The sequence below is a fragment of the Hyaena hyaena genome, unplaced genomic scaffold, assembly GCF_003009895.1.
Source record: "Hyaena hyaena isolate Hyena2069 unplaced genomic scaffold, ASM300989v1 scaffold_765, whole genome shotgun sequence".
In the NCBI taxonomy this organism is placed as follows: domain Eukaryota; kingdom Metazoa; phylum Chordata; class Mammalia; order Carnivora; family Hyaenidae; genus Hyaena; species Hyaena hyaena.
The window spans coordinates 123,292-195,380 of record NW_024081399.1 but is presented as its reverse complement, the minus strand read 5'-3'; the positions used below and the strand labels follow the sequence as shown (position 1 = coordinate 195,380).

At 39.5% G+C, this 72,089-nt stretch overlaps 1 protein-coding gene and 1 long non-coding RNA gene across 2 annotated transcripts; one reads left to right on the top strand and one right to left on the bottom strand.

Annotated features, from left to right (window-relative positions):
- Positions 1-19,522: 19,522 nt before the first annotated feature.
- On the bottom strand, positions 19,523-55,806 carry LOC120221238. The gene is made up of 3 exons (XR_005525763.1): positions 55,663-55,806; positions 54,918-55,109; positions 19,523-19,590 (listed from the first exon to the last, which is right to left on the bottom strand). It is a non-coding gene; the product is annotated as an uncharacterized LOC120221238 (long non-coding RNA).
- A 218-nt stretch (positions 55,807-56,024) lies between these two features.
- LDOC1 (LDOC1 regulator of NFKB signaling) lies at positions 56,025-58,348 on the top strand. Its single transcript, XM_039218510.1, has 2 exons — positions 56,025-57,150; positions 57,260-58,348. The coding sequence occupies exon 1, from the start codon at positions 56,174-56,176 to the stop codon at positions 56,612-56,614; it is 441 nt and encodes a 146-aa protein (XP_039074441.1). The 5' UTR covers positions 56,025-56,173; the 3' UTR covers positions 56,615-57,150; positions 57,260-58,348.
- The last annotated feature ends 13,741 nt before the right edge of the window (positions 58,349-72,089 follow it).

Below are 72,089 nucleotides of genomic sequence, written 5' to 3'. Positions count from 1 at the left end.
TGATGCTAGACTTCCAGCACTATGTTAAACAACAGTGGTGAGAGTGGACATCCCTGTCGTGTTCCTGATCTCAGGGGGAAAGCTCTCAGTTTTTCCCCGTTGAGGATGATGTTAGCTGAGGGTTTCTCATAGATGGTTTTAATGATGTTTAAGTAAGTTCCTTCTATCCCGACTTTCTCGGGGTCTTTATTAAGAAGGGATGCTGTATCTTGTCAAATGTTTTTCTACATCTATTGACAGGATCCTATGGTTTTTATCTTTTCTTTTGTTAATGTGATCTATCACATTGATTGATTTGCGAATATTGAACCAGCCCTGTAACTCAGGAATGAATCCCATTTGATCATGGTGGATAATTCTTTTTATGTGCTGTTGGATTCAATTTGCAAGTATCTTGTTGAAGATTTTTGCATCTGTATTCATCAAGGATATTGGCCTGTAATTCTCTTTTTTTTGCTGGGTCTCTGTCTGACTTGGGAATCAAAGTGATGCTGGCTTCATAAAATGAGTCTGGAAATTTTCGTTCGATTTCTATTTTTTGGAATAGCTTGAGAAATTGCAACAGCATTTGTCTCAAAACTAGAACAAACTATCCTAAAATTTGTATAGAACCACAAGAGACCCCAAATAGCCAAAGTAATATTGAAGAAGAAAACCAAAACAGGAGGCATCAACATCCCAGACTTTAGCCTCTACTACAAACCTATAATCCTCAAGACAGTATGGTATTGACACAAAAACAGACACATAGACCAGTGGAATAGAATAGAGAACTCAGAATTGGACCCACAAATGTATGGTCAACTAATCTTTGACAAAGCGGGAAAGAGTATCCAATTGAAAAAAGACAGCCTCTTTAACAGATGGTGCTGGGAGAACTGGACAGCAACATGCAGAAGAAAGAAACTGGATCATTTTTTCATACCATACACAAAAATAAACTCAAAATAGATAAAGGACCTGAATGTGAGACAGGAAACCATCAAAAGCCTAGAAGAGAAAGCAGGAAACAACCTCCTTGACCTCAATCACACCAATTTCTTATTTGACACATCCCCAAAGGCCAGGGAATCAAGAGCAAAAATGAACTACTGGGACCTCTTCACGATAAAAAGCTTCTGCACAGCAAAGGAAACAATCCATAAAACGAATAGGCAACTGACAGAATGGGAAAAGATAGTTGCAGATGACATACCAGATAAAGGGCTAGTATCCAAAATCTATAAGGAACTCACCAAACTCCACACCCAAAAAAATCCAGTGAAGAAATGGGAAGAAGACATGAACAGACACTTCTCCAAATAGGGCATCCAGATGGCCAACAGACACATGAAACGATGCTCAGCATCCCTCATCATCTGGGAAATACAAATCAAAACCACACTGAGATACCACCTCACGCCAGTCAGAGTGGCTCAAATGAACAAATCAGGAGACTCTCGATGCTGGTGAGGATGTGAAGAAACCAGTACCCTCCTACACTGTTGGTGGGAATGCAAACTGGTGCAGCCCCTCTGGAAAACAGTATGGAAGTTCCTCAAAAAATTAATAGAACTCTCCTATGACCCAGCAGTAGCACTGCTAGGAATTTCCCCAAGGGATACAGGAGTGCTGATGCATAGGGGCACATGTACCCCAATGTTCCTAGCAGCACTCTCAACAATAGCCAAAACATGGAAAGAGCCTAAGTGTCCATCAACGGACAAATGGATCAAGATAATGTGGTTTATCTATACAATGGAATACTACATGGCAATGAGAAAGAATGAAATCTGGCCATGTGTAGCAACATGGATGGACCTTGAGGGTGTTATGCTGAGCAAAATAAGTCAGGCAGAGAAGGACAGATACCATATGTTTGCATATATAGGTGGATTAGGAGGAAGCTAACGGACGACGATGCGGGAGAAGAAGGGGGAAAATAGTTGGGGCGAGGGAGGGAGGCAAACCGTGAGAGACTCGTGAATGCTGAGAACAAACTGAGGGCTGATGGGGGTGGGAGAGAGGGGAAGGGGGGTGACGGGCATGGAGGAGGGCACTTGGGATGAACGCTGGGTGTTATATGGAAACCAACTTGACAATAAACTATTTACAGAAAAGAAAATAAAGGAACAGGTGAAAAAAATGACAGGCATGTACACATGCACACGGTGACATGCTTCCTCACTGCGACAATAGGGCCTTTTGCTGGTTCCTTTACCCTTTCCGAATGTACTCTCTTGCTCTCACCCCATTCCTCTGTCTTGTGAGCTCCAACTCATTCTTCAGATCCCAGCTAAAGCACCACTTCCGTGGGGAAGCCTTCCTTGGTCCCTCAGACTGTATCAGAGCTCAGGACCCTTTCAGCACTTATTTTGTTGATATTATACATGATAAGACTTAGGTGATCATTTCATTAATGTCCTCTGGACTACTAGACTGTAAGCTTCCTGAGAGCAGGTACTATGTCTCACTTGTTCACTGTTGCATCCCCTGGGCTCATGACCATGCCTGCAACACAACATGCATTCAATAAAATATTATTGAAGGCAAGGAGGAAGTAATAAACAAGGAGCTCAACACAACACTGATAATATCATTATACTTCCATTCTCCTAAGGTATTATAGGCAGCTAATTAGCCCAGTGAGAAGAATACAGTTTCAAGAGAAGAGAAGTAGTTTTAAGGAAAGTCTGTCATCAGACGCTCTCTCCAGCCTAGTTCCCATACACTGTGGAATCTGGTGGGCCCAATGAATAGAATACCTTTTTCACCTGAGTTTGGAACTAAAGGAGTCAGAGAGATGAAAGTCAACAGTATCATTTTTATTGCTAAAAGCATCTGGGTTTGGAGAACGTAGTTTGTGCGTAACATACCCCTAGGACCGCACCCCAGGATTAGCTACATTTACCTAGTCATAGGCAGCGCTAAACAAATGTGGTGCACCCCCTTCAATGGGGACTTGAGTTGATAAAACTCCCAATGTGGAGAACTCAGATTGTTCCCTAACAGGCCTCTCCCAAAGGGAGAAGTGAGAAGTGTTGAGCCGGGTGAAGACTTTCCTCTTCTGTGAAGAAAGGCCAGGAGTGGTACCCTAGCGTGGGTCTCTCCACTTAGGAACATGATGTCATTGGAAAGGACATCACTCCGCATCTATTCCTGTGAACAGACTTGTGTCTCTGTCCAAAGAAAACAGAGAACTGGGAGCAGAAACTGACACGGGGATTAAAGAGCCTGTAATCAATTAGGACCCATGCAGAATTGCTCTGCGACTTCTATGGTAGAAAAGGATAAAGAAGTGATCTTCCCTATTTTGCCGCAGAACTCTGAAGCTCCAGCACCTTGAGGGCCCTAGTGTGCTGATCTCACCAGCTGTTTTTCTGGGGAGATAGCTGCCCCAAGGAAATGGTGGTGGGTCCCACCAAAGGTGGGCATGTTCAGTGGATGAAGCAGTACTCAGTGCAGGGCTTCTAGATAAAGATAATAAGCCATGCTTAGTTGGCAAATTTCAGAGGCTAGTAGTATAAGGACCAAGGAAATGATGAATGCAGCCCTATTTTAAACCCTGGGTTGCATAAATCAGGGAAATTTGTACGTGACAACAAAAGCTTTGTAAACTATAAATCTATTCAAATGTGAAGGGCTATTAAATTTTCCCCTTTCAGTTTCATTTGTTTCAGCTCTAACCTAATTTGCTTTTGGGATCCTAGGTCTTCATGATATTCGAGTGTCCATCTGCTGTGGTGTGGCTACTTGTCAAGATCAAGACAGAGGGGATGGCAGGTGTGGTGGCACATGTCCTGGGTCCACACTTGCTTCCCTATACCCAGTTTACTAAAGAGCAGCCAGTGCAATCTTCAAAAAAAATGTAAATCTTATTCCATAATTCCCTTCCCTATCCAATACCTTCCAATGACTTTCCACCATATATTAAAATAAAAGTCATGTTCCTTATCCTGGCCTACAAGGTCCAACATGATTTGGCTTCCTGACGTCTCTGAAATCTCCACTGATCATTTGTGCCTCTCTGTGTCCAATACACCTCAAGTTCATTCAACCTGGCAGAAGCTGTTCCCTCCATCTAGAAAGATCTAGCTCTAGCTCTTCCTCTATATTTTCCCATGGTTGGTGCCCTCTGGTCATTCAGGTCTCAGCTCAGATGTCACCTCCACAGATGACCCTAACTTTTAGCCTTTCCCCTCAATTACTTTTATCATATGGCCCTCTTTGTTTTATTCATGCCACTTATCAATATCTAATATTATCTTGTTTGTTCTTAGAACACAGTTCCCTTAAGGACAAAGGCTTTGTCTTTCTCATTTACTGATGTTTCCCCAGTGCCAATAACAGTGCCTGACTCAGTGCCAGGCATTCAGTAGACATGTTTTGATCAAATGAATGAAATCTAAAACAATTTGCAGCTTTAAGGAAGTCTGTATTGGGAGATGTGTGTGTGTGTGTGTGTGTGTGTGTGTGTGTGTGTGTATGTTCTGAAACATGCTGGGAAAACCTTTAGGTAGGGAGTGTATGTATAAAGACTAGGAAATCTCTGATACAATGAAATCTCCATCATCTATATTATTCATTGTCGTGGATTCAGTTTCTGGAACACTGCCTGGCTTGTGGTAGGTCTTCAAGAAATATTTGTCAAATAAATGAATGGTGCCTTGTGTATGTGCATCACAAATTTGGAGAAAAAAAATAAGAAGTTAAGACATGTCACAAATACCTGGGTAAATGGTTTATGTCATTCCCCTTCCATGTTCCACATTTTTCTTCCCCTCAATAAAAGCTATTTGTTCATTCTTTCAATCAAAAATTCTGAGGGTGCAATTTCTACTAGTGATATTATAATATAACTATGTAAACTAACTTACTAAATGTGTTACTAGAGCAAACTCCTTTAATAATTGAGTTCGTCTTATATCTTTGTCAACTGAGAAGAAAATTGGGAAAAGACTGGAATCAAACTATATCATGTGGTATCATAAATTTTGATTCCACATCTGAAGATTTATACATAGGGAGAGAATTAAAGGGATGGAACTGGATAAAAGATCTACCAAGGGTACAGACGGAACATTTTTTTTTTTTTTGATCTACACCTAATGCCCAGTGTCTACTGCTGGGATTCTAAGAGTGTTTCTATGAAGTTCAACGTACTTTAATAATTTGACAAAAAGACTGACTGCCTTGGTCAATTAAGGGTGGGTTGTGTAAGCTTGATAGCAGTATTTGGATGCCTGCCTTTGGGGTAAAACTTTAAAAGTCAATTATCTTGGATCTAAAAGACTCATTTCAAGTGTTTTTGGACAATAAAGAGCTGTTGCCATGTCTAGGAAACCCAGGGGTGCTATAATGAGCATCTGTGTACATATATATATCCATTTATACCAGTGGGATAGATTCCTACAAGTGAAGTGGCTGGATCGAAAGGTATGCACACTTAAGATGTTCATAGTTACGGCCAAATTACTTTCTAAAATGCTTAGAGCAAATTTATACTGCTGCCAACATCTGTGAGATACTGCCTTTTTCCTGTATCTGCTCTAGCAGTAGGTATCTTCAGCTTCTAATTTTTCTACTTTTCTTCTAATTTTTAAGACAGTCATATACTTTTGGTATTTCAATTTTCATTTCCTTGGAAACTATGAGGTGGCACGTATTTTCATATGTTTATTGATTGTGTTTTAACCCTGTAAATGTTGTATTCACACTCCAAATATTTTACACCGTATTAATTGTGCTTTGTATAATAAATTATTAATTATTGATTTGCAGGATTTTTTGTGTATCAGAGATGTGAATATTTTGTCTGTTATATTTCAAAAAAGTTCTATCCCTGGGGCACCCAGATGGCTCAGTCAGTTAAGTGGCTGACTTTGGCTCAGGTCATGATCTCACAGTTTATGAGTTCGAGCCCTGTATCGGGCTCTGTGCTGACAGTGCAGAGCCTAGAGCCTGCTTCAGATTCTGTCTCCCTCTTTCTCTCTCCCTCCCCCACTTGCATCTGTCTCTCTCTCTCTCAAAAATAAATACACATTAAAAAATTTAAAAATGCTCTATTCTCATTTTTGTTGTTGAATTTATTTATGGAATCTTCTGAAACATTTAAAATTTTAATATTTATGTGGTTAAAGTTATCAAGCTTTTCTTTTATTCCTTTGGGAATTTTCTTGCTAGGAAATCCTTATCCATACAGGATTTACAAAGTATTATCTTCTTACAACATTGATTTTTTTTCCATTTCAATTTTAATCATTCCAACATATACGTAGATGGAAATATATATTTATTTTCTCACAAATATATCCTAATGGGCTCAATTAGATTTATTGAATAATCCTTCTCTCACATCTTTTTTAAAAAATTTTTATGTTTTTTTTATTATTTATTTTGAGAAAGAGAGAGACAGCGTCAGCAGGAGAGGGACAGAGAGAGAGGGAGACACAATCCGAATACAGGCAACAGGCTCTGAGCTAGCTGTCAGCACAGAGCCCGACGTGGGGCTTGAACTCAGAAACCGTGAGATCATGACCTGAGCCGAAGCCAGATGCTTAACTGACTGAGCTACCCAGGCGCCCCATTCTCTCACATCTTTGATTACTCCTATCTAAATATATTTCATCCCTGAATATGTTTGGATCTATCTGTTCCATGACTCTATTTTTTGTTCTATTCATCCTTTTTTCTCTTCTTTTTGTCAACAGCATAGCCCTTTGATTATTGTAACTTTATGACATATTTAGATATCTGATAGGTCTAGTCCTTCCACAATATTCTTCAAAAATCTCTTGGCACCTCTAGCATTTCTTCTGTCATAACAACTTTAGATTTACTTTTTATAATTGCAAAAAATTCCACTTGGATGGTCAGTGATGGAAAATAAATGAATATACTAACTCTATTGCCCAACTTTGCTATTATCAACTATTACCAAATAAATAAATCTTAGCTCTCTAACTTTAGAGACTGGTATTTAGGTAGAAAAATCATTTTGACTGCAAATCAAAATCTGTAATTCATAATATCCCATCCTGTGATTTGCTGCTCAGATGTTTTCTGTATCAGTAGCCTCCTGTATGTCATTACTGACTAGTAGTCACATGGATGTCACTTGCTCTGAAGGGCACTTGCCTTATTCCATGAGGTGATTTCTGGACCTTCCAAAATGACTTTCATGTAAGCCACATGGTTTACATTTTATCTCATGCCATAATATTACATACTCAGTGGTATTTTGAAAGAGAAAATTTAGATGTAGGAACATATCATACCTTTAAGGTATTCTTTTCTCTTCAAAGGACTATGCTATGTCCATTAATTTATTAAGGCATTTTTATATGGCTTCAGTATGTTCTTATAATTTTTCATTATAAGATTTATTCCTTGGTATTTCATAGCTTTTGTGGCAATTGTGAATAGAATTTCTTTTTCTTTCCATTTCAATTTCTAATTGTATATTGTTAGAATAAAACAAAGTTCATCTTATTTCTAGCCAACTTCCTAAATTTTCTTATTCTGGTAGTTGATTTGTTTGGTGATTTTGAGTTTTCTAGATATGCAATCATAGTATTTCCAAATAATATTGATCATCTTATGTTCTAAAGTGTATACTACATATTTAATTTTGCTGTCTTATTGCATTAACTAATACTCCAACTAATAATTACAGATAGAGCAAAATGTTTTTTATACTAAGCCTAAATAGTTATACTGAATGCTATATGGAGGAAATCTGAATACTTAATGTCAAGGGAAATGTACCTCATGTACTCATTTTTAAAAGATACAGAATTAGTTTTGGAATACAGTCTAAGTTTTAACACACACACACACACACACACACACACACTCACATACAATTCAAAATGAAACAAGAATCCTGGATGAAAATATGTGAAAATAGAAACTGTATTATCATGGGATGATAAAACTTTCCCTCTAAAAAATATTTTTAGGTATTTTATAATGTCTATGTTGAGCATATATAGTTCTGATGATCTGAATAAACCCCAAAATGTTATTAAGACCACAATAGAGATTTTAGGGGAAGTACTATCAGATGATGAGAAGGGGCTCCTTACTTGGTCTGCAAGGTGTAGCCATTAAGTTCCAAAATATTAACTGCAGAGAGTTTTTAATACAATGGCATTGCTCCACATCCTCTCTTTATATCTCTATGCCTTTAGTTGCTATCGTCAGAGATTTATGGAAGGCTGGAACTGCATCTCTCCTTTAGTGCAAGATCGCTCTGCCAGTGCCATCTGCGAAATACAGTTGCTGAAAAATGTATGTGCAAAATGGCTGCCTCATTGGTAGAGGAAAGGAAAAACAGCTGCTGAGTGCTGCCTAGAAGACTCTCCGCATTATGCAAGAATCCCCCCACCCCCCAGAAATTCTTTTCTGTTTTCTCTACCAGCAGCCATCTCCTTAGCTGACACAGTTCCAGTGAGAACTGGTCTCTTTGCAGGTTTGTTGATGTTTTCCTCCATTTCATGCAGGTTGTGACTTTTGCGCCGGAGTAGAATTAAAGAACTTGCAGTCTCATGTTTTATACCCTTTGCCCATTCTTCCTTCTGAGATTTTATTTAGAAGAGATGTTCGCCTGAATTTGCTATTAGCTGTGAGTCAGCCAATCTCAGCCACAGGAGCATCTTACATTTTAAGGATGGAGGCTCTGTAGATTTTGTTGTCTGTGGCCTTTGGTTTCTTTCTCTCCTGGTGGGAATACAGTGGAGGGCAACAGAAGTTAAGGAAACCACACAGGGTAGAGGCTGTCAAAGGCCTATTAGGTAAAAAGCTAAGACAAGAATTCCAAACCTGCCAGGTTTGAAAGCATAAACTTTCCTTCGGACACTTGGAATATATATTCTTTAAGCTGTTTTGGTTTTTTTTTTTTCCTTGACTTACTGTATTCACATTTTATTTATTTATTTTTTACAAATAGTTTATTGTCAAGTTGGTTTCCATATAACACCCAGTGCTCATCCCCACAAGTCCCCTCCTCCACGCCCATCCCCTCTCCTCCCCCACACCCATCAGTCCTCAGTTTGTTCTCAGCATTCAAGAGTCTGTCACGGTTTGCCTCCCTCCTTCTCCCCCACTATTTCCTCCCTTCTTCTCCCCCACGGTCCTCCGTTAAGTTCTATGTTAGAGAGCCCAAATTGGTTTTCATCTTGTTGCAGAAGGTTTTCATGGAAATGTTAATTTTTTAAAGTGGATTGCTATATACTGAGTGTGTGTTCTTGGTTTCAGCAAATCAGGAACTTCCCACATTTTGATCCATGTCTGAAGTTTTAATTTTACTTTTTTTAAAAGTTTATTTATTTATTTATTTTGAGGTGGGGGGAAGATAGAGAGAGGGGAGAGAGAGAGAGAGAAAGAAAGAGAGTAGAAGGCGCACTTGGGTGGCTCAGTTGGTTAAGTGTCCGACTTCGGCTCACGTCATGATCCCACAGTTCGTGGGTTCAAGCCCTGCATTAGGCTCTGTGCTGAACTCTTGCTCAGAGCCTGGAACCTGCTTCGATTCTGGGTCTCCTTCTCTCTCTGCCCCTCTCCCTCCCCCTCTGTCTCACTAAAATAAATAAATGTAAAACATTAAAAAAAAAAAGAGAGAGAGAGAGAGAGAGCCGGAAAGAGAAAGAGCAAGGGAGGGGCGGAGAGAGATGGGGAGAGAATCTCAAGCACGCTCCGTGCTGTCAGCGCAGAGCCCAACGTGGGGCTTGATTTCACTAACCGTGAGATCACGACCTGAGCCAAAATCAGGAGGGAGATGCTTAACTGACTGAGCCGCCTAGGTGCCCCCATGTCTGAGATTTTAGATGGTATTTTGGTGCTTTCCTTTATTTCCTAACAGAGATGCCGCTCGTGAAAACAAACTGTTGCTTTGTCAAGGCCCATCTTCTGTTACTCAGTGTTATTTATGCAGAGTCAAATAAAACATTATGCTGCTAATCAAAGGTGATAGATACAAAGCATTGTTTTGTCTTCTGGCATTATGGATTATGCTAATGGCCATCTGCCCATAATTGATATTTTGTTCCCCAGTCACAGAAAAATAAACAGAATAAACTATAAAAGACAACTCTTTTGTTGTGATAGATGCTTTTGCAGTTGTCTTTTATTCTCCATTTCGTTTTTCATAATTTCTCAGTTAATTATTTAGTAGTATAATACTTTTATGGCACCACTAGGGCTTTCACCGCAGTCCAAATGGGGATTTGAAATATATTGTATATATACAGTCGTGTCATCTTAACATCCTCACCATGCTGCTGGGAAAGAACCATCAAGCCCGTAACATTTAAGACATACTAGGCCTAATATTTTTCCTTTTGGTTTCACACATGTTGACGGGTCACTCACACTTTAGTTTTCTGTAGAGTAAGCATTAGTAATAAAAATAATCAATCCAGTAAAAGGTAGGCTTAATGATTATAATGAAAAATCAATTAAGCCAAGGTCTCCTTGGATTTTGCACATATAGCTCTAAATTAGAGGGAAGCACATTTCTTGTAAGGAATTCATTTGTAACTCCACTCTCTATTACAGTCAAAGTTCCCTTTTGCAGTTGTGGCCGGAAGTAGATGTGGATGTATACACTCAAAGCCCAATCAAGGTGCGTGTGAAGAGAACTACATTAAATACCACTAAATACCAGGAGGAAAGACAAAGAAGTCAAAGATGTGGTACTTGCCCTAGAAAAATTTATCACGCCATTGGGAGCTATACTCTGCAACTTAGGAACATTTGTAAGCAAGGCATCTAAAAGAGGCTTTAGGTGCTGGAAGGTAAGGATTTGCGAATAAAATTGTCACAGAAATTACTATTTTGAAGGGTCTAGGGTAGCTAAGAAGAGAAGTTAAAATCTTCCCTGAGATCTTTAGAATTTGCATGTACAGAGTGAATAGACGTCATTTGAAGGTCATGGTATAGTCCCATAGTAACAAATAGCCCCGCACTGATAGCTGAAACGGCATCATTGGTGATTCATGTCTTTGAATTAAGTAAGTGCTTCCTTCCCCATAAATTAGGAATGATTGGTATCTCAGAGAGGTTAAGTGATGTGGTTTGCTCGCCATAGTAAATAGCAGAACATGGATCTGTATATACAACTTCTAATTACAGACATTATACCTTTTTCTCAACCTCAAAAGGAGAAGGGATGGGATGTAATGTCTTTTCATTTTTCCGTTGGGTTCCTAGTGTGTCGTTGTATATTGTATGTTAACCTTTTGTTTTCATACATGTGGTGGTTATTTTCTCCCATCTGTATTTTTTTTTTTTTTTTGCTGTTGTTGTTATTTTATTATGGTACTTTTAGCCTAAGCTTTTAAGTTTTATGTTATCATATTTTTCCCTTATATATTAATACATATGTTTGATTTAATGTTTAGGAAGGCCTTCTCTACTCCAAGATTACACAAATAGCATCCTATGTTTTCTTCTATTTCTTTCAGTTTTAACTTTTATGTGTATGTCTTTAATTTATGTGGCTTTTTGTTGATGTATGCTATAAAGTACAGTTTAACTGTTTCATTTCTTTTTCTCCAACTTGTTGTCTCCTCATTATATATTTGATGACATAAATGAAATCTTTATCATCTAATGAATTACAATGCATATTTTATTTTTTTCTTTCTGGAATCTCCATTTGTTTAATTGGTCTATTTGTCTATTCTATTTAGTACCAGGTCATACCCTTTTTATTGCCATGGTTTTATAATAGACTTTTATATTTGTAGGGCAAGATTCCCTCAACATATTTTCTCTTCCCATCAGAATTTTAGAATCAACTTGTCAAGTTTCAAAAGAAATTTTCACTGGGATTTTGGTTCCTATTGAATTGAATTCAACTGATAGCTTAATTGGAGGGAATTATCTTTAAAACATACAGTATTCCTATACAGAAATTGATCCATCTCTGCATTCATACTTCTCTCTCTCCCTCTCTCTCTCTCTCTTTATATATATATATATACTTTAATGATATATTATAGTAGTTATTATTTCAAAAAAGTTCTACACAATTGAATTTGAAGTCATTTTAGCCATCTTTTATATGTATTTATCTCTTTTTCCAACTTATTTTCCCTTCAGCCAACTGTATTCAGAAGTTTGGGGGTGCCTGGCTGGCTCAGGTGGAAGAGTGTGCGATCCTTGATCTCGTTAGTTCGAGCCCCATGTTGGGCATAGAGATTACTTAATAAACAAAATCTTTTAAAATTTTAAATTATAGGGAAGAAAAGAAGTTTGTGAAGCTATGAATGGCTACCAATGCCCATTATACCACTGCCATGATTCTTAATGAATTGGGACCGCATGAGTCCAACACCCTGACCACAATCGACCAAAAATCAGAACCAGTCCTATATAGAACAAGACCTTAAAAAAAAGAAAAAAAAAAGAAAAAGAACTATGCTCAATAGAATGGTTACCCTCTCTTAGGTAAACCAATCTAATCCTCTTTTGGGGAGTTTTAACTTGGAGATACAGAAAAAGTTAGTGATTGGTCATTGTACAGAAACTGAATGAAACAAAACAGGAAGTGGAAGCATGAGGCAGTAGAGTTTATAATTATTCAGAAGCCATGAGATAAGAGAGGCCAGAGATGACTAGGAGTAGTAGCCCAAGTAGAATGAATGGAAACAGGTGGAGGGAAAAGCTGAGTCAGGAATACGGTAGAGTTGTTAGAATAGGGAGCAACGAACATCTGTTGGTGAGGATATTGGAATAAGACTGGGTCCCTGCTTGTATCTTGAGTAATATTCCAGCTTTCCAAGGGCTGCTGTTAAGACTCTTTCCTATCTTTCATTTCTCTATGTATTTTTCCAATTAGCACTTTTGAACTCAGTCAACCTGAATATCTCTCTGTTCCTTGCAAACTGAACAGTCCAATAACATTGCTGCCTTCTTTGAACTTGAGAACCTCCTGCTGAATTCCATTCCAAATTGTTTCTTCCGGCTTTCCCTCTCCCCTGTAAAAGAAAGCTCCCAGTTCAGACTCCATGTCCTTAAATGTACAGGAAAAGAATGGAGAGTCGCTTGAGGAGGCTTTACTTATCAAACAGAAGATGTTAAAAGTGGTTTCCAAGAGTTGTCTATGTAATGTCTCCAGTTCTTCACTTACCATTCTCTCTTGAACTCATTCCGATCAGGCTTTTGACTCCACTATTCTACCACAATTACTTTTGTTTTGGCCAGAAAATTCATTTCCACATTGATAAAACCAGTGTTCAATCCTCTTTCCTCAACTTATTTAATCATTAGAGGCATTTGAAATAGTTGGTGACCTCCTCTTTCTTGAAACACTTCCATTGTTTAGTTGTGACATCTCCCCAAACTCTTCATGTTGCAGTGCAATAGGGTTCAGTCTTTGAGCCTTTTCTCTGTGTACACTCACTTTCTAGGTGATCTCATGCAGCCTCAGGCCTTTACATAATTATCTATAAGTTGGTGATTTCCAAATTTATATCACTCCTCTGAGCTCTCCCCTCAGTTCCAGACCCATATATCCAACTGCCTAATCAACATCTCCACTTGGCTAATTAGTGCCTCAACCTTTTTTAAGTCCACAGCCGAACTCCTGATCTCCCATCTTCCCGTCATCAACCTGCTGCTTCCTCATTCTTTTCCACTTTAGTTCATGTTGATTCCATCCTTCTAGTTGCTCAGTGCAAAATTCTTGGAGCCATCCTTGATTTTTTTCCCTTTCACATCCCAAACCCAACCACAAATGCTCCAAGGTAATATCTTCAAGATATATCAAGCATATATCCATCCATTTCTATCTACCCATTTCTCACAATTTCCAATGCTATAAACCCGATACAGTCCATCCTCTTCTTTTGTCTTGATTATTCTAATAGCTTCCCTATTTCCCAACTTGGCCCCATAAGTCTATTATTGACAATATCAACCACAGTGATCTTGCTGAAGTAGAAATCAGATCTTGTCACTCCTCTGCTAGAACATGATTTTTCACTCAGAGTAAGAGCATTTAAATTTTGCAAACTTCCTCCTCATCTGACACTCTGCTCATCTGACACTCCTTATTCCCCTTCCTCACTGCACTTTCTCTATAACACTTTGAATTTTCTAGCATATGATTTGTTTTGCTTATTTATGTTGTTTATTCCCTGCCTCTTTTTTTAGACTATACGAATTTCTTTTCTTTCCTATTCATGATTCCAATATCTAGAATGGCACCTAAAACATAGTGAATGTTCAATAAATACTTACTAAATAGATTACTTAAATAATCACTTTCTCCTGACACTAAGGAGGAGTCGCCTGAGTACAAATAAAAGGGCTTAAATATTGGGAAACCTTCCCTATACCTCTACGACTCTCTGGTGTATTCCAGAGCAAGCTGTGATTCCCCAATCAAAACCCTGTTTGTACTATATTGTAATTATCTATTTATTAACCTTCCACACTACACAGCTCCTACGTGGCAGAGATGGTTTAATATTCACCTGCTACATATTTTCACTGAATATGGAGCCTGCCAACAACAGGTACTTTGTACTGTTTGTTGAACATGTGGATAAATCCAAGAATAAAAGCTCCCATCAGTCCTAAAGGCTGGCTTCCTCAGTACGTTGTTAATGTTGACATTGCCTTCTTCCTGCAAGAATTAGAAGTCTTTCCAGCTATGTGTCTCCCAGAAGTATACTTCTAGTTCAGCTACCCACCCTCCAAAACAACCTACATTTGCTGATTCTCAAGAAACATGCTGGCCAAGGCTGACAAAGCCACTATAAGTGATGGTCCTCTTTTCCCCGTAGGAAGACTGGGTGACACTAAAAGCTCCAGAAATCTTGTCCCTAAATGGCTTAACCTTCAGAAGAGAACAAATATTGAATGTAAAGACTGGTCTTTGAGTCTCAGCGCACATGGCAACTCCTCTCCCCCTGAGATATTATCTGGCCCTCCACCTAGAAACCATGGCTTTTCTCAGGGGAGCATGACTGGAGCTCGGAAATAGCAGCTCTTTTGAATCATTATTCAAAGATAATCACTGCTCCTTTCTCTCAGTTTTGTCTCCACCTCCAAAAGTGGCCTTGTGTTAGTGATGGCTCAGGCAGTGTAAAACTGTTGGTTTCACCATTGGCTAAAGCAGCATAAAATCAGTTCTGCTGTCCAGTCGGTTTCGAGAATAACTTCCTGTGCCGCAGTGGCATTTTCACAGGTATCCCTGTCGACCTGTTGACTAAACCACCCGAGTAACTAGTACTAGGTAATGTGATGCTTTGTGTCCTTGAATTAGAGCTGTGGAGAAATAGAAATTATCAGGGTGAATTGCTGTTGTTGTTTGCTTTCCATAAAGTTATGTTTCTTGTAAGACAGGGTTTAGCATCTTTTCTTTCCATTTCCCCCTTTTCAACCCCTCTTATTTTTTTAAAAAAAATTTTAATGTTTTAATCTATTTTTGAGAGAAAGAGAGAGCGCACAAACAGGGGAGGGGCAGAAGGAGAGAGAGACAGAGTCCAAAGCAGGCTCCAGGCTCCGAGCTGTGAGCATAGAGCCTGACGCAGGGGTCGAACTCATGAACTGCGAGATCTGAACCTGAGCCCAAGTCTGATGCTTAACTGACTGAGACACCCAGGTCCCCCTTTCTTCAAGTCGCTTTACAGGGAATACACCAAAGCACCTGAAGGATGAAACCAATAGCAAAAGGGTGAGTGTCCTGTTGGTTACTACCCTTCAGCCTTGGAATGTTTCTCCATTGGTAAGCAATGAAACAATGGAATGGGAAATGCAAGAAAGCAGCAACCTGTGTTGTCTGCTTCCCACCCTTCAGCAACGCAATTGCATTAGGAGTATGGAAAAACTGACATATTACCAACCAACCCCCGAATTATTGGTTAGCACCTTAATTAGCAGCTAATTGGAAACTAACACTCAGGTTTTCAGTCAGTCTTTGCGAGGGATTTAAATGGTAATCAGCAAGAATGAGTTCCCTAGCCCTGCCAACCAAAAAATGGGGGGGGGGGGGAGAATTTTTTTCTTATTCTAAGCTTTTTCCAAAGGAAATTCTGTTTTTTTATGAAAAGCACATTTTGTATTTGTGAAATAATTAGGCAGCTGAGTGTGAGGTGAAACTTATCTTACTTGATCCGACTTTCTATTGGAAATCCTTAAAAATAATAAGCACTCAATAAATGCTCTGTGAATTCAGGACTAAACCCACACTCTTACACACAAGTTCATGGCAATGCACTCGGTTTATATGGGAGAAACTGAGATCCAATACATGGCCATGAAGCCGGGCCAGGTTTCCCTGTTCCTATTCCAGCCTTTTTCCTGCTAAACGCTCTACTGACATGAAGCAGGAATTGTATTAAATACCCTCCCACTCAAGAGCCCAAGATTCTTTGGGACAGTAAGCTGATAAGAGCTCGTGACAGCTGGTATGTAGATATAATTTTTATTTTTTGCATTTCTATGGACCAACAAATGAAAATAAATGTAGCTGTCAAAGGTAAATTCAATCACCTGTCTGATGGACAATATATTAGCCTATTTTTATACCACATTTAGGATTATTAATTATATACAACTATAATCATTGTTCTACTCATTCTCCCTTGATGTTCTGTGAGCTATTTAAAGGTGGGTACAATATTCCACTCTCAGTCCCTGTGCATGGCACCCTGGTCCAAGGAAGTTGCTCTCTAAATATCTAAATTAATTCATTAGTTAATTAACTAGTAATAATGAAAACAATTGGCTTAAAGGCATCAGATGGTCATACATACACACAGAAAGACACAGAAACAAATCAAAGGTAGTCACTAACCCAATGATGATAAGAATTGACATATATTGTGGGCCAAATCAAGATGGACACTAAACCAATTCATACTCTTGCATTTCCTGGGTCAAGAGTTAGTCCCAGGACATTTAACGTAATCCACGCACTCCCTCACTCTCCAACACTCATGGCTTTACCACCACAGCCTGTGTTGAGACCACCGGACCTGTGTGATTTTATCCCTGATATGTCAGTTACCACAAGAAGTCCGAGATTCCCAGGGTTCATCTTCCCCAGTCTAAATTCCATATAATTCCACACCACCACTTCCATCTTGTCCATTTCTCTGACCTTTCCTTGACTCCAGAAGGTCGTCCACTGTATTCTCTGAAACTCACCATTCCTATCATTAGCAAAACCCACCAGGATGTCAGTCTCTGTTCTGAAATCTCCCTTTCCCATTTTCTCTAATTAAAACCTAGATGCCCTATGAGCACATTGCTTCTTCTGCTGTCTTCTCACACTGCACCTCATTTTTCTCCCATTGCCTCCTTTTACACTACATCTGGAGGCCAGAGAGCTGTCCACCTTGATTCTTCATTACTGTCTCCAGACCGTTCTCCCTTCCTCCTCCCTAAACACTGTCAGTTTTGATTCTCCTGTCACCAGGCGAAATTACTCACTCTGCCCTACTGTGGTGACTTCTAATGGCTGCTGGGCCATTCCCCAATCATTTCCCAAAGCTGTTATTTCCTGGTGCACTGACATTTTCTCCAACGTGACTCCTGTCTTAATTCTCAGCAATTTCATGATAGCCATATGTGATACTCCAATGTTCCAAAGTCTCAATTCCTTGAAGCTTTCTCCTCTGAGGATTTTGTCTTTACTCTCACTCAGATGCTCATTCCCATGGTCATAACCTCGATTCTGTCATGTCAGCTCTTCCATATCTCCATCTCAATCATCACTCTGTCCACCACCCCCTATCTGTCCATCCGACTCCTTCTCTTACATCAACTCAAATGATTCTTCAACTCATGCTGAACGTAAGTGGTTCTACCCCCTCTGCCTTTGTCCTTCAATCCTCATGTCTTCTCTTACCTCCTTGACCAGATTTAACTTCGGAGTCCAACATTAAAATCTTTCTTTTGCAGTAACCCTCAACTCCCTTGATACTCTCTGGCTTTGTTGTACTGTCTTAGAAGAACAATCACCTGGTTAAAACCAACTCTCTTCCTCTTGTGCACCAGTAGCTATGCAAGTGAATGTGGCTGGGTAAAATCACACAGCCACGCTTACTGGAATTACCTTACAGTCATGCCCAATACCTGCGTGCAGATAGTTCATGTCATCCATGTACTCCTTCACTCTCCAACATTCATACTTTTATGATGTCCTCTCTCTTTAAACCTCTACAACTGCCTACCCCATCTTTACTATCAGCTGATGAGATCACTTACTCTATCACCGAGAAATCTGCAGTGATCAGAAGAGAATTTCCACATGCTCGCACCATCACATATACTCACCTGCCAGCAGCTGTACTCACATACTCTACCTTCTCCCTGTTACCATAGATTAATTATACATTGTTCTGCCTCAAGTCATTCCTTCTGATCTATGTGTTAGTTCCCATTTCCTCTCACTCTAGACACTGATTGCCCCAGCTGTTCTCCTCGATCTTTCCTACATGATCATTCTTTCTCCACTATTCTAGATTGTTCCTATCAGCATACAAACACATGTTGCGACTCCTGTCTTTAAAAAATAACCTTGGGTGCACTTTGCCATCCAGGCACCACCACATTTTTGTTTTATCCATTGCAGCAAAACTCCTTGAGTTGTCTATACTTGTATATCCAATTCCTTTCCTTCCATTCTCTCATCTTCAAATAGGCTTTCACTCATACCACTTCATACTAAACTGCTCTTCTCATGGTCACCAATGATGATGACATTGCTATAGACGATGGTCAAGTCTCAGTGGTCATCTATCACCAGTATTTGGCACAATGCTCCTTAAACAGTGTCTGGCTTAAATATCTGGATTTTGTGATCTATTTTATTCTTTTCCTTTCACCTTGTAGGCTTTCCTTTCTCAGTCTCCTTTGCCATCTTCTTTTCTTCCCAAACTTTAAAGTAGGAGGGCCAAGGGATCTCTACTCATAGCTCTTCTCTAAAATATATTTACTATGTTGGTGATTTTATTCAGTCTCATGTCCTTATATACCATCTATATGCTAATGACTCCCCAATCACATCTTCAGCCTCTCTGCTAAACTCCAGACTTGTATATACAGTTGCCTACTTGACATTTCCACTTAGATGTCTAATAAATATTTAATACATATCTCAAATTCAGGATTCAAAACAAGAGCTCCTAATCTTCCTACACCAAAGCCTGATCCTAGTGCAGTCTTGTCCATCTTGGTTAACAGTAGATTCTTTGGCTATACCTTAAAATATATCCAGAATCTGCCTCTTTTGAACCCCTCCAGCAGTCTCACCTTTAGACCCAGAGAAGAGGTGCCTTTTCTCTTAACTTCTTTAGAGGGCCCTGCCTATCCAAAACACACACAAATAAATTTGTTAAGGAACACATGGACAGTTTTTATAATGTGAGAACAAACATTCAGCACCGACAAAATACAATCTGTAACCCTAACTATCAATTTTCCTGATGAATATCATTCAGGCGCCAGAGAAACACTTAGATCATTTGCTCTGTATTCTTGGAAAAATAAATAACTGCATATAAATGCTGCGAAGACTCACAGTTTGTATGGCTGCTGAAATTGAAGATGGACACTGCATTGGAGTATGGGGGAGGATCTGAGACGCAGAAGCCCCTAAAAAATGAAAAGAGCAAATTGACTTATCAAATCCTCCCTCTCAAATAGCATAAATGCAGTAGAATCTTGGGGAACAAAATATTGTTTCCTAGCAGTGGTGTGTCCACTTTCTTGCTTTCTTTTGTGTTCTAGTTCATGGTTCCAGAAGGAGTTACGAATTAGTTCAGTATTCACAATTGGACATGGCAGCTGAGGAATATTTTCTCATATTAAACAATTCATATCTGTTTAAATTTCAAGTGTAAATTTCTTTAAATTTCCACATAACTTGTGGGAAGCATGAAACCAACTTTTTAAAATTACTATACACCTATATATTACTTTAAGGTTTTGTGACATTTGTGTACATCCTGGTGAATTAAATGATGAAATTTAAATATATTGTAATATTTTCTGCAGTAATGAAATTGGTCAAATGCACTCCATTACACTATTTGATTGTGGCAAGTAAAATCTATGGTTCATTCATGAATCTAAGTATTGCTCTAACAATTTTATTTGCAATTTCAGTTGCTATTGCCTCACAGATAAAGTTTCCCCAAATTGAAATTATTAACATTACTACTATAGTGACTCGCAAAAGGATATCTACCACTGTCATGAACAGAATAAATATTATGTTAAAAGCTTGATTATAACCACAATGATTTTGCAGTAATAAAGACAAGAAAAAATTCATAGAATAGATATATAATAAACTATGAAATATGGTTTACGTTATTGATTATGCATATATTGCCAGTCTACAGACAGAATTCCCAGATACACATAATAATATATAAATTTGGTCATATTTGATATTTTTCCAGCTTCAAGTTATTTAAAAAGCATATACTTATGCATTAAAAAATTCTTGGGGCGCCTGGGTGGCTTAGTCGGTTAAGCGTCCGACTTTCGCTTAGGTCATGATCTCGCGGTTCGTGGGTTCGAGCCCCGCGTCGGGCTCTGTGCTGACTGCCGGCTCGGAGCCTGGAGCCTGTTTCAGTCTGTGACTCCCTCTCTCTCTGACCCTCCCCTGCTCACGCTGTCTCTCTCTCTCTCCTAGAAATAAATAAAAATATTAAAAAAAAAAAAAAAAAAAGAATGCTTATGCATTAAAAAATTCTTAATATAGGGGCACTTAGGTGGCTCAGTCAGTTAAGCATCTGACTTCAGTTCAAGTCATAATCTCATGGGTCATGGGTTCAAGCCCCACGTTGAGCTCTGTGCTGACAGCTCGGAGCTTGGAGCCTGCTTTGGATTCTGGGTCTCCCTCTCTCTGCCCGTCTCTACTCATACTCTGTCTCTATCTCTCAAAAATAAATAAATGTTAAAAAAAATTTTAAAAACTCTTAATATGAAGACATATTTATAAGAGAGGAAGACAGAATATATCACATGTGGGCTTTCATTTAAACTCTTTCCCTGAACATTACACATTTTAGGGTGGCCTAAGACTGGCCCCACTGAATTCAAAGCCACTCTCATCGCTCACCTGAATTATTGCAGTAATATTTTAACTGGTTTCCCTGCTTACATGTCACTGTACTTTCTATTCTTAACCAAGTAGTCAGAACAGTTCTGTTGAAACGTAGGTCAGATTGAATCACTCCTACACTCAAAACCGTTCAAAGGTTCCTTAACGTCACCAAAACCAATTTTACAATGGCCTACAGTGGTTCCATACCCCATCATTATAGTTCTGCTTCATTGCCCATGATCCCTCCTAGTTTACTTACTGTTTTCTAGTCTCCTTAGCATTCTACTATTAGGCAAGGCATACTTCTTCCTCAGGGCCTTTTCATTGGTTATCTCCTCTGCCTAGAATGACCCTTTCCCTATAGACATATGGTTCACACCCTCTTCTCTATCAAGACTTTGCTCAAATGCCACTTTCTCAAATGAGGCCCATTTAAAATTTCAAGCCATCCCTCAGCAGTCTTAATTCTTTTGTTGCTTCTATCATTACAGATAATAGTATATATGTGTGTGTATATATATATGTGTGTGTGTGTGTGTGTGTATATATACACCATTTTATATTATATATAATATAATCACTATATATATAATTTATTATGCTTTTTGTCATTCTTCACCTACTCAAACCCTATAATGACTTGGTATTTTTTAAATAAAAAAAAATTTTAATGTTTATTTATTTTGAGAGAGAGAGACAGATAGAGCACAAGTAGGGGAGGGACAGAGAGAAGAGGGAGACATAGAATCTCAAGCAGGCTCCAGGCTCTGCACTCACAGCTTGGAGCGCTGTCAGTGCAGAGCCTGATGTGGGGCTTGAACCCACAAACTGTGAGATCATAACCTGAGCTGAAGTTGGACTCTTAAATGACTGAGCCACCCAGGTGCCCCAAGATGTGGTATTTTTTAAAATGTTGTTTTGTTTGCTGTTGTATCCCCAAGGCCTAGGACATTTCCTGGCACACCACAGATACTCAATAAGAAATATTTGTTGAAAAAGTGAATGAATCCTTCTACTTCAGCCAAAACAATATTCTTATTACTCACAAATCACTATATAATTTCCTTGCTTGGAACCTTTCAGGGGTTCCCCATTGCTCCCAGGGCAAAATGCATACTCTTAATGGCTCATCAGGTTTGCATGTTCTTACAAGGTTTACAGGCTTTGCGTTATCTGTTTTTCATCTCCATTTTCATTCCTTGCCCTCATCCCTACATGTTCCCCAGCACGCAAACTCACTCAGAGTTCATGGCCTAGCCAGGTCAAACGTTCTCATTTCCTACTGTGTACCAGGTCAAGATTTCCTTCAGATTTTGATACCTGAGCTTCTGTCTGCGCACTCAAGCCAAGAGAAGCACGGACTTGAGCATGCGTCCTCTCTTAACCCCATCATCCTTCTGGAATCTTGGCTTTGAGAGACAAAATCTGCTGTAAGATGGCCAACAGGACGAACAGGAGACACCTGTCCCTGATTAATGAGGAATGCGGAAGTAACTGGCTATAAATTGTTCCCCCTGCTAACGCTCTGGGCTCAGACCTCTGGAGAACGATCTCCTGAGCCCACCGGTGTCAAATAAACCTCCTCCCTTCCAAGATCTCCGAGTGCCGCTTGGTTCTTCTGCCGGGTGATCCAGGCCAGATCCCGCAACAGCTTCAGTGCCACATGTCTGTGACTCGCCTGAGAATTTGTTGGGTCCTCCTCATGGGAGCTCCCATAACTCCCTGAACTTCCACCTCAAGGCACTTGCCATACTTTCTTGTAATGCCCGTTCAGGTATCTGTTTCCCCAGGTGGATTTTTGTGGTTCCAGGGAACAGGGACCCTGACAGGCACATCCTCCGTGCTTAGCGCAGTGTCCGGCAATAATAAGCAGTGTTTCAGAGCTAGTGTAGTTTTATCAGCACTGACTGTTAAGTGATTAATCCTAACAAATAACTCTGAGAGGTATTATTACCCTCCAATTTGCAGATGAAAAGAGCAAGGGACAGATATTAAGCAAATTGCCCAAGGTCACAAAGCAATAATTGCCTGAGCCAAGATTTGAACCTGGCCTGACTGCTCAGATTCCGAGCTCTTGCCCCAAACCGCCCTGTTATACTGTCTCTGGAGCAGGGTAAATGTTAAGAGTGCAACACATATTTGTTAAATGAAGGCACGAAGGACAGAGCACACATAGGCTCAGTGCATGGCGCTTCTGGAATACAGCCTCTTCAGGAGAGGCTAAAACTCCCCCGGTGCCAGCAGGCAATGACTTCGCACTCACTGAAAACACAGACTGCCACACCAGGGTGAGTCACAGGTGCCCCATGTTTCTCTATGACCATCGCGACTCCCTGTGTGTCTCTATGCTCTTCCCTCGAAGAACTGTGCGCCGCTGCTGATGGAGTATTCTTTTTTTTTTTTTTATTTCAGAGAGAGAGAGAGAGAGAGAAGCAGCATGAACAGGGGAGGGGGAGGGGGAGAGAGAGAGAGGGAGACACAGAATCTGAAGCAGGCTCCAGGCTCTGAGCTGTCAGCACAGAGCTCGACGCGGGGTTCGAACCCACAAACCGTGTGATCATGACCTGAGCCGAAGTCGGACACTTAACAGACTGAGCCACCCAGGCACCCCGGATGGAGTATTCTTAAGCAAACTCTCCTGTTCCTGACACAGTATTCACATCTGAAAGCAGCAGGCCATCACTGTACTTCAGAAAAAAAAAAATGAATTTCTCATAAGCCTTAAAAGTCATGGATAAGATAAATAAGGGTGAGAGACAGAAAGGGTGTCTTCTCAGCAAAATGAAAAATGAAAACAAAGCTCGCTGCTCTTAGCTGAGTATAGGGACAGTGTTGTGAGGACAGCTTGCTTACTAATTCTCAATACCTTATCAACCTTTTATCCTATTCATTGTTTTTTTTATACGGCCCATTTACTCGGCAGAACCTTGTCCAAATACGGTCGAAAAATATTCTTGAAATATTTGGCGGACCACAAGTGCAGAATACTTGAAAGAAAATGTCATGTTGTGCCCACTTGGGTATATTTTTATACATCTTTTTCCTTCTAAACTGACCAGTGTGGGCTCTGTCTGTCTTCAGTAGCTGTTTGACGGCAATAAAACAGGTGTAGACACCAGTAGACCTCCGGGCCATCCGACAACCTAGGGAATTGGTTGAGAAAGGCGAGTCTGAGTATGTGCTGAAAGGTATTCACTAGAGGGTAGATGGGAGTTTTAGGAAACAGACGGATCTTGACAGCCAGCTTCTCTCCTACGGAAATCATTCACTGTGGGTTACTTAGAGAAGACAGTAAGTTTTTCTACAAGGAGCGATTTTATTTTAGGTCTTGGAGTAACTTGATAGGAGGGAGAACTCTCACACCCTTGGTAATTCACTGATAGAAGGAACTAATTATCCATACAAGCAACTGATTCAGGGACAGAGTATGCCAGAATAGCGATATGGCTTGGCCGAAAGTCTCCAGAATAGAGTGAGTGCCGTTCCCACAGAGAAGCACATAGCCACGTTTCTGATTTAGCTTTTCCCAGGGATTTCATTGTATTTTATTTATTTGTTTTTATTTATTTTCTTAATTTATTATTGAGAGGGGAGAGTGGCAGAGAGAGTGGGAGGGAGAGAATCTCAAGCTGCTTCTGCACTGTCAGCACAGAGCCCAATGCAGAGCTTGAACTCCCAAACCGCGAGATCATGACCTAAGCTGAAATCAAGAGTCAGACACTCAACCGATTGAGCCACCCAGGCGCCCCATATTTTATTTATTTTAAACTTCAGCTTCCTCTCATGCTATTGGGAAGATTAATATGAATCATAAGGGCTTGATGTTGTAGCTGGGGTGTGGCTATGCAATAATAGATTGCTTTGCCAAATCAATTAGAAAGTAATTAATGACTTATTGAGTGCTTAAAGATGCCAAGTTTTATTTAAAGCTTGGGGGAAGTGGTGGTATATGTGTGCACAATACACTTCTGTAAGGTATCTTCTCTGTTCTCCAGAAATCTAGACGTCAAACTGTGCTATTGAAAATAGGCTGATTAAAAATTCACTCTTTCCTGGACTATGGTGGTAATCTCATTGGTCTCCCCACATCTACTTTCTCTTCCACATAGTCCAGCCCCAGAGAAATTGGAGTGATAAGCCTTAACATAAATCTGATTATGACATTCCACTGTTTAAATCTCTTTAATGGCTTCAATTTTGCTGTTGGAGAAATCCAAATTCTTCATTAAGGAATGAAATGACTGTCATCTTTGGCACCTGTCACAGCTTCCTCCACATATCCTCACATAACCAAAAGATAAACTACACAGGGCTTTTCCCAGAAACTCGCATAGACTTTTTAATTCCATGCGTTTGAACATTCTGTTATCATTGCCTGGAATACCCCTGCCACACATTCCATGAAGTCTTGACTCTAGTCATAACCCAGAGAAGCTCTCAGATTACTGTGAAAGGCAGACACCCAAAGTAGTCTTCTGATTTCAGCAAAATGGCAGATAAAGAGAATTGAAAATACTTCTGCAAAGAACACCTAGTAATGCCTAATTGGATATAAAAAACTCTTTCATGTACATAGTTGAGATCATAGTTTCTGGCATCAGACATGAAGTGAAAACTGAAAATCAGAGCACGACGTAATGAGTTAATACTTTAACTACTAGAGGGATAGAAATGATAGGGAGTTGGAAGTATCAATAATCTAAGGATTGGGGTATTTAGCATCTACCTGAGGATAGGAGATTAGGCCTTGGGCTCACACAGGAAAAATAATTTGAAGTAAAAAACTGGTTTAAAGCTAGGACCATTGAAGAGCTACATTCTCAGCTAACTGATAAGTAATGGAAAAAAGAAACAAAACAAATCAACATTCCCAACAGTGCAGGGACATGATGAGAAAGAAGTTTTGTCTCTATGTATCTGGATGGAAAAATATTAAAACATATCTCTTAGTAATTCAAAACCCTAGGTCTGTACCACATGTGGGTTTCGGTTAAAAGCTCTACACTTGACCTGTGTGATACAAGAAACTCCAAGCCAAGAAATTAGCGTAAGATTGAAGGTGAGCTGCAACTATCCCTGGACAATGACAAACATAAAACCATCCTAAAGGAACATGACTTCAGACCAGTGACCCATAATTTCTTCATACAAAGCTCTATAGAATGTAGCTCACAATCCAAAATTTAAGAACACAGCAGGAAACAATTCATTGTGAGTGAGAATCAGCAGAAATAGCAAAATAGAGACTTCCCAGGGATGCCTGGGTGGCTCATTCAGTCAAGCATTTGACTTTGGCTCAGGTCATGATCTTGTGGTTCCTGGGTTTGAGCCCCACGTTGGGCTCTGTGCAGACACCTCAGAGCCTGGGGCCTGCTTCAGATTCTGTGTCTCCCTCTCTCTCTGCCCCTCCCCCACTCACAGTCTGTCTCTGCCTCTCAAAAATGAATAAATAAAAAAAAATTTTAAATAGAGGCTTCCTACTTTTCCCTCATTCCTCCATCTACTCAGTAAAAAATTCACTATGTTTATTATAATTAAAGATCTGATTACCATAAAAACCATAAGAAATAACAAGATGCTATGACAAAGAAAGAAATGAGTGTATCTGGAAAAGAACCAAATAGCACTTCCAGAAATAAATAATAGGAACTTTGAACCTAAAATAACAATATATTGGGCACAGCTGTCTATAATCCATTTAGAACTTGTGACCTAGAATATAGATATTTTAAAATTATCTAGAGTTCATTTCAGAGAGATAAATAGAAAATGTGAAAGAGATAACAAGAGACATGGAAGATAGAATGAAACGGTTCTATGTATATCTCAAAGAAGTTGCAGAAAGAGAAAACATAATAGGGATGAGACAGTAGACAAGTACTTTTCTAGAATTTTATGAATGTAAAATTTCAGACTCTGGAAGCATAATGCATCACAAGAAGATAAATACAACTGAGACTACTTGTAGACATATAATAGTGAAACTGTAGACCAATAACAGGGAAGCAGCTCAAGAACAACCAGAGGAGAGATGATTACCTACAAAGTAATGACAGACCATTAGATGGGCCTAAGCTTCTTGAAAACAGTAATAATAGAAGACAGAAAACAATGAAATCATCACCACAGGTAACAGAAGAAAGTAATCATCAATCTAGCATTCTCTAACTAGCTAATTTGTAATGTAAACCTGCATATACTTTCAAAGAAATTAAGAATGAGTGTTCACCATAGACACTTGCTGAAATAACTAGTAACAGAACTACTTCATAGTATAGAAATTGAACTCAGGAAGAGTGGGATGTAAGGAGCAATGGTGAAAAAGAAAGTGATAAATATGTGGGTAATCTAAGCATGGACTATATAAAATAATAACTGTGGCTAATTTCAGAGGGGGTACAAAGCATAATGGAATCAAAATACCAGGCATCTAAGAATGAAAGAAAATGATCTCTGTAAAAGTGTTCTAAGGCTTTTGAATTGTCCATTAGGAGGGTAGAGATACTGTTGAAATTTACAGTTTAAGTAATTTATTAAAGTTGTTAAGGCTGGGGCACCTGGCTGGCTCAGTCCGTTAAGCATCAGACTCTTCTTAATTTCAGTTCAGGTCATGATCTCATGGTTCACGGGTTTTAACACCACTGACAGTGCAGACTCTGCTTGAAATATTCTCTCTCTCTCTCTCTCCCCCTCTCTCTCTGTCCTCCCCTCCCCCACTGCTTGTACGCACACACACTCTCAAAATTAATAAACTTAAAAAAAGAAAAAAGAAAATGCTAAGGCTAAAAACTAAAATAATAGAAATAAAATGTGTTGGGGCGCCTGGGTGGCTCAGTTGATTAAGCGTCCAACTCTTGATTTTGGCTCAGGTCATGATCTCAGGGTTTGTGAGTTGGAATCCCACCTCGGCTCTCTGCTGACAGTGTGGAGCCTACTTGGGATTCTCCTTCTCCCTCTCTCTGTGCCCTCCCTCACTCATTTGTGCATGTGCGCATGCTCTCTCTCTCTCTGCCTCAGAATAAATAAACTTAAAAACAAGAAATGTGTTCTTTATATACAGTTGACCATTAAACAGCATGCATTTAAACTGCAAAGGTCCACTTATATACAGATTTTTTTCTTACAATACAGTACTGTAAATGTATTTTGTCTTCTTTATGATTTTCTTAATCAGATAATCTTGTCTAGTTTACTTTGTTGCAAGAATACAGTATATAATACATATAACATACAAGATATATGTTAACCAACTGTTCATGTCATTGGTAAGGCTTTCAGTCAACAGTAGGCTATTAGGAGTTAAGGTTTTGAGGAATCCTAAGTTATACACAGATTCTCAACTGCACAGGGGGTCGACACCCCTAACCTCATGTTGTTCAAGGGACACATGTACTATAGAAGGGTTAAGGGAAACAAAGAAGAGTGGATTAGTAAAGAGAATACAGGAGAGGAGAGAGGTAAACTAAAGCAAAGAAAGAGTATAGAAAAGATCTCAATTCTATTCCATTGGTCTATGTGTAAAAATGCAAACAAATGATAGAAATAAATCCAAATATATCTGTAATCACAATAAGTATAAAGGCTTATAATTGTTATTTAAAAATCAAGGTTCTTGTATTGCATATAGAAACATTGGGCCATATGTTGTTTATGGGGATATGCCTAAAATGCAAAGACCTAGAAAGGTTAAGATAAAGGAATGAAAGAAAATACATCAGGATTCATATGCCATGGAAATATCAATATTAAATGAAATCAATTTTAAGATGAAAGAAGTATTCTAAGGGTTAAGATAATGCTAAAAGATAAACAAAAGATATATTATTGGGGATATACAATCACATAACAAATAGTGTCAAAACACATAACACCAAAAATATCAGAGCTATGAAGAGAAAAAGCACAAATCCATGATCACAGTGAAAGATTTAATACTTACTTCTCGGGAAACTAATGAAGCAAGCAGTAAAAGTATTAAGACTGTAACATTTTGCACAGCAAAATTAGCAAGGTTAACCTAATGGACATATTTAGAATCTACCACCCAGCAATAATTTATTTTCCAGAGCACAAGCGGAACATTTTTTTAAAAAATAAAGTTTTATTGGTGATAACAATATCTACTCTCTTAGATTTCAAGTATTCAAGAAATTCTTGTTAGGTATATTTACATTGCTATACATTGGATCTCTAGAACTTACTCATCTTGCATCATTGAAACTTTGTACCCCTTGAGCAACATTTCCCTATTTTCCACCCAACCCCAGCCCCCTCATCACCAACACTCTACTACTCTCTGCTTTTATGAGTTTTGCTATTTATTTTATTTTTTAAATTTTTTTAATATTTATTTATTTTTCAGAGAGAGACAGAGAGTGAGCAGGGGAGGGGCAGAGAGAGAGAGAGAGACAGAGAATCTGAAGTGGGCTCTATGCTCTGAGCTGTCAGCATAGACCCTAAGGTGGGGCTCCAACTCAGAAATGGTGAGATCATGACCTGAGCCAAAGTCAGATGCTTAACTGACTGAGCCACCCACATGCTCCTGAGTTTTGCTATTTTTAGATTCCACATACAAGTGAGATCATGCAGTACTAGATTATTTCACTTAGCATAATGTTGTCCAAGTTTATCCATGTAAAAAGAAAATGCAAGAAAGTAAGAATAAAAGGAAAATAGTAATTATGTGAGTTAGTAGGCATGTTAATTGGCTTGTGTTGATGATTTCACAATGTATAGGAAAACATCAAGTTGTATACCTTGAATATATATAATTTTTATTGGTCAAGTATACCTCAATAAAAGATGAGAAATTACATTATGTAAAAATAAATAAATGGGATTCTGTCAAGAAAAAATATTAACCATGTTTTAGCCCAGAAGGAAAATGTTAATAAATACTAAACAATATCGTATAGATCAGATTGTATTTGTTTTGCTTGAGATGAAATAACAGAAATAAATAACTAAAGGATAGCCAACTCCCAATTTATGTAGAAATACTAAAATATATTTCTAATAACTCATTCAAAAAGACAAATCAATAATAGAAATCAAACCATATTTTAAAGTTAATGAAAATGAAAACAGTTCATATCAAAAGTTGTGGGATGTGGCCAAAGCAGTGGTGAGAGGGAAACTTGTAGACTCATATGCATATATCAGAAAAGAGTAAGGGCTTCAAATTAGTAAGCAGAGTGTACAACCCAAAAATTATAAGGAGAACAGCAAAATAAAACTAAAGAAAATAAAAAAGAAAGAAAGAAATATAGAAACAGAAATAAAAGAAAAAGAAACCAAGAAGCAGAGAGGGACAACAAAAAGTTGTTTTTTTAATAAAAAGTCAAATATAACAGATAAAACTCAGGAAATGTGGATGAAAAAGAAGGACAAAATGGTCAAAAAAATCTCCCCACCAATATTAAGAGTGAAAATATGACCATAACTGAAAACAGAGCAGAAGGTTTAAAAAACATAAGGGACTACTATTAATAACTTCCATGTGATCATGCAAGAAATGGATGATTTCTTAGAAAAACAAGACTTCTCCAAAGTGTTTCACAAAACATTGAAAACCTGAATACAAGCAGAGCCACCAAGGAGATGGAATCAGTAGATTAAAATCTACCTGCGGAAACGACACCGATACACACACACAACCCCATGTGCACATATCCCCAGCAGGCCTGCTGCCAAGTTTTGTCAAACCTTTAAGGAGGACATGACCCTGAATTATACAAACTGATTTTGATACTCAGCTACAGTGAGATCGAAAACCCATTTGAGAAGGTTGCAATGCGTCACGGGGGAGGCTGAGGACCACTGAGCTCGTCTCACATCTTCATTTTGCAGCTGTGGGAGGTGGGACTTTGCCAGGCAAAGTGACTCTTTGAGATCACGGGGGCAGTCATGTGGCTCCGGTTGAAGTTGGTGTTTTTACTGGCACAGGAAGATTTCATGGAAATCTCTCAGGTATTTTTCTTATTCAGAACTGCAAATCCTACATTTTTCATTCTTTTTCCTCTTTGCAAATGGTTATCAGAAGTAGAAAGTTACACTTCTGATGAGCCCATAATAGGAAGTAATATGTGATTACCGAATGCCATTTCGCTTTGGAGCAGAATTGAGACTGAATTCTTCAGGAGTGAAAGGAGCATACAATAAATTTCTCACCTGTAATGGCTCAACATCAGGTTTTCACAAAATAGAAAAATGAGAGAGAAGTACTTCATGCTCAATTTTTCTGTAAACCCAAAGATCCTTTAAAATAAAAAAAAAGGATTAAATTACAGAAGTGATAGATAATATCTTCCTTCCTCTTAAGAGACTTTTCTTTTGGGGATTTAAGCAAAGGACCATGAGTATCAAACCTTGAACTTTCATGGCATTTGGTTCCCCACTCCTGCTCAGTATTAGAAGAGTGGATAGGGAGAGAGTATCTATCATATGCTAACTGGTTCAGAGAGTGTCCAATTAGATGGAAATATTCCCATAAATGTATCAGCCACAATTACAAGCATAATGAACAGCAGACAAAGTATATTAGTAAGGATTATGATTCATTTTTGGAAAAGTTGATTTAGTTCCAGCTCAACTGGGTAGTTCAGATTATATTGCTGGTGGGTAATAGGCATGTCAGTTACATTGTGAATACTTCTACAATAGCCACAAATTATAACGAACACAGAGAGTTGTTGCAAAATCTAACGGAAGAGGACTTCCATTATGACAAAAATCAGACGGAAAGCCAATGTCCAAAACTTATATTTAAAAACATACGTGAGGGGCGCCTGGGTGGCTTGGTTAAGCGTCCGACTTTTGCTTAGGTCATGATCTCGCGGTTCGTGGGTTCGAGCCCCGCGTCAGGCTCTGTGCTGACTGCCAGCTCAGAGCCTGGAGCCTGTTTCAGTCTGTGACTCCCTCTCTCTCTGACCCTCCCCTGCTCATGCTGTCTCTCTCTCCTAGAAATAAAATTAAAAAAAAAAAATACGTGACCACCCCCCAAACCCAAACATTTCTGTGTTAAGAACAATATGCCAAGAAACTAACCCAGCGTGTTCAGAAAAAATACTCTATTTAACTCACAATCAAATAATCATAATAATAAACATCCACTGAATGCTTATTATCTGTGGGCTACTTTAATATGCATTGTCATATTTAGCATATAATGATTTTTCATGTTTGGCAGTATTAGCTACATTTCCCAAAAAGGGAGCTGTAGTAAAGTGGGCAGGTGGCTTACTTAACTTCACATGGCAGACCAGTGTTCTAATGTAAACCCGCCCATTATTATTCCCAGTGTTCTTACCATTTCCGCACCATTGCCACCTTTTATAAGCTCTTCAATGTTGGAACCAAGACATGGTCCTCAAGCAATTTCCTGACGCTTACTGTTCTCATTATACCCCATATCAAGAGATAGCTATACCCACTTTCTTTCTGGCCAAAGAATAAACAACAAAAGCTTTTCTTTTTTTCTTTTTCTTTTTTATAAATAGTTTATTGTCAAGTTGGTTTCCATACAACACCCAGTGCTCATCCCCACAAGTGCCCTCCTCCATGCCCATCACCCCAACAAAAGCTTTTCTTAAAACTGTTTTTTTTTTTTTTTTTTTTGGTCTCCTTTTAACAAAGGTATGAGAAACTGGGATTTTTCAGAACAAAATAGTTTTACTAAAACTAGAAAGAAAAATGAAAACAAACTAAAAGAAAAGGAGTCGGCAGTCATTCTCAAGTAGTTTTCTGATCTGAATAGATAAGGATCTGGTGAGAAGGTCCACATGTAAAATAAGAACCTTGCTCAGAAAGGTCCCACTTTCATTCTGAAGGTCCTTTTTCAAGGACCTTGAGTATATGGGAAGTGGGATGGTCATAATGTTGATGGCCTAGCCCCAAGTGCATATGGTAACCCTATAGTTTTCCTGGTACGTTGCTGCAAGGTCAGAAAGTACTGAAACTTAAAAACCTCCTCCTTGCGCTTGCTCCCGTGGCTATCTCCTCACAAGTGCCTACAACTCTTTACTATGTTAGTAACTTTTGCCTTCTACCATATCATCAAAAATGGAAGGATTTCATGCTTCCTTATGGATGAATAAATAATACTCTATTGTACATTTTTGCCACATGTTCTTTATCCATTCATCCATCGACGGGCACTAAGGTTGTAGGATACCACTTAGGTGGTGCTCGGGGTGGGGAAATAGGAGACATGTTAAGGACACAAACTTGCAACTAGTAGGCAAGTAAGTCCTAGAGATCTAACACACAGTATAGTGAATATAGACAACAATGCTGTATTATAATCCTCAAATCTGCTAAGAGACTAGATCTTAATTATCGCCATCACCAAAAAGAAATGATAGTTACATGACGTGATCAAGGTGTTCTTACTACAATGGCAGTAAGATTATACAATATATAAATGCATCACATCAACAGGTCGTATGCCTTACGTTTACACAATGTTACGTGCCAAATATATTTCAATAAAAAGAACTATAGCCTTCCCCGAGATAATGAGGCAATGCATTTCCAAATCATTTGAATGCCTGAGCGCACGCATTCCTAAGAACCCTAGTGAAACACAGTGTTTACTGAAATGCCTTTGTCCTCAGTTCTAGTTGTCACAAAGCTCCTTTTGCCATTGAGCTGCTCTAATGCGATAACAGGTCTCTTCACAACAGAAGTAACACACGCAGGTTTTGTCTTCTAACTGTCTGTCAGAAACGGGCTTCCATACAGTGCTATTATGTTTTCAGAGGTAGGTAGTGGAGTTGATTAATTAAAAGTTAACAGCAAGGCAAACTTTAATTTTACCTTCAATGTTTGTTATCCATCCTATTTTCTCCGAAAGCCAAGGGACCTGCTATTGGAAAGTCACGATTTATCACTGTCTGCAGTGGTTCCTTCTGCAAGTCTGATAAGAGTTAGTGTTACTTTGAAAAATCATTATCAGTTTCTGCTACTTTCATATTTTATCTCTTTGTTTATAATGAACTGCTCCTCTGAAGAATCACTCAAGGCAGTTGTTCACTGAAATGTGCATATCTAGTTTCACTGGTTATATGAACAAGTAGTGCTAAATTCTCAACATTGCAAATTTGTCTTACTTTGCTCAGAAAATGGGGCCAATTAACTCAAAGGTTTATTGGCCATTCTTTTTGGAATAGCGAGACTAGGCTTTTCAATGCAGAGAAACTGAGTGCTTTCGGCTTTATTTTGATCATTTCTTCTTCTAAACTATGATTTTCTATTGTCTTTGAGGCCAGGCAAAATAGCAGTTCTTAAATGAAAGGAGAAACCATATCTCACAGATTAGTTTAAACCCCAGAGCGTTATCTCTACTTTCTGCCATATCTCAGGTGCGTATTGATCATTTCTAAGAGTCACCACCAAGCTGCCAAAATAAATCCATCCAAAACTAGCTGAGAAATTACCAGGTTTTCACTGGTGTGAAAATCTGTTAAGCATGGACGCTAATATTCCCCTACCTCTGCTCTGCCTCAGGACATCATCTTTAATGAAAAGCAATTGACATAAAAATTTCTCATTTCAAATGAAAAAGTTTATAGATCGGGAGATCTTATAAGACAGAGCAGAGAACAACTAGAGTACAAAAAATGATCTCTGATAATGCACACTTAAATCAATAAAATAATAAGTATTATTTTCATATTGCTCTCTTGTGGAGGAGACTGAGAAATGCAAAATACGATTTCAGGGAGCGCTAAGGTATAATCTGTTGCTAAGAGAGAACACTGTCGTAAGATAAAAGCTGTGTGAGAGGACTGCCATGCAGTTTAGCCAACTGGGGAGGTGGGGCGGGCAACTCTATTGTTCACGCAGAGTGATGTCTGTAACACAAACACCAATAACCATACTAATTGTCCGTATGGCAATTGAAGACACCACTACAAGTGATAGAAAGTAAAGCATTTAATTTTTTAAATTTGTATTTTATTTCTTTTGAGAGAGAGAGAGGCAGAGAGAGAAGGAGAGGGAGAGAATCTCAAGCAGGCTCCACACCGTCAGCACAGAGCACAATTCAGGGCTCAAGCTCATAAACCATGAGATCATGACCTGAGCCGAAACCAAGAGTCAGATGCTGAAACTGACTGAGCCACCCAGGAGCCCCTAGAATAAGGCGTTTATTGTGGGAATGATTTGATTGTGTGCTATTGTTGGAACTGGTGAACTGGTATCTGTTGTTTCTGAGTCTTATGTTTGTCCTGAAGATAGGAGGGCAGGTAGTTAGGAAGGAAAGATGCATGTGAAATGGAGGGAAGAAAGGACAAACCAGAACCTAGAAGAATAAACTAGGAGCCATGCCAGTCCTCTGCCACCTCTCTGATGATGCAGATAAACTGCAAGAGAAGCCGATGTGTCTCATCAGGAAGCTGAACACACACCTGGTCCTGAAGTCAGAAAAGCCAAAGCTGAAGGTCCAGCAGCAGCACAAGGGGCTGGAAGCCTGACTCTAATACCCATGTCAGGAGGATGAGGAACTAGATCTGTGACAGTGTGTGGACCCCCACACTGCATAACCCTACGCTACACTGAGTGTAACTGTGACTGCTTCCATATACATATATGAGAGAGAGAGGAGAGGGAGACGAGCATGATTTACATAACATTCAGCCTTTGAAAGTGCGCAGCTTAGGGGCAACTGGGTGGCTCAGTCAGGTGAGCATCCAACTTTGGCTCAGATCAAGATTTCGCAGTGCGTGGGTTTGAGTTCCACATCAGCCTGTCAGCGCACAGCCCGCTTCAGACCCTCTGTCCCGCTATCTCTGCCCCTCCCCTGCTTGCGCTCTCTCAAAAATAAATATTAAAAAAAATAAAAATGTGCAGTTTAATGGTTTCTGTTACGTTCACTAGGTTGTGAAAACATTGTCATAATCAATTTTAAAACATTTTCACCCTAGCGGTAAGTGACCTCCAATCTACTTTCTGTATCTATGAATTTGCCTATCTTGGACAGGTAATGTAAATGGAATCATATAATGCATGGTCTTTTTTGAATGGCTTCTTCCACTTAACATTATGTTTTCAAGGTTCATCCATGTTGCAGTATGTATGGGTATTTCATTCCTTTTTATCCCACAGTAATATTCCCTCATATGGATATACCTCAGTTACTTATCTAACCAGTGGATGGGCATTGGAGTTAATCTCATTTTTGGTTATTATGAATAATGCTTCTACGAACCATAGTGTCTATATTTTTGTGTGGACATATGTTTTCATTTCTCATAGGTATATACCTAGGAATAGAGTTGCTGGATCTAGTGGAAACTTTATGGTTAACCATCTGAGGAAATGCCAGACTTTTCCAAAGCAGCTACGTTGCTTTACAATTTCAGCAGCAATAAACGAGGGTTCAAGTTTCTCCACATCCTCAGCAACTCTTTCTGTTCTTTTATTATAGTTATTATTATCGCCATCCTAGCTGGTGTAACATGGCATCTCACTGGGATTTTGATTTGTATTTCCCTAATGATTAATGATGTTGAGCTTGTCTTTATGTGCCTAATGGCCAATTGTGTATCTCTTTTGGAGATCTATTCAAGTCCATTTTTTAACTGTGATTTTTTAAAATTTTTGTGTCGAGTTATAGAATTTCTTTATATATCCTGTATATTAGTCACTTATCTGATATGTGACTTGCAAATAATTTATTCCATTCTGTCGCTTGTCTACTCATTTAACTGACCGTGTCCGTTGAGGTACAAAGGTTTTCATTTTTATGAAATCCAAATTGCCCATTTTTTTTCCCCTTTTGTCATTTGTGTGTTTGGTGTTACTTCTAAGAAACTACTGCCACATACAAGGTCATGAAGATTTACACTTAGGTTTTCTCTTAAGAGCTTTATAGTTTGAGCTCTTATATTAAGGTTTTTGTTTCATTTTGGGTGGTCCGTATATGGGCTGAGGTAGGAATCCAACTTCAGTCTTTTGCATGTTACCATCTGAGAGGAGATCACAGTTTTAGAGGCAACAAAGCAGCAAAATGGGACTCTGTGAACTTGAAGTTCTGTTCTTTCCTGCCACTAATACGTGCGGTTCAATATTTGTCAATCCGATATACTTTACTTATAATACTGAGATCGTCTGTGTGTTTGATTTTACTGTTTCGTCTATGTGTATCTATCATGGTCTCATAGAGATGAATTAAACTACTCATATGTTTTTTATCTTTCTCATTTTATCACCTGTTATTTTTTCTTTTGAAAATTAACGCTATATTATTTGGCACACAGGTTTTTGTAACTGTTGGTCCTTTGTTAAGAATTTCACCCATCCCACATTTCTTTTCTATTTTAATGTTCGTTTTGCCCTAAATTCAACATGCCTGATTTAAAAATTATGAACCTGGTTTTATTTTTGCTTGTATTTGCACAGTTTAATTCTTTCTTTCATTTAATATCAATGTTTCAGAGTCACTTTATGTACATTGGATTTTGCTACACAGTTTTATCGGAAAGCTTTCATTTTTTAATAAGTGAATTTAGCTGACTTTATTTATTGAAATGGCAACCATTTACGGACCTGGTTTTGTCAAATTATTGTATGCTATGCTTTCTGTTTTTGTTGCCTTAAATACATTTTCTTGGATTTTTTGTTTATTTCTTCTGATACTTTCAAAGGATTATATTTTTCATCTAGTAGTTTTCCATTAATTATAAAGAACCTACTTAACCTCTGCTGTTTCAGACAGCATTCATTACTGATAATGAACATTGGTGGAATTGATATATTTTCACTTTTTCCATCTTTCTTTTCCACCTCTCTACTCTTGAAATTTTAGTTATTTTATTTATCCAAGTATTTATCATTATCTTTTAAAATATACGGATACAGTAAGCGATGAACCATGGGAATCTACCCCCCCCAAAAGCCAAGAGCACACTTTATGTACTGTGTGTTAGCCAACCTCACAATAAATTATATTAAAAATAAATAAATAATAAAATAGATGGATGCACAAATTACTTTATCAAGCTAGAATACTATGATTTGACCTCAGTTATTATTAAACATGAACTTGCTACTATAAAGAACACTAGCCACCTTACTCCAGTCCTGCCCTTCCTTAAATGCCTCTTTTGTACATTATTGGGGTTTATGGAATTTGTATTTTTTTATCTCTAATTATAATCTCCACATTTGTTTCACTTTTAGCCCTATATTTCAATGGATTCACTACTTATTGTTAGTGTTTTTGCCAGATTTTGCACTCATCTCCTCATGAAACCAGCATGACCACCGTATTAGTTTTCTACCGCTACTGTAACAAATAACCATAGACTCACTGGCTTGAACAACACAAATTTATTACCCTGCAGTTCTATAGGTCTAACGTCTGACAAGTTTTTCATTAGGCAGAAGCTGCATTCCTTCCTGAATGCTCTAAGGGAGAGTCATCATCCATCCAAGTTGTTGCAGTTGTAGGGCTGAGGTTCCTGATTCCCTGTTGGCTGACAGATCCTACAGCTATCTGCGTGGCCTGGGACCTAGTTCCCTTTCTCCACAGAGAAACTTTTCTTCAAAGCCAGCAATGGTGGTTTGGAGTCCCTCTCACACTTTGAATCTCTCCTACATCTCTCTGCCTTACTCCTCTGCTTCCTTCTCCCAGCTTTACTAAAAGCTCATATGATTATACTGGGCTCAGATAGATTATCCAGGATAACATCCCTATTTTAAGGTAACTCTAATTCCATCTGCAAAGTTCTTTTTCACGTGAAAGATAACAGATCCACAGGTTTCAGAGGCTGGACATCTTTGAGTGGCGATTATTCTGCCTCCTACAACCATCACACCATTTTAAGGTTTTCTTTGTACCACAGTAGAGAAGCCAGAGAGAAGTTTCCCAGAATTCCTTGTCCTAAATGGTGCCGTATTAAAATTTGCCAATGAGAGGTGCTTGCATGAGATTTAGAAGGTGGAACACATCAGTCTGTTACACTGTGCCAGCAGCCGCAGCCAGATGCATGGGCAGATGTGCGATTCACAGGAGCTTCCTAGTAAGCTCTTGAGAGATATCTGCTTTGTAGTGGCAGACAGAGATAGATACTGGGAGATTCCTCAAGATTCTTGAAAAATCACAATAGCTTCCCAGCATATGAGTAATATCACTTATGATATAAAACAAACATCTTGCCTATACCTCGGCAAATTATCATACTCCTTTCTAAGTATGGATCAGCTCCCAATTTTACCCTTTGCATTTTCAATATTGTGCAATTTCTTTTCTTTTTTTTAAATATTTTTTATTTATTTCTAGGAGAGAGAGAGAGACAGTGTGAGCAGGGGAGGGTCAGAGAGAGAGGGAGACACAGACTCTGAAATAGGCTCCAGGCTCTGAGCTCGCAGTCAGCACAGAGCCCAACGCGGGGCTCGAAGCCACGAACCGCAAGATCATGACCCAAGCGAAAGTCGGACGCTCAACCGACTAAGCCACCCAGGTGCAATTTCTATAAGAGTTCCTTTAACGTGAGGGCTTTTGCCCATGTCAATTCTTCATGAAATTTTTATCTTTCTCATTACAATCACTTTTCTGTTTCATGCTCGTTTACTGATCAATTTCATCTTTCTATTATCCACTTTTGTAAAATGTCACATAGCCTTATCAATAGAAAGAAAGTATGAAACACAAATACGGGCTTTGCTGTGTTTGAACTGAATATCAGCATATAGTGACCCATCACTGACAGTGTTAGAAGTAACATCATTGGTCATTTACTGCGATGCATACTTGTTATTTACATAGTCACGCGTGCACTGAAGAGTTAGCAGCGAATCTGTACTTTATGCAATTAGTCAATTGATATACTGTGGTAACTGACATTTGAAGTATATTTTTGAGCAGTGGTGTTAATTAACTAAATCATAGTCCATTCGGTTTTTAGGGCTACCATAACAAAGTACCACAGATTTGTAGCTTAAATAACAGAAATTGATTTTCTCACAGTTCTGGAGGCTAGAAGTCCAAGATCAAAGTGTTAGCAGGGTCGGTTCCTTCTGAGAGCCATGAGAGAAGGATCTGTTCCAGGCCTTTCTCCATGGCTTGTAGATGGCCATCTTCTCCAGGTCTTCACAAAATTTTCCCTCTGTAGGTGTCTGAACCAAATTTTCCAGCCATATTGGATTAAGGCCCATCCTAATGAGCTCATTTCTACTTTACCTGCTCCCTATCTCTAAATAAGGTCATATTCTGAGATACTGGGGCTCAGGGCTTCTACATATGAATTTGGTGGTGGGGAGAGGTATGCAATTCAGCCCACAACACATGGTAACTGAAATTTGTGAGTATATAAGTGGCGCAAAAATAGAGTGTCCTTTGTTTACCTGCATGGGCCCTCAGAGATATAGCTAAATTTTGAATTTTTTTAAAATGTTTTATTTATTACTAGGAGAGAGAGAGAGAGAGAGAGAGAGAGAGAGAGAGGGTCAGAGAGAGAGGGAGTCACAGACTGAAACAGGCTCCAGGCTCTGAGCTGGCAGTCAGCACAGAGCCCAACGCAGGGCTCGAACCCACGAACCGCGAGATCATGACCTAAGAGAAAGTCAGACACTTAACCGACTAAGCCACCCAGGCGCCCCACTAAATTTTGAATTTTAGCACTATCTTCAAAAATGACTCGTGGGAAATATGTTCCGTTAGTTTTTCCCAAGTGCTAAAAACACTCTGTGCCTTTATACTCAAATGTCAGATTTGTTAATGCTCAGAATTCCCGTGTCAGCTTTTATTCTGTTAAGATCTCTGAAGATAGCACTGCAGTCATTTCCCCCCCTAAATTCAGGTATATTTATATAAATCGGGAGGCATAGATCTCAAGTGTTCAGTTGGATGAGCTTTAACAATTGTATAGAACCATGTAACAACCGCCACAGCTAAAATATTAGAACCCTTTAATCACTCCCGAAATTTCTCTTGTGTCTCTTTGCAGTCAATCTCCCTCACACATCCAGCCCCAGGCAGCCTTTGTTCTGATTTCTATCGCCACGGAGCAGTTGTGTCTGTTTTTGAATTCTATATAAATGGAACCACACAAGTATGGCTGGCTTCTTTCACTCAACATAATGCTTTGGGGACTCATCTTTGTGTTGTGTGTATTAGCACTTTGCTGAACGATATTAATTATAGGGAAGTGACACAATTTGTTTTATCTATTCTTCTGTTGATAGACATCTGGGTTGTTTCCAATGCTTTATAATCATTCCAGTAGAAGTCTTTTGCGAATGTATATTCTTATTTTAGGAACAGATATACATTTAACTGTATAAGGAATTACCAAACAGTACGGTTCTCAAGAGTCGCTGTCCCATTTTACATTCTAAACAGCGGTGTTTAAGAATTGCAGTCATTTGACATTCTCAACATCATTTGGAATTATCAGATTTCTTTAAAAAAAGTCATTCTAATGAGTATAAAATAGTACCTAACTCTACTTCCCTTATACTAATGATGTTAAGCACCTTTTCATATACCTATTGACCATTCCTATGTCTTCTTTTGCAAATTAGTTTATTCAAGACTTCTGAATTTAAAAATTTTAATTCAGAAATTTTGAGTTGTTTGCCTTTTGTTTTTAGTAAATAAACTATTTCTTTGAACTTTATTTACTTATTTAGAAAGAGCGAGAGCGTATGAGTAGGGGAGTGGGCAGAGAGAGAGGACAGACAAAAATCCCAGGCAGGCTCTGTGCTGTCAGTGCAGAGTCAGATGCAGGGCTTGAACTCATGAACCATGTGATCATGACCTGAGCTGAAGTTGGCCGTTTAACTGACCAAGGTGCCCCAATAAACTTTATTTTCTTTTTTAAATTTTTTAAATGTTTACTCATGTTTGAGAGAGAGAGCGAGAGAGAGCGAGAGAGAGCTAGAGAGAGCAGTGGAGGGGCAGATAGAGAGGGAGACACAGAATTCAAAGCAGGCTCCTGGCTCTGAGCTGTCAGCACAGAGCCGATCATGGGATTCCAACTCACAAGCCGTGAGATCATGACCTGAGCTGAAGTTGGACACTTAACTGACTGACCCACCCAGGTGCCCCTAAACTTTGTTTCTTAAAGCAGTCTTAGGTTTACAGGATATTGAGTGGAAAGTAGTGTTTCATATTCTCCCTCAATCATCACCTCATCGGTTTCTCCTGTTATTAACATCTTGCATTGGTGTGGTATATTTGTTACAATTGATGAGCCGATAGTGATACATTACTATTAACTAAAGTCTGTAGTTTATATTAGGCTTTGTTCTGCGTTGTACATCCTATGGATATTGACATGTATCCATTATTATATCATAAAGAATAGTTTCACTCCCTAAAAATCCTCTGTGCTCAGCCTATTCATTCCTACCACCCTAACCCCCCCACCCCAGCAACCACTGATCTTTTTATTCTCTCCACGGTCTTGCCTTTTTCAGAATGTCACACAGTTGGAATCATACAGTATACAGCCTTTCCAGATTGGCTTCTTTTAGTAGCAAGATGCATTAAAGTTCTAGTATGTCTTTTCATGATTTGATAGCTCATTTCTTCTTATTGCTGAATAATATTCCATTGCCTGGATGTACCACAGTTTATTTATCACTCACCTACTGAAGGGCATCTTTCTTGCTTCCAAGTTTTGGCAATTATGAATAAAACCGCTATAAACATTGATATGCAGACTTTTGTTTGCATATAAGTTTACAATTCATTTCAGTAAATACCAAACAATGCAATTGCTGGATAGTATGGTAACAATACATTTAGCTTATAAGAAACTGCCAGAGTATCTCCTAAGGGTTGTCTTTTTATTGTTGAATTTTAGGAATTATTTATATACTTATATGTTTCTGATACATACATCCTATTATATATTCTAAAATATATTTACCTTTTATATATATTAGTCCTTGGTGAGGGCACCAAGGTGCTCAGTTGGTTAAGTGTCCAACTTCAGCTCAGGTCATGATCTCACGGTGCGTGGGTTTGAGCCCCACGTCAGGCTCTGTGCTGACAGCTCAGAGCCTGGGGCCTGCTTTGGATTCTGTGTCTCCCTATCTGTTCTTCCCCCACTCATGTTCTGTCTCTCTCTCTCTCTCTCAAAAATAAATAAACATTAAACAAATTTAAAAAATATCCTTGGTGTGTATACATATGTTCAGTGGCTTGTCTATTAATTGTTTCCTGATAATTCAAAATTTATTTATATTGGCTTCCAATTAAAAGCAAGCTTTCTAAAATATACACTTTTTATTTAAGTATAATTGATATACAAAATTATGTTGGTTTCAGGTACACAACATAGTGACTCAACATGGACATACATTATGAACTAATCACCAAAAAAGGTCTAGTTACCATCTGTCACCATACAAAGTTATTATGACATTATTGGCTATATTCCCTATGTTGTGTTTTATATCCCTATGAATTATTTATTTTATAAATGTAAGTTGGTGCCTCTTAATTCCTTTCACCTACTCTATCTCCTTATCCTCCTTCCCTCTGGCAACCACCAGTTTTTTTCTCCACCTTTATGAGTCTATTTCTGCTTTGTTTGTTTTGTTTTTCAGACTTCACATATAGATGAAACCATAAGGTGTTTGTCCTTTTCTGTCTAACTTATCTCACTTAGCATAATACAATCTAGGTCCATCCATGTTTTTGCAAATGGCAAGATTTAATTATTTTTTTTTATGACTGAGTGGTAATATTCTACTGTGTGTATATGTATGTGTGTGTGTGTGTGTGTGTGATATCACTTCTTTATCCATTCGTCTATTCATGGAAATTTAGGTTGCTTTTATATATTGAGGATTGTACAAAATAATTCAATGAACATAGAGGTATATATATCTTTTCAAATTAGTGTTTTTGTTTTCTTTGGGTAAATATCCAGCAGTGTAATTGCTGGATTGTAAAGTATTTCTATTTTTCATTTTTTGAGGAGCCTCCGTATAATTTTCCACTGCTTTAGTTTACATTTCCACCAGAAGTACACAAAAATTCCCTTTCTCCATATCCTCACAAACACTTATGACTTATCTTTTTGATAGCAGACATTCTCACAGGTGTGATGTAATATCTCATCAGTTTTTCATTTGTTTTTGTTTTTTTTACTAATTCACGTCAATTTATATTTTCCTATCTCATTGTAGTTTTGATTTGCATTTTCCTCACGATGTTGAGTATCTTTTCATGTGTCTGTTGGTCATCTGTAAGACTTCTTTGAAAAAAATGTCTATGTAGGTCCTCTGCCCATTTTTTAATTGGGTTATTTTTTGGTGCTGAGTATGGGTTCTTTATATATTTTGTGTATTAACCAGATACATCATTTGCAAATATCTTCTCCCATTTAGTAGGTTGCCTTTTGTTTCATTGATGGTTTCTTTTGCTGTGCAAAAGCATTTCAGTTTGAGTAGCCTATTTGTTTATTTTTGTTGCCTTTGCCCAAGGACACAGATCCAAAAAAAATATTGTATGACCAATGTCCAAGAGTTTACTGTCCATGTTTTATTTTAGGAATTTTATGATTTCAGGACTAAGTTTAGGTCTTCAATCCATTTTGAGGGTTTTTTTTAATTCTTTTAATTTTTTTAGAGGGAGGGAGAGAGAGAAAGAGAGTAGGGCAGAGGGGGCAGAGGGACAGAGAGAGAGAATCTTCACCTGGTTCCATGCTCAGCACAGAGCCCAACATGGGGCTTGATCCCACAAACCTGGGATCATGACCTGAGCCAAAATCAAAAGTTGGATGCTCAACAGACAGAGCCATCCCTGTGTCCTGAGTTTATTTTTTATATGCTGTAAGAAAGTGGTCCAGTTTCATACTTTTGCATGTAGCTGCCCTGTTTTCCCAACACAATTTATTGAAAAGACTGTCTTTTCCCCCATTATATATTTTTGCCTCCTTTGTTGCAGATCAATTGAGCATATAAGCATGGGTTGATTTCTGAGCTATTTCTAATCTATGTGTCTGCTTTTGTAGCAGTACCATACTGTTTTGATTACTATATCTTTGTGGCATAGTTTGAAATCAGGAACTCTGATATATCCAGCTCTGTTCTTTTTCAAGACTGCTTTGGCTTTTTGGAGTCTTTTGTGGTTCCATAGAAATTTTAGGATTATGTGTCCAAGTTCTGTGAAAAACATCATTGGTATTTTCATAGGGATTGCATTGAATCTGTAGATTTGCCTTGGGTGGTATGGGCATGTTAACATTATTAATTCTTCCAATCCATGAACATGGTATATCTTTCCATTTATTTGTGTCAGTTTCAATTTCTTTCATTACTGTCTTATCAGTTTCAGAGTACAGCTCTTTCACCTCCTTGCTAAATTTATTCCTGGGGATTTTAATTTCTGATATAACAGTAAATGGGATAGTTTTTAAATTTCATTTTCTGATTGTTTGATATTTGTATATAAAAATGCAAAATATGTCTGGTTATTAATTTGGTATCCTGTAACTTTACTGAATTCATTGATTAGTTCTAATAGTTCTTTTTGTGGAGTCTTTAGTTTTATTTTAAAAAAAATTTTTTTTAATTTATTTTGAGGGGCGTGAGGGGCACAGAGAGAGAGAGAGAGAGAAACCCAAGTAGGTTCTGCACTGTCAGCACAGAGCCTGATGTGGGGCTCAAACTCAGGAACCATGGGATCATGACCTGAGCTAAAAGCAAGAGTCAGATGCATAACTGACTGAGCCACCCAGGTGCTCCCAGTTTTCTATATATCAACTGGGACAGTTTTAGTTCTTGCTCACCAATTTGGATGCCATTTATTTCTTATTCTTGTCTGACTGCTATCATTAGGATTTCCAGTACTTTGTTGAATAAAAATGGAGAGTGGGCATCCTTGTCTGGTTCTTGATTTTAGAAAAAAAGCCATCAGCTTGTCACCATTGAGTATGAAGTTAGCTGGGGTTTTGCCATATACAGCCTTTATCATGTTGAAGTATGTATACCCACTTTGTTGAGAATTTTTATCATGAATGGATCTTGAATACTGTCAAATGTTCTTTCTGCATCTATTTAGATGAACATATTATTTTTATCCCTCATTTTATTAATGTGGGTCATCACATTGATTGATTGTGGATACGGAACCATCCTTGCGTCCCTGGAATAAATCCCATTTGATTGTGATACATGATGATTTTAATGTATTATTGAATTCAGTTTGCTAATATTCTGCTGAGTGAATTTGGAAGCATTCCTTCGTCTTCAATTTTTGGAATAGTTTGAAAGGGATAGGTATTAACTCTTCTAGAAAAGTTTGGTAGAATTCACCTGTGAAGCTGTCTAGTCCTGGGCTTTTGTCTGTTGGGAGTTTTAGGATTACTGATTCAATTTTATTTTCTGGCTATTGGTCTGTTCAAGTTTTCTATTTCTTCCTGTTTCAGTTTTGGTAGTTTACATGTTTCTAGGAATTTATCCATTTCTTCTAGTTTGCCCAATTTTTTGGCATATAATTGTTCATAGTAGTTTCTTATAATCTTTTGTATCTCTGTGGTGTCATTTGTAATTTCTCCTCTTTCATTTCTGATTTTATTTACTTATTTATTTATTTTATTCTGGTCCCTCTCTCTTTTTCACTGGTGAGTCTGTCAAGAAGTCTATCAATTTTATTTATCTTTTCAAGGAATCAGCTCTTGGTTTCATTATTTGTTTTCCCATTTTAAAAGTCTCTATTTCATTTATTTCTGCTCTGATCTTTATTGTTTCCTTCCTTCTACTAACTTCAGGCTTCATTTGCTTTTATATAATTCCTGTAAGTATAAGATTAGATTGTTTGAGATTTTCTTTGTTTCTTGAGGTAGGCCTGTATCACTGTAAAACTCCCTCTTAGAACTGCTTTTGCTGTGTCCCATTGATCTTGGAATATGATGTTTCTATTTTAATTTGTCTCAAGGTATTTTATAATTTCCTCTTTAACTGCTTCATTGACCTGTTGGTTGTTTAGTAGTATATTGTTTAGTCCCACATTTGTGTTTTTTTCCAGCTTCTTTTTCCTTGTAATTGATTTCAAGTTTCATATTGTTGTGGTCAGAAAAGATGCCACGTTTTTCATTGTTTTCTGGTTCTTTTTGTAGTTCTTCTCTGTGTCTTTCATCTTCTTTCACTCTCTTTTGATTTGATGATTTTCCTTGGTGTTATGTTTGGACATATTTCTCTTTATTTTTGAGTATCTATTATAGGTTTTTGGTTTGTGGTGGTACTTTGATGTTCATATACAACACCTGATGTACACAGCAGTCCCTTGTAAGGTGACAGTCTCCTAAGTTCTAACACATTATTCATTTTCTTAGTAGCGTCTTTTGATGAACAAATCATCTTTATGAATCCAATTTATAAGTTTTTCTTTTATGGATAGAAGCTTACTTTAAGTCTGTATATCTCAAGTTAATGGTTATATATGAAACGAAGTAATATTTGAGCCTCATCTTTCTATCCACATGGCTATATCGTTGTTCTAGAAGTGAAAAATCTATAATCTATAATATCAATTTGCATTCCTAATTGTGATATCTTTATTTCTGAAAACCATTCTCCACTAAAGGTAATGAGGGTTCTTTAGAGAAATGGCTGATTCCAGAGTTGGGGCAGGAAAAGTGTAAGATGAGCCAAGAATATCTTACTGTCCCAGAAAGAAAGTGTTTAAAAAACAAGGTAAACATATTAAAAGGACATAGGAGCAAGCTTAAAAAGATTCCCACCTCAGATCTGGGAAATTTTAATATCAGCATGAATAAAGATAGTAATGGATTATAATCTATTGTATAAAATAAGAATTGAAGGGTCAATGCTGATAAACATAAACATACAAATAAAAGACAGAAAACTCTCTTTTAGAGTGGAATGTAAACTAATACTAAATACCTCTTATTAAGTACGAAATAATTAACTTTGGAGTGGGAAAATCCAGTAGAAGCTCCCATAACCCACTGATAAAATACTACCACCAGTGACAGAGCACGAGAACAACATGTGCTTTCTGATACGATGCACTGAGAAAAACCCAGTGACATGTCTGTGGTATTCTTGCCAAAAATGCATAATATAAACCTACTAATGGAAAGATATCAGCTATTGAGGGGCACTTTGTAAAGTCACTAAAAAGCCTACACTCTTAAAAACTTTCAAGGTCATGTCAGAGAAGGACAGAAGAACTCTTCCAGAGTGAAGAAGACTGAAGAGACATGATAGCTAAATGTAATACATGACCCAGGATTGGATGGTAGACCTAAAAATTACCTTTTGGTGACAAATGTAAAAAATCTTAATGGGGTCAATGGACTCAAAAGTAGCATTATGTTGGGGTGGCTGGGTGACTCAGTAGGTTAAGCATCTGGCTCTTGATCTCGGCTCAGGTCATAATCTCTCATGGCTGTGGGATCGATCCCTGTGTTGCACTCTGTGCTGACAGGCCAGAGACTACTTGGAATTCTCTCTCCCTCTCTCTGTCCCTCCCCCATTTGTGTGCTCATGCTCTGTCTCTCTCTCAAAATAAATAAATAAACATTAAAATTGAAAAAATGTAAAAATAGCATTTTATAATTATTAATCTCCTTGATTTTGATAGACTGTGGTTTTGTAGGACAGTGGTTTAGGAAAAAAGATCACACACACAAACACAAAAAATACTATGAGAGAAAGATAAGCCAAATACAATAAAATGTTACGAATTGGTTCACTCGGGGGAAGCCTATGTAGGAGTTAATAAAAATCTTCCGTCTTTTCTACATTTGAAATTATTTCAAAACAAGTTTTAAAAGAAAGGAGATTAAGGATTAGTGTGTGAAAAGCAATTTACCCTTTAAAACTTACTTTCATATTTATTTTCTCATTTGAGACTCACATCAACTTTGTGAGAGGACATTTTTATTGACTTTTACAAACCAGGAAATTGGGTTTCAGAGACGCTCAATGGCTTGTCTGTGATAGAACATATCAGATGTGGGGCCTGGACCAAGTATTGACACCCCCAGGCTACTTTGTTTTTATAATTCCATGCTGCCTTTAAAGATAATGCCTTAGGTTTGCCTTAATGCAAGTTACTCCTTTCCTCTAGAACTTCAGTTCCTCATTTATAATTGGTTTTCATTAGCAGGCCACTCGGTAGGTCCTTCTCTCATTTAACAGCAAAATAACCCTTAGACTGAGCAATTGGCACTGTCCTCTCCCACTCTGAACTTCTGTGATCCCATCCCCATCTTGCACAAACACTGGGGTAATTGCAGGAACCAGTATGAGATTTGAGACAGGTACTGGGATTACTATATATATATATATATATAAAATGCCCCTGGGGCTGCTGGCCTCTCCCAGGGGGTCCACCATGGGGGCTCAGGGTTGTAGGAAGGTTTCTAGAAGTACAGTCTCCTCTTTCCTCTGACAGAGCATTATATATCCACAAACCAGATGTAGCATGAATTTTCCTGAGACTGAGAGAGAAAATGGAAAATGCTATAGAGCGGCCTTCAGGATGTTATGATAGACACTTCTTTCCCCCAAAAAAGCGTGTCTCCTCATGATAAGAGCAGCGTGTTTGGACCTGACAGAAAGCAAGACCCCCCCCCCTGAAATCTTATTTTATTCTTCCAACTACTTTTTATTCAAGATTAACCTTTTTAATTTAATTTTTATAGCTAAATGTATAGATACTAGAATTAACTAAGAGAGGTGAACAAACTACACACTAAATTTATAACACAGGCAATACAGTCACCGGAAGACTAATAAGTCACAATTCTCCAGTGAAAAATAATACACAATCTGTGTACAGCACTTTGTACTTTGCCAAATACATTTATATTTTATCATTTGATCTTCACCGCAGTCTTATGATTTAGACCCTATTATTACACACATTTATTGACAAGGAGACCCAGCTCTGAAGAATTCAGTGACTCCCTCAAGCCACATAGTAAACAGGACTGTGACAATTTGAACCCAAATTTTAGAAGTTCTTTTCTTTCCCCGATGCAGCCTGGAAATGTTGGCCTTTACGTAGCACGCATATCCCTGAGAGAAAACATAGCCAGTTTTGGTTTTCTTTTTATCCTGCTGTGACCCTGCCAGTTGTCATCACAAGTAGCCTCGCTGGTGGCAGAGGGCAGCAAGAGACACATGCCCACTGGGATAGAGCCACGCACACAACGACACAGACGTGCACATGCGGTCTCCTTGGAGTTTCCCACTAGAGAGGAGTACTTTGGACTTCCCTCAATTGTGCACACAGCATTTTAATCTATGGAGAGGACTACCAATGCGGAGAGGTCAATGCCATTGAAACAATGTGCATTACTTCTATTTCCCAAGAAGAAAGGGCACACGATGCCATGCAAGGCCCCACAGGGATGCACCAGGCTTTAGTCGGCAGGCAGAACAGAGTAAGGGGGAAGATGCAGGACAGAGCCCTCGCTGGAGTTCACACGAGCAAGGCTGGCTCAAGCAAGGTAAAGAGTTGAGGATTCGCGAGTTTAAATAATCCCAGCAGGCTTTGGGGCATAGGGACTGTCGCTATTTGTCCAGGGCCTGGCTCTGGGTTGATTCAGGACAGGGGCAATATTGGCTTGGGGACTGAGATAAAGGAGGTGGTTTCAGGGTAAGGGCTCTGGATCTCAGGGAAGATGTAAACAACTCCTGCTGCGAGTCTGGCCCTGTAATTAACTGATACAAAGAAGACCTTATACAGAATCTAATAAACAGAGAACAGGGCTGTAGATTCTTTGTATCATGTCAGTTCTTCTGGATGGGGTTCATGCTTCTATCTGCAGCTTATCCCGGCCTCTCCACGTTTCAGTCTCTACTGCCAGGCAACAAACCATCTCAAACCTCTATGGTTTGAAGCCACTGCCGTTTTATTTGTTCATGATTCCGTCGATTCAGAATTCATGTCGCTTTGGAATTCATGACAGTCTTTGGGCTCTGTGCAGTCAGCTGGAATCATTCACTCAGCTGCACTCAGCTTGAAAAAGCCAAGGGGGAGCTTCACTCTCATAGGTGTCTGTAGCACAGCACAGTGTTCTCAGGGTAATTAGACTTCCTTTTGTAAATTTTAAGTGTTTTTATTTGTTTCTGAGAGAGAGCACGAGGGACGGAGGGGCAGAGAGAGAGGTGGACAGAGGATCTGAAGCGGGCTCTGCACTGACAGCAGCGAGCCCGATGCGGGACTCAGACTCAGGAACCGTGAGATCATGACCTGAGCCGAAGTAAGCCGCTCAATCGACTGAGCCCCCCGGGTGTCCCAGGGTAGCTGGATTTCTTGTATGGCCGCTGGCTTCTTGTAGGGAGCATTCTGGGGGGCAAAGGCAGAACTTTCAGGTCTTTAAGATCTTGCCGCATAAGTTATAAGTTACTTCCAGCACATTTTTTTTTTTTGTCAAATCAACTCAAAGTCTGCCCAGATTAAAGGGGAAAAAATTGTTTCTACTTCTTAATAGGCTAAGTGGCAAAGGATCTGCTTATCTTCAATTCACCTCACCTAGTCTGCCTCATGAAAAATTTCATCTTAAGTAACCAGCCAATTTAAAAGAGAGGCCTATTCTACATTGAAAATAAAACAAGTAAACACAAGTTGACAGGACACACTCCAATATCTGTAACAAAACGTATCATGATGCCAGAAACTTTCCAAAATGCATCAAAATGCCAGAAACAAAGCAAATGTATAAGTTCTTGCATGTTCAAGGCGGCCCATTATATTAAAAGAATTAGGAATGAGTAAAAATGAGAACACAACTCCAGTGCAATATAGTAGAGGAAATAAACTGGAGGTTAGAGCAAAATAGAAACATATACATGGATAATGAAAACTACTTAGTAATAAAACATTAATTCATAGAAATCATTCAGTTATAGAAAATTGATCTTCCAGGGCGCCTGAGTGGCTCGGTCAGTTAAGTGTCCGACTTCGGCTCAGGTCACGATCTCATGGTTTGTGAGTTCGAGCCCCATGTTGGGCTCTGTGCTGATGGCTCAGAGCCTGGAACCTGCTTCAGATTCTGTGTCTCCCTCCCCCTCTCATGCTGTCTCTGTCTCTCGAAAATAAATGAACATTAAGAATTTTTTTTTAATAATAAAAAAAAGAAACCTTATTTTCCACTTCCTTATCTTTCGTGAGTGTATTTGGCGCTTTCTGAGAAAATGAGCAGAGCTGGGTGTCTTTAGTTCTGAAGGAGGAGTGTGCTTGAGAAATTCAGGTGGAGTATTATGCAACTGTGAAGAAGACAGCTCTGTGTAACCTATCTGTGTCTACTGACATGTACAGTTTGACATATGTTTATTAGCAGAACTATGTTTATTTGGAGTCTGTAAACCCCATGGATATATCTGGAAGGAGACACACTGAATTTTGAATTTTCAAGTGAGATTTTATAAGGAACAGGCGAGGTACTAGGAACGTTTCCTTTTAATTATAACACACCAGTAGTATTTAAATTTTTTAACCAAAAGAATACATTAATTTAGCACTTAAATAAACATGTGAAAATGTCTTAGGGCACTTTGATAAGCCGGAGAGGGTGAAGCTGTACCTTCTCATGCCTCTCCCTAGGCTAGAGGTCCCCACAGGCCTCTTGATGGGGTGCTGTAAAAAGTAGCCCAGAATGTACCCGGTCAGGAAGGAGCAAGGGCAGAGTTCTACGGACAGAAGCCTGGATCTTAGTGGCATCCATTTGGCCCTCTTACAAATATCCCTTCCAAAGCTGCTTTGTGCATCTGGCTGCATGTTCCAGTGCCAGGCTGGTATGCCCTATCTGCGCATACCCCTCTGGAGGCAGAAGAACCAAGGGACACTTTCAAGTTTGTTTCAAGGGAATTTTACACTTCCGGCTGTAAGGGTACGAGTTTATACCAGGGCAGGGTTTAAAGCTTGGGATGTGGTGGAAGTGATGGGCACCAGAGATCACTCTCTTGGCCTTGGGCCAATGCTCCTGCTAAATAGTGGGGTCTGACCCACCCTCAGGACATTCTGAGCCAGAGCTGTCCTGATAAAGTTTCTGAGCCTGAGAAAAGATACACAATGTATTTTGTCTCTGCCCCCGGCACTTTCTCACTGGAGAAGGGAAACATTCAAGGGCCACTCGGGCAAAGAAAGGAAGTGAGGAAGGAGATGTGCGGCCCTAAGCAAGGTGAATAGAGTAGGAAGGGCTAGAAGGTCTTAGTGGGAGAGCATCATGGGTACCCGGGAGCTGGTTACCATGAACATGATGAGTCTATATGATGATTTTGGGCTATGGGATACCAGTCACCTCTTCCCAGCTGCTTTCTCCTTGGGCCACTGATGAACTGGCCGTCTCTCCTCCTTCCCTCCAAATTGGGGAGCACATCCCAAACTCGTTGCTCAGCTCTGTGGTCAGTTCTGGTCAGGGCATTTTTGTTTTCTAGGAATTCTACCCCCCTCAGAGGTGATACTAGTGGTTTCTTCTTCTGTTTTCCTTCCAGACTTCCTCTGTCATAGGGTTATACGCAAGAGGACTAGTGCAGCACAGGCCTAATTATCTCTAGGTCTCCACCAGACCTGCCTCATTCACCGAAGCCCAGTGCATAACAATTGTCCAGTGAGAGGGCGTGTGCATGAGAGTTACAGAAGCCTAGGCTGTGGTACTGTGTCCCCAAGGTATTGCTCTGCCAGGTCACAGGCTCCCAGAGTGCCCACCCTCGAGCACAACCCTTGTTCAACGGTCAGCGAGGCAGCTCCTGTCAATCACCAGATATGGGGTGGGCCCCAGAATGTTTGCTAGTGGGAGTAGAACCCCGGGCGTCTCTCCTTGTATTAGGGTCTGGACAAGGAAAGTGGAGCTGGACACTCACTACCGCCCAGCAGGTCCACCGTCCACCCTGAGCTGGGAATGGACAGAATGGTCAGAAATGTACCCCTCAGATTTCCTGCCCCTTCATTCCCTCCACTGAACACCTATGGGGTGCCCAGTAAACACTGTGAGATGCTGAACTCAAGGATGACTGACAGAGGGTCTCTGAGTGCCCCCCCGGGGCTTCTCATCTAGTGTGGGGGGGTGCGTACCACAGGAGAGTCCAAGGCCCACACTCCCTCCTGCACACTCTCTTCCTTGCCTACCCTCCAGGTAGTATCATCTGCCCCCTCTTCTGTTTTTCTCCTCTCAGCCTCTCACTTCCACGGATGCTCATTCAATTCTATTGTAAAAATCCAAAGCAGGATGTTTAAAAAAATAGTTTGCCATTTTTATTACACCAGTCATCATTTCCCTGCCTCATGAACAGAGATAGATCTTTCTGGACAATTAGAATAGTATTTTGAACCCTGAGTGCAGCTACCACTTCTAATTTTTAGCTCAACATCTGTAGTCTGAGATTCTTTCATCCACCAAATTATTTCCGGATCTCCTACTCCGGGCCACATTTCTAGGCATTGGGGACAAAGCCGCTAACAAAGCAAAGGGTTTGTTCACAGAGACTTACATTCTAAAGTGGAGGCGGGCTGATGAACAAAGTGCTATAAGATATAATGGCCGCTAGTATGATAAATGTCTTGTAGAGAAATGATGCAGGGTAAGAGGTTAGACATTACTGGCTGAGAGTGACTGCTTTTGTGGAGAAGTCCTCTGTCTTGCGAAATACAGGCCACCGCCCTAAGGCCCTACGTGCTCCCTCCCTGGCCATATCCATGGGGGATCCATTCCAAGACTCCTCCTTCCCGAGTAGATGCCTGAAACTGAGGACAATATTGAACCCTATACAGACTAGGTTTTTTCCTATACAAACATACCTATGATAAAGTTTAATTTATTAATTAGGCAGAGTAAGACATTAACAACTAATAAAATAGAATGTTTGTATCACTTTACTATAATACAAGTTTCAGAATGTCTCTTAAAATATCTTGTACTGTACTTACCCTTCTTGTGATGCTGTGAGATGTGAGAAGTGAGGTGAATGACAGGCACTGTGATGCAGCATCTGGCTACCGTTGACCTGACACTAGGTGGAAAGGAAGGTCATCTGCCTCCAGGCCGAACCACCATTGACACAGGCGACCGAAACCACCACAGGAAGGCAAAGCCATGGATGCGGGGCACTCCTGCGCCCACTGTAAGAACAGAAGAGTGAGAGCTAAGCAATTGGGTGCAGCAGTCTGGGTGAGAAAGGAAGTGGCAGCAGTGACAAGAAGTGATGGAACTGGGGATATATTTTAAAAGCAGAGCCAACATAGTGTCGGCTCTAAGGTCCTGGACCCAACTTACTTGCCAACAGCTATTCGAATAATCGAACTCAAAGCAGAAAACAGAAACCATTTAAAAACACAAGTCCTCGTTGTGAAGCAACGAGTAGCGTATGAACGATGGCCAAGGGAGACTAAAATTAGACATGAGATAGTCCAACATAGGCAAGAACCTGCAGATGGTTGTTGAATGTTGATTTTGCAGAACTTTTGATACTTCACTGTTTAGAAAAATAATTTTTTTCTAGGTATACATCATTTCCCAACTGAAGGAAAATCCCCGTTTGTTTGGTTTCGAAAGAGGAGCCCGTAGGGTCTTTCCTAAATCCGAACGGACTACTAGTTCTCTGGGTGACTGAGATTTAAACAAGCAAGGAAATGTGCTAACAACAAGCGCAAATGGGATCTAGCAGCCACACACCCGCCAAGGAACACCGAATTGTGTGCGTCGGCTGAGTTGCACGGTGATGAATCCTCTAAACTTGAGCAGCTTGGCCCTCTCTGAGAACCGGGTTGTAGCACTCACTCATTCCTGGCTAACGCCGGGCCCATACCCGGGGCTCCACCGCGGTCCCCTGCCTTCACACGCGCGGGCTTGGAAAGCGGCTGGGCCCGCGACCCCGCGACCCCGCGACCCCGCCCGCCCCTTCCCAGGCCAAGTCACAGCCGCTCGGCCCGCCCCGCCCTGGCCACGCCCCCACCCGGAGTCGCCGGCTTTCCCTAGCCACGCCCCCCGGCCCGGGCCGCGCCGGCGCGCCGGCCGCCCCAGTGGCTCTGCGGGCGGAGCTTGCGCAGCCGCCGGACTCCTGCGCGCACCGCCCTCCGCCCCTGGCCACCGCGCGCCTCGGCGGACACGCACTTCCTGCGAGGCCTCCGTGCGCACCTTAGCCGAACCGAGCCGAGCCCGGCCCTGCGCTTCCAAATCGTTCGCCATGGTGGACGAGCTGGTGCTACTGCTGCACGCGCTCCTGATGCGGCACCGCGCCCTGAGCATCGAGAACAGCCAGCTCATGGAGCAGCTGCGGCTGCTGGTGTGCGAGAGGGCCACCCTGCTGCGCCAGGTACGTCCGCCGAGCTGCCCGGTGCCCTTCCCCGAAACGTTTAGCGGCGAGAGCTCCCGGCTCCCCGAGTTTATCGTGCAGACGGCGTCTTACATGCTCGTCAACGAGAACCGATTCTGCAACGACGCCATGAAGGTGGCATTCCTAATCAGCCTGCTCACCGGGGAAGCCGAGGAGTGGGTGGTGCCCTACATTGAGATGGATAGCCCCATCCTAGGTGATTACCGGGCCTTCCTCGATGAGATGAAACAGTGTTTTGGCTGGGATGACGACGAAGAAGACGACGACGACGACGACGAAGATGATTACTAGGCCGGGAGACCCTCGGGCCCCGGGGGGAGGGCCCTGCACGCCGCCATCCTCTCCCCCCCTCCCCCGCCCGGCCCGGAGCCGCCAAGCTCCGTTTCACCCTCAGCAACCCTTCCCTGCCCTTGCCCTCCGACTCCGACTCTCCTCCTGCCCCCCCCCCCCCCGTAGTGCTTGCCTTTGTTCTAGGAATTGTACTCCAGGTACCTGCTGCTGGGGCCTCGCTCTGAAGCCTGCCGCCACCCACCCTGGCCCAGAGCCCCAGGACCCTGCCCTGTTACTTTGGACTGTGTCCTGAGCCCCGGCTATAGGGCAGGCCCCTGTTACAAACTGGTGAGACTACACACAGCCCAGCCCTGCTGACTGCAAGGCCTCCTCCATCTGCCCAGAGACCTACACCGCCACTTCCCCTCCATCCACCACATTCCAGCGACAGACCGCAGCCTTGAAAATAAGGATCAATCTAGAAGATGCCTCAGTTGGTCCTCGGACATTGATTTGGACAGCTCACCAACCCCGGAAGGGGCCAGTCTTTCAACCTGGTTAGTTCTCCACCTGCTCCCAGAGGCCTCCCCTGCCCCACCAGGTTGCTGCAGGGGCCTAATGTGCCCCGCAGCTGATTGTTGGCATTTCTTTTCTCCTATGCGCCAGTTCTGCACAGCTGTCCTTTTTCCTTCAAAACTCCAGCCGTCCCACAGATGTGTGCGTTTGGACAAAAATACTGAAAACAAAACAAACCAACAAAAACAGGCACTCAGCCCAGCTTCTCAATACCACCTGGAAAAAAAGCATTTACGTTCTTTTCAATAAACATCAAGCACTACGAAAAAAAAGAAAGGAGTGTCTTTTAATGGTTAAGTGCTATGGTTGGCCTCTACCAGTCTCACCCTAACTCCCATTATTCCCACTGAGATCAGGAGACCTCATTGAATCCCAGTGTTCACCCCTGTTGTCTTTAGGCTACAGAGGGCAGTGGCCCTGGCAAGGGGAGTGAGTGTCCTCTGGGGCCTCCAGGGTGGCGTGGGTAAAGGGTGGTTCGGCAGGTGTCACACTGTCCCAAAGTGGAACACTTAACGAGGGTGAAAGGGGGCACTATTAATAATTAGAGTGGGGCAGCAGGCGTACATCCGGACACCTAACGTGTTACTATCTTCCAGAGCCTTTGGGTTCCTTCCTCAACACTGCCAGGGAAATTCTGCCCCTTGGGCCTTATTGGCTGTGGGGTGCTATTGGGTTCAGACTATAATTAACAAGGTAGCACATTGTTTTCATGCCCCCTTTCAGGTGCTTGACCTAACATTAAATCCTAAATCCTGGGTGAGTGTACACATAGTAAATGGAGCATGATCTTAGCATTTCATCACCCCGGGTGAACAGTTTTCGAATCCCCACCCATATATGTGTCCCACATTGCCACCTATAGAAATTGGCAAGATGCCTGGCTATCTCCTGAACTAGACCTTGTACTGCTCCCTGGGGTATGCTGGGATCTCTTTGCGGACCTGGAGGGCTCAGAGGCATTGAGGGAGCCGAGTGGGTGCTCATTAAACTGAAATGTTAAATCAGAGGAGTTTGGTTGTGGGTTTTGGGGGGTTACCTTGGTCACCCAGGAACATTTAAGAGAATGTGACGGGTTCAGAGTTCTCATTTACATCTGCCCAAATGTGCTCATTGTACGGTGGCTGGAGGCAGCCGTACCTTAAGATCTCCTATTTAGGTAATAAACTTCCCTATGGCATAAGACCTTTTGAGGCTGGTTATTCTTTTATTTGTACTGGCAAACCTCACAGTGTTAAATGAGACACTGGTTGTCATACTGGTCACCACACAGGTATGGATCTATTGAGATCGCACCCATGAGGTACTTAAACCTGCCCCCGCCACATGGTGAGCGCTCAGTACACCCAGTCTGTGACTCCCAGACCGGGGATTGGAAGTCGAACAGGCTCAGGGAGAGTAGAAATGAGAGAATAGTGAGACCCCATTTACTCTTGAGGCCTAAGAGGTGGACAGTTTACTTGGTAAATAAGTAAAGCTGAGGGCAGGAGTGATTTCTCTGGCCCAGGAATGTTGTTTCTGGAGGGTAGGGATGCAGGGCTATGGCTTAGCAAAGGAGGTTGAGGCCCATACGGGGGGTAGATGTGGGAAAGTGGTGGGCAAGAGATGAAAGCTAGGGAAGGGACCCAGGAAGACCGCAAATCACTCGTTCGTAATTATCAGTGGTCCAGGTATATTGAGAGGAGTCAGTGATACGGTGGTGAACGAAGGTGCTTGTTGCCCTGTCAGGATTCTAGGTTATTGTTTTTATGGTGCCTTGGGCCAGAACTGGGATGGTATCTAGCTACAGATAAGGTCTAGCAGGAGAACCTGGACAGTGATTAGATCTGGGAGCAAACTTTTTTGGTGTGGAAGTTGGAAGACACGAGTAGATGAGATCTGTTCCCCACCAGCAAATCGAGTGAGGATATGCTCTGTGGGGAAGGGAGAGATCTCTGAGTAGCATCCACCAAAGCTAGGCCAAGGAGTTTCTGAGATCTGAAATGCACATGTCCTCGCACGCGTGAGCTCACGTGAGCTTGCTCTGAGTGTGTGGATGTGTATGGGGGAGGGGGCGATATCCTTCCTGTATGATGGAGAGCAGTCTGTGCTGTGAGCTGTAGAGAAATGTGAGAATCTGCCTACCTTGAGCAGTACAGTTTTTTTGTAAGGACTCAACCACCCAAGGTGAAGTTCATGTTACTGGCATAAAGCAGAGCAGAAGAGGATGGATAAATAAATAAGCAGGTCTAAAGATAAAAGCACCACTTGGATGTAAACTGTTAAATGTAGGTGGAAATGCTGAAATAGCAGATATGAACTTCAGACCCCTGAATTTTCATTTTGGTCGTGCTGGCTTTAACACGGTCGCTGACGTTATGCAATCAAGGAAATGATATTAATCATATTAAAGGTCATAATCATTCAATCATGATAAATCTACCGTTGTATTTTAGATTTCTTTAATCATTTGAATCGGTAAACACTGCCATCTCATTCTGCGTTGCTGTGTTTTGCAAGATGGTATATAAAGCTAGAGATACCATTATGCACACTGTATTTGGTCATTTTCTGCTATTGCAACACAGTAAAAACATTAGCAATTTGGAAGTAGGGGGAAGAGAGGGAGACATCTTGAAATTGGTGGAACACTTGTTTGTTAACAAATGAGTTCTAAAAAAAATTTCTAGGTTCTTAAAGAAATTAAAGCTAATAAAGGGGCCTCAATTCAAGGTCCTGGAAATGTTTTCCTTGATGGGTGATTAGGGTGAGGTAATTGTATAAAGCGTATATATTATTTGCTTTGAGATACGAATTTTGTTACAGTTGTGTTTACTGTGTCTGGTAGTTTGCATTACTGAGTCGTTCAAGTATATTCCTTACAGTCTTATGACCATTTAATTCTAAAGGTAGATACAGTGAATTGGTTGGTGGCCTTCGATAGTGCTGGTAACCACCTACTTCCCTTAATGAAGATCTCATTATCCCCTTTTCATTTTTCTTCCTCCTGTCTGAAATGCCTCTTAAGATTTTTTTTTAATCTTCAGATGTTCTGGTGTACAGAGACTTAAAAACAAAAAACAAAAAACCATGCAATTACCCTGGGATCGGTAATAGCTTGCTTGAAACCATTATGAATAGCATAATAAGATTTGTTCATGGAGCAGAATCACTCCTCTGGATAAGTGTGTGTGTGTTGGGGGCGGGGGGGAGGTTCTGGAAAGAAGATTTCAGAATAGCCAGACGTGTATATTTCCCATTCACTCCTTGGGTCAGTATCTAAGATGTGATCAATAATAAATTTATTTTTCTTATGATACTATTCACAGTATTTACATACGTCCTCCTTTCCCCTCTCCAAATGATGACGTATTTATTGCATCAGCAAAATTGCAGTAGTGTAAGTCTTATATTTTAGCCAAAGTCTTTATATTGTTAGTTTAATCGAATCGAACAGCCAATTCAGAATCAACCAGTCAGCTCCATATAAAAAAACTGTCACATGACTGTTTTTGTGCCTCATTTTAAATCTTTCATTTTAAAACAGATAATACCAATAAAGGAAAGCAAAGGCAATTATATTTCAGTGGAAATTGAGATAATTGTGATATTTCTGATTTATCTGTTCCCTAGGCACAGATAATTGCATTGCCACACAGAAATGTTGGATTTTTAACATATACACAGGTAGAGAGAATAATGTAATGAGCACCTTAAGCCATCTCCAGATTCAAAACCTACCAATAGTTTTGCTTCATCTATCCCTTTTCTGTCTTCTAATTTTCATGGAATATTTTAAATCAAATCCCAGATATATCAATATTTCAGCATGTTCCTCTAACAGATAAGGTTTTTAAAAACAGTCCATAATAATCATCATCACATGTATTAAAATTAGCAATGACTCATTAACATTTAATACTCAATCCATAATTAAGTATCTTTTAAATTATAAATAAAAATGTCTTTCTAATTATTTGCTTGAATCAGTTTTCAAAAAATGTCAACATGTTGTCTTTGGTTTCTATATCTCTCAATCTTCTTTTAATTGGTAAGTTTCTCTCCACCTTTTTCTTCCTATAATTTATTTGTTGATGAAACTGGGTCATTTGTCCTATGGAATTTCTTATATTCTGGGTTTTCTTTCGTTTTTTAATATCCTTGCTCAATTTTCTCTTGAGTTATTGATGTTTCTTAATTTTTTGGAAGCTGCTTATTTATGAGGGATCTGTAATATAGGTTGTAAATACTTACGCCCAGTTTGCCACTTGCCTTTTTATTTTCTTCATATATTTCCGGCCATTGTGAAAATGTTTACTATGTTTCCATTTATTTCTGCTCTCTCCTCCCATCTCTGTGCTTCCTAGTTTATATGCTTAACATTCTTTCTCTTAGTGTTTATACTTTTAAATAGTGTATATACCTCTATTATTTTTCAGATACGAATGGTCTGTTTTGACTCTCAGCCCTGAAAGATGAGGAACTGAACATGCACTAATTCTATTACCCTATCGACTTTGTAAGTTACATCGTCTTTATGTTGTCCGTGTTTGTAACATTTATGTAGTTTTCTGTGACCATCGTCCCTACATGTGTTATGATCTTAATATATCTGATAAATGAAATAATTATTATCATGTTCAATTTTCACAGCCTCTTTTGGTGAGCCAGGTTCCTCCCCCACTTTGTAGTTGCTTCTTTTTAAAAACAAAACAAAAGCAAAACAAAAACCCCAAAGGCTCCCAGAACTATATGCCCTGAGTTTTTGAAGGCAAACAGTTTTGTAATGGATAGAGTTTGTGGGTCAAACTTCCTTTTCCTTCACTGCTCTACTAACTTTTAACATTGAATGTTATTTTGCAGAAGTCTGAGGTCACCCTATTATTTTTCACTCATAAGTGATTTGATATTTTTCTTGAGTTCTCAGATTTTTTTTTTCTTTACATTGGGACATGGGATATCTGAGGGTTATTTATTGTTCGTTATGTTTTGTGGAACCTGGTTTGACCATTTAAAATATACGTTCAAGGCCTGATGTGTTTATGCAAAGCTATCTTAATTTATTTCTTTGAATGCCTGTAATATAGACTGATAGTTATTTATGCTCACTCCCCCTTGTACCTACCCTCAATATTTTAAATTTTCTCAGAAATGTTTTCTTCATTTTTATTTTTTTTCTGCTTACTTTTATCAATCTTGTTTGATGTTTTTACAGTGGTTTTAAGAGTCTCCATCCTTATTTGTGTTGCCTCCAATTTGGCATCATTTCTGTGATAGTTTTGTTTTTCTTCCACATCTTTGCTGGCTACTACCAGCTCCTGATTTACCTTCTACTGACCCCTGTGTATTCCTGAATCTCATCTCTCTGATTTTTTCTCTTGTTGTGCAACAAAGATTCCTTTTTAAAGTGGATGGTGATATGAGATATTATGATACGACATGTCAGTGATATGAAGTTACATCTGTTTCCGGCAGTATTTTTCTAGGAAGTGTTATTCACCACCCCCACCCCTGTGGCAGCGTTCCAGGGATGCTTCAGGATCTTGTCTACTTTGTAGTAATGCTTCTCTTCCTCGGTAACCATGGTCAGCCTTTGTCTTCTTGAGTCCAGTCCCACAATAATGTTCTCTGGCACAAGTAATTCAACATCAGTGGTTCGTACCTTGTGTACTTCCCATTTTCCGGAGATGAGACTAATCTGACCCCCTATACCTTTGTTTTAACATTTCATGGGTCATTTAAGTGGCGCTCTCTTGGTTTCATTGTAACTGAATGTGCCTAGATGATTTCTGACACCATTTTCAGAATCAACATCCTGTACTTTCTGTTCTCACCCCTGCAGCTCAGTGGTTTTGATGTCTCGATCACCTGAGGTAGTCCATGTTCCCAGGAAGTGTCAGGCTAACTTTTGAGAGGGATTGAAAAAGACTCAACTCTCTCCATGTTTTAGCTATTGTTGAGAGTGCTGCTATGAACATTGTGGTACATGTACTCCTATGCATCAGCATTTCTGTATCCTTTGGGTAAATTCCTAGCAGTGCTATTGCTGGGTCCTAGGGGAGTTCTATTGTTAATTTCCTGAGGAACCTTCACACTGTTTTCCAGAGGGGCTGTACCAGTTTACATTCCCACCAACAGTGTAGGAGGGTGCCCGTGTCTCCACATCCTTGCCAGCATCTAGAGTTCTCTGATTTGCTCATTTGAGCCACTCTGACTGGCATGAGGTGGTATCTCAGTGTGGTTTTGATTTGTATTTCCCTGATGGGGAGGGATGCTGAGCATCGTTTCATGTGTCTGTTGGCCATCTGGATGTCCTCTTTGGAGAAGTGTCTGTTCATATCTTCTGCCCATTTCTTTACTGGGTTGTTTGTTTCTCAGGTGTGGAGTTTGGTGAGTTCCTTATATATTTTGGATATTAACCCTTTGTCTGATATGTCATTTGCAACGATCTTTTCCCGTTCCGTTGGTTGCCTATTAGTTTTGTGGGTTGTTTCCTTTGCCGTGCAGAGGCTTTTGATCTTGATGCGGTCCCAATAGTTTATTTTTGCTCTTGATTCCCTTGCTTTTGGGGATGTGTCAAGTAAGAAGTTGCTGCGGTGGAAAGAGCCTAAGTGTCTATCAACAGACAAATGGATCAAGAAGATGTGGTTTATCTATATGATGGAATACTACATGGCAATGAGAAAGAATGAAATCTGGCCATGTGTAGCAACATGGATGGACCTTGATGGTGTTATGTTGAGTGAAATAAGTCAGGCAGAGAAGGACAAATATTTTATGTTTGCACTTATAGGAGGATTAGGAGGAACTTAACAGAGGACCATGGGGGAGAAGAAGGGGGGAAATAGTGGGGGAAAGGGAGAGAGGCAAACCATGAGTGACTCTTGAATGCTGAGAACAATCTGAGCGCTGATGGGTATGGGGGGGAGGGGGGAGATGAGCATGGAGGGGGGCACTTGCGGGGATGAGCACTGGGTGTTATATGGAAACCAACTTGACAATAAACTATTTGTAAAATAAATAAATAAATAAATAAAATATAAATTAATTAATAAAAAAAAGAAAAAGACTCAACTCTAGGGGTGGGAGAACCTGAAAGGAAATTAAAATATTAATGACTTAGAATATTTTCTCACTACAGGTATGTGTGTGTGTGTGTGTGTGTGTGTGTGTGTGTTTCAAAAATAAAGTCAATTGTACTCTCAGTTTTGGGAACAACTGTTTTTCTTCTAGTGTAGCAAGAAGAAAAATGGAAAGCTTTTAGATACCGGTGGAGTAGAGAGGCTCCTTGTGTAGAAATCCGATCAATAAGTATATGGAAAAGGGAAACAAATCTGTTATTCATTGGAATAAAAGTTGGGGAGGTTGGCACTAGGAGCAGGAAATGGACCTTTAAAGAAGTAGACAAGCATATGTGGAAAGATGGGTTTGTTGTGAGTTGAGAGCAGATTGCTCTCGAAGATTGAGTTCAGTGAGAATGTGATGGCGATCAGAAGACCCGGATCCCTGTTGTGGCTTTGCTACAGATTTACTCTGCGAACCCCAGACAACTTACTTGGCTAAACTTCTGTACTAGGGCACCTGGGTGGCTCAGTTAGTTAAGCATCTGACTCTTAATCTAAGCTCAGGTCTTAATCTCAGGATCGTGAATTCAAGCCCTACATTGTGCTCCATGCTGGGTGTGGAGCCTACTAAAACAAAACAAAACCAACCAACAAACAAAATGAAACACTTCTGTGCCTGTATCATGGGAATAGTTACATCTCTGGACTAATATAAGAAAAAACTGCCTAGTAGTTTATCTGGTCGTCAGTAAATGTTAGCCTCATTCTCCTTTTCTTCATGAGATACTATGTAGCCAAATAGGAATGTAAGATGGACTGTTATATAGACTTGCATGGTCTGGTCGAAAGATACTGCATTTGGAGTGGCAGGATAAAAGGTATTCCACACATTAAAATATTTATTAATACGTGAACAGCATTTGACACTTTAAAAGTCACTTTTGTATTCATTTTCTTCTTTGAGAGGCACACCAAGTCAATGGACAAGGATTTTTAATTACTTTTTACAGTTGGGGATACAGATGCCCAAAATTCCCACCCCAAGTCCAGTGCTCTTTTTATAATTTTCTGTTGCCTTTGAAAGTAATGCCTTGTTCAGGTTGCTCATGTCTCATAGATCTTTGCTCCTTGTTTGTAATTTGAAGTATTTTCATTAGTGAGTACCTCCACAGGTTCTTCTCTCATTTAAAACAAAAATAGCTCTTAGAATGAACACCTGCCCCTGTCCCCTCCAACTCTGAACTTATGTGATCCCATCCCCATTTTATACAAACACTGGGGTACTTGCAGGAACTAGTGTAAGCTTTGAAAAAGACTCTGGGAGGGGTGCATGGGTGGCTTAGTGGTTAAGCATCTGACTTCGGCTCAGCTGAGGTCATGATCTTGTGGTTTGTGGGTTCAAGCCCTGTGTCGGATTCTGTGCTGACAGCTCAGAGCCTGCAGCCTGCTTCATAGTCTGTGCCTCCCTCTTTCTGCCTCTCCCCAGCTCGTACTCTCTCTCTCTCTCTCTCTCAAAAATAAATAAACCAGAAGAGACTCTTAAATACAGAGAACAAACTGAGGGTTGACGGGGGGTTGGGGAGAGGGGAAGGGGGGTGATGAGCCTGGAGGAGGGCACTTGTTGGGATGAGCACTGGGGGTTATATGGAAGCAATGAACCACAGGAATCTACTTCAAAAACCAAGAGCACACTGTACACACTGTATGTTAGCCAATTTGACAATAAATTATATTTTTAAAAATGAATGTAAAAAATTAAAATAAATATTAGAAATTTTAAAAAAGGAAAAGATTCTGGGATTACTCTCTTATTTTTTAATAGCAACAGCAACAACAGCAACAATGCCAAATTGTTTATCAAAGGAGATAGACTTAGATAAATTACCATCAATTACATCCCTGTATGAGCTACAATGCACAGTTAAAACTAATATTTTCTTAATATTTAGGAAGGGGAAGTTCTGATAGGAATTATTAAGCATAAAAGTAATTCACAGATACATGTAGAGTATAATGCCATTTACAAAGATTTTAAAACCTATATGTTTATGAATGTGTGTTTGCATGTGTGTGTGTGTACAGAGATGTACAGAAGGTGAAAAGAACAGAAAGCTAAATGCCAAGTTTAAAAGTATTTACCTTAGAGAGGGGAGTAGTATGAACAGAATCCTTTGGCTCTTTTATTCTATGTTGCTCAGCTCTATTATAATGAGTACTAACGTAATTTAAAACAAGTAGAATTAGCACTTATTCTGGAAAAGTTATGGTGAAAATGGAAAACAACTGTGGATGGTATTATAAAATAGTGCTATTTTGGAAACAGTAATTCATACTGTAAGAACCGTAAACTCATTCACGTCATGTTATAAAGTACAGACCATTGGTTTTATAAATTCTGTTATGTTACTTTAATTCTGCTGGACAGTTGATAAGAAAACTGTTTTATCAATGAAAACAAGCTATACTCAAAAGTTACTTTAGTGATAACTCAGATCTGGTGCAGTTGGATATAGTTGGATACAGATTTTCCTCTAATACGTCTCCAGATTATTGTTTCTTTTTCAGCTACTGTTGCCTTAGCTCTGATCCTGCTTGCCTGCAAGGTTTATTTGAATAGACTCCTAGATGACCCTTCTTACATGCTCTCTTCCTTCTAATCTGTTCTCATTGCTGCTAGTGTTTGTCTTTTTGAAACCTAAACTCATGAACTACTTTTTTTAAAATTCAAAAATCCGGGGCGTCTGGGTGGCTTAGTTGGTTAAGCGTCCGTCTTTCGCTTAGGTCATGATCTCGTGGTTCGTGGGTTCGAGCCCCGCGTCGGGCTCTGTGCTGACTGCCAGCTCAGAGCCTGGAGCCTGTTTCAGAGTCTGTGTCTCCCTCTCTCTCTGACCCTTCCCTGCTCACTCTGTCTCTCTCTCTCGCCTAGAAATAAATAAAACATAAAAAAAAAAAAATTCAAAAATCCTTCAGTGATCCCCATATTCGGAAAATTTTGGAATTCCTTAACATAACATGTATGTCTGGATTACTCTTTTTTAAAATTAATTTTTATTGAGTTACAATTAACACACCATAAAATTCACCCTTTCATTTGGGCGATTCAGTATCTATACACTATTCACAAAGTCGTATGATCATTACCACTATCTCATTCCAGAACATTTTCGTCGTTTCAGAAAGATACTCTGTACCCATTAGCACATACTCCCCATTACCTCATCTTCCTCCCGTCCCCTTGTTCTGGAAACCACTAATTTCTGTTTCTATGGATTGCCTATTGAGGACGTTTCATACAAATGGAATGATACAATACATACCCTTTCATGACTGACTTCTTACACTTAGTATAATATCTAAAAGGTTCATCCATGTTGTAGCATATATCCGTACTTCATTCCTTTTTGTGGCTGAATAATATTCCATTGTAGAATGTAGCAAATTTTGTTTCTCTATTCATAAATTAATGGACATTTAGGCTAGCTCCAATTTTAGCTATAATAAATACTGCTGCTATAAATATTCATGTACAAGATTTGTTTCAACACCTGCTCTCAATTCTCTTGGATTTATATCTGGGAGTGAGATTGCTAGGTCACATGGAATTCTGTGTTAACATTCTAAGGAACTGACGATTGTTTTTCCAAAGTGGCTGTACCCTTTATAACCCCACCAGGATTATATGGGTTTTACAATTTCTCCACATTCCTAGCAACACCTATTATTGTCTGTTTTCAACTGTAGTCATCCTAGTTGGCATGAAGTGGTATATCTCTATGATTTTGATTTGTGTTTCCCTAAATGATTAATGGTGGTGAATATTCTGACTTCTGCTTGTTGACCATTTGTATATCTTTTTTAGAGAAATTCCCATTTTTTAATTGGGTTGGTTTTCTATTGTTCAGTTGTTAGAAATACATATTCTGGGGGGTGCCTGGGTGGCTTAGTCGGTTAAGCGTCCGACTTTCGCTTAGGTCATGATCTCGCGGTTCGTGGGTTCCGGCCCCGCGTCGGGCTCTGTGCTGACTGCCAGCTCAGAGCCTGGAGCCTGTTTCAGTCTGTGACTCCCTCTCTCTCTGACCCTCCCCTGTTCACGCTGTCTCTCTCTCTCCTAGAAATAAATAAAAATATTAAAAAAAATACATATTCTGTGTACTCGGCCTAATTATTGTCAGATATATGATTTACAGATATTTTCTCCCATTCCACGGGTTGTCTTTTCACATTTCTGATAGTGTCCCTTTGAAGCATAAAAGTATTTAATTTTGATGAAGTCCAATTTATCTGTTTTCTTTTTGGTTGCTTCTGTCTTTGCTGTCATATTTAAGAAACTGTTTCCTAATCCAGGGTCACAAGAATAACACCTGTGTTTTCATAGTTTTTATGTTTTACATCTATGTATTCATAATTCCCTGAGTTTTAAGTTTTAGCTCTTTCATTTTGGTCTTAGACTCATTTTGAATCAAGTTTTTGTATATGGTGTGAGATAGTAGCGTATATTCATCATTTTGCATTTGGATATCCATTTGTTGAAAGACTGTGATTTCCCCCATTGAATTATCTTGGCATTCTTACTGAAAATCAATTGACCATACGTGTATGGGTTTACTCTTGGAATCTCTGTTCTATTTCATTGAGCTGTGTGTGTCTATCCTTATGCCCGTATCAAGTTGACTTGATTACAGTAGTTTCATAGTAAGTTTTGAAATTTGAGAGCATGAGTCCTCCAACTTTTTTCTTCTTCCAAGATTTTTTTGGCTATTCTGGATCCCTTCTATGTAAATATGAATCTTAGGCTCAGATTGTCAGTTTCTTCCAAAAAAGACAACTGGGATTTGATAGGGATTCTATTGAATCTAGAACAATTTGGGGAATATTGCCATTTTAGCAATATTAAGTCTTCCAATCAATGAACATTATCTTTCCACTTACTTAGGTTTTCTTTAATTTGTTTCAGTGATGTTTTCCTATTTTTATTGTATGTATTCCACTTATTTTGTTAAATTTATCCTTCAGTTTCATGTTCTTTTTGCTATTGTTCTAAATTGAATTTTTAAAATTTCATTTTCAAGGGTGCCTGGGTGGCTCAGTTCAGCATCTGACCTTTGATTTTGGCTTAGACCATGATTTCAGGGTTGTGAGATTGAGCTCTGCATTAGGCTCTATGCTGAGCGTGGAGCCTGCTTAGGATTCTCTCTCTCTGTCTCTCTCACTGTCTCTGTCCCTCCCTCTCTCCCTATGCCCCGCCTCCCACTTTGCATGCTCTTTCTCTCTCGCAAAAAAAGATAATAAATTATATTTTAAAAATAAAAATAAAATGAAATTTCATTTTCAGATTGTTGTTAGTGTATAGAAATACACCTGATTTTTGTTTATTGATCTTGTATCCTGGAACTTTCCTGAACTTGTTTATTAGCTCTAATAGTTCATTTTGAAGATTGCATAGGATTCTCTATATGTGAGACATGTTGTCTGGAAATAGAGATAATTTTACTTCTTTTCCAATGTGGATGCCTTTTATTTCTTTTTCTTGCCGAATTTCTCTGGCTACAACTTCTAGTACTATGTTGAATACAGGTGACATGACCAGACATCCTTGTTTCGCTCTTAATCTTAGAAAGTTTTCCATCTTCCATCATTAAATCTAAGCTAGAGGTCCTTCATCAAGTTGAGAAAACCCATTTCTACTCCAAGTTTTTTGAGTGTTTTTATCCTGAAAGGATGTTGGATTTTGTTACATGCTCTTTCTCTATATATCAAGATGATCGTGTGTTTTCTATTTTCTATTCTGCTAATATGGGGGTATTACACTGATTTTCATATGTTGAGTCAACCTTGCCTTCCTGGAATAAATCACACTTATTCACATAATATACCTTTATTATATGGTACTAGATTTGGTTTACTAACAACTTGATTATTTTTTGTCTATATTCATAAGGAATAATGTCATGGAATTTTTTTGTGACGTCTTTGTATAGTTGGGGTATAGGCATAATATTGGCCTCATAGAATCAGTTGGGAAGTTTCATACATACGTTCCTTTGCACTTGGATTTTTCACTTAGTTGTAAATTCAGAAATAACTCTCAATTCATATATACCATCCTTATTTTTGTGCAGAAGCATACTTAATTTGGAGATTTGCCCTAGTTGTTCATAATTCTCCTATGTGTGGTCCTATGTATGGGAAATATTTTGTTATGAAAAAATAAGCTTCACCGTTAAAGACAATGGGCATATTTTAATTTTATATTTGTGGAGGTATATCTTTAAAGTAAATTCCTGGGAAAAGGATTGCGAATCAAAAGGTAAGTGCATGTGTATTTTGTCAGATATTTCTAAATTCCCTCTCACCATGGTTTTGCCATTTTACATACCTGTCAGAAATGGCTGAGGCTGCCTATTATCCTGTAGCATTACCAGGATGAAGGCTCTTTTCAATTCTGATTATCTAATAGGTTTTTAAAAATGGCTCCTCAGTTTAATTTTAATTTGCACTTCTCTTATTGTGAGCAAAGTTTTTTTTCCCATGATAAGGGCTATTTTTATTTCTTTTTCTGTGAGTTATCTGTTCATGTCTCTTGACTACTTTTATTGTCTTGTTTTTCTCATCATTTAAAACCTCTTTATATGCTTGGGGAAGTAGCCCTTTGTTTATGATATAACTTGCATGGATTTCCTTCTAGTTTTTTGTCTTTACCATTTTTTATGTATTTATTTTTTGCAGTGCTGACGGTTTTCATTCTCATGTAGATAAATTCATCATTCTTTTATTTTATTGCTTCCAGACTTTGAGTTGTAGTTAGAAGACCTTCTCCACACCCAGGTTGTATAGGAAATCCCCCCAGTGTTTTCTTTTAATATTTATGTGGTTTCAATTTTTTAACACTTACGTTGCCGTTCTATTTGGTGTTTATTCTCGTGTGTGATGTATCCAAATTAATGTTTTCCCCAAATGGCTATGCACGTGTCCCATGCCATTTGGTAAAACATTCATTTTCCTGTTATGTGATATAGTTACATTACATTTCCATGTGTGATTTTTGTCTGTGAACGTTCTATTCAGTAAAATTAGCCTGTAGGGCTCTGTATCTGCCATTACACACAGTCTTCATCGTAGAAACTTCAGAGTATGTTTTAACAAGCGGTAGCACCAACCCTCCTTATTTTGCTCTTTTTCCTCAGGGTTCTTACATGTTAATTTTTCCATGTGAATTTCAGAATCCACGTGCCTAGCTTCATAAAAAGTAACTGATTATATTTGATGGGATAGCAGTAAATTAATATATGAAACTGGGGCGATGTCTTTACAAAGTTGAGTTATCCTATCCAACTATGAGAGCTGTGTTTCCAATTGTTCAGATTTCATATCAGGCCTTTCAGGGATGTTTTAATATTTTCCTATATAGGTTTGGAATACTGTATTTCCTAAGTATTTTCTAACTGATTTCTCTCTCTCTCTGTATATTATTATTTCTCTGTGCTAATTTTATGTCATGCCAAAAAACTTTAATTTAGCTTTTGTATTTATTTTTTTGTTTTTCCAGATAGATTATTATATGCAAAGCATCTTTTTTTTTCCAATTCTCATGCATACAATTTTTTTCTTTTGTCATGAAATTGTAGTGGATGTAGAGGGAATTCTTCCCTTTTTCTACTGCATAGTGAGAGAGCTCCTGTTTCCCTACCTTCATATTTGTAAACACATAGATATACATTTGTGGTGTGTGTGTGTGTGTGTGTGTGTGTTTGTGAGAGAGAGAGAAAGAGAGAGAGAGAGAGGGAAGGAGAGGTCATGTTACTTCACAGTGCTAAATTTTGTATAGTCTGTTTTCAGCATCTATGGAGAAAATTATTTATAGTTTTTTCCTTAGATTTATT

Bases quoted from the DNA above. Each gene is read 5' to 3' on its own strand.
- LDOC1 (XM_039218510.1), top strand. From the start codon at position 56,174: ATGGTGGACGAGCTGGTGCTACTGCTGCACGCGCTCCTGATGCGGCAC.